This window comes from Microtus oregoni, unplaced genomic scaffold, assembly GCF_018167655.1.
Source record: "Microtus oregoni isolate MIOR12 unplaced genomic scaffold, Mior012 000016F_ref0000370, whole genome shotgun sequence".
NCBI classification, from domain to species: Eukaryota; Metazoa; Chordata; class Mammalia; order Rodentia; family Cricetidae; genus Microtus; species Microtus oregoni.
Window position 1 is genome coordinate 40,114,768 of NW_024543075.1, and position 72,089 is coordinate 40,186,856.

A 72,089-nucleotide genomic window follows, 5' to 3' on the forward strand; every position below is an offset into this window, starting at 1 on the left:
AGCAGAGATTTCATTGTTTTGATGTACGCTTGCCTCATTCATGCTTTGGCAAATGTGTTTGAAAATGTAAGAAGTTAGAAAAGTAGACCCAGCCACTCAAGAGGCACTTGGAAGATTGCAGGATGGTGATGACATTTAGGAAGATGCTTGTGAGATAAAGCTAGAAAGCAGATCAAATGAAACGTAAGTCTACCACACATCAAGAAATGAGGGAGGTTCTAGAAAGAGGGCTGTGTAGTGGGCCTGCGTTACAATGGGTTTGCAGGGTACAAGGCTAGGGGGATTCTCAAGAATACATCATAAGTAAAGGAAAGCAGTTGGGGGGAAAAATGGTCAAAACACTTTGAGTTAACTCACTATTTTAGCTAAGTGATTTTTGAGGAGAGTGTTGTTGTGTTCTTCCTTTCCTGAGGACTGTGGTCTGAATGGAGATATGAAGAGAATACTCAGTACCTGAGATAGAAATGAGATGTTAAGTTTTCTTAGAAACAAAATCGAGCATTTGGTCTGACTATTTGCATAGCTGTTGCACAAAGTAGTTTTTGGAACTCAACCCATCCTTTGATCCTGTCTCCACTGTACATAATATGCCAGACTGGGAAAGCTTTCACAATGTCCTAATTATAACAGGAAAAAAAAAGGCTGCCACCAAGTCTTCTGACTTCAAAGTTTCAGTGGAGTATACATTTGGGAAGTAAGAGCAATAAATAAATAAATAAATAAATACAACAGGAAAGCATAGGAAAAAAATAACTTGCAAAAAATTGAACTATTAATCAACAGACATCTAGCTGACTGACAGGACTACTTTCACTTGTGGTTATAAATAATAATTTCTGGGAAATGAACTTTGACCGAGAAATGAAACTGAAAGTCTTTGTTTGGTAGTGGAGCAGAACTGACCTAATCAATTACTGGAAATGATTAACTGAAGTTTCCAGGGGGGAAAGGCTGAACTTATTGTAAGTTTTCTGTGAATACTCAGTACCTGAGATAGAAATAAGATGTTGAGTTTTCTTAGAAACAAAATCAGGTCTTCTCTCATATTATTAATACCTGGAGTCAGGCCAAAATGAGGAGTGATGTAAGATAGACTGAGAGTAACCTCTTTCTTGTGATCTCTCAGATAGGTAGAGAAGCTAATAATCAACCTGAGAATGTTTACCAATGTGAGAAGGTAGCAGAGTCACTAAGAAGGTGGAAGTCAATTTTTCAGAAGAGATCTCAAGCCTGGTGGATTGGAAATGGAGGTGGTGACAGCTTGAGAGAGCAGATAGCACAGTACAGAGTGATGATGTAGAGAGCTTTTTATAAGGGGAGGGAGTAGAGAAAAGTTTTGAGTAAGGTGAGAAAACATTGATATCCTGTGTGGAACATATTATGTAAAATGGAAGGGGAACTGGTCTAGAGCAGAAAAGGAATAAGATAATAAGATAGTTACTGAAAATAGACCAGGCATCTTTGAAGATGGTTTTGCTTTTTTTCTAGTTGGAAAACTCATGATGAAGTTAAATAAGCTAAAGTGAGACAAGGAATAGAAGAATGAGTTCATTAACAGGGTAGGAGACAGGCTGAGGTTGTGTTTGTTCAGTTAGAAGAATATGGAGTAGAGGTCAGTGCTTCCAGTTTAGTGATACCATTAGCTCCTGTGTTGCCTTTGGCTCTCTGCTCAGAAATGTCATGGTAGCCTCTGCAGTAGATGACAAGGTAAGGTGTAAGTGCTTGTGGGTTAACTTGCTTTTGATTAGAGGAGTTTGCTGTGAGGTGAGAAATCTTCATTTTTAACAAATTAAAACTTGACGGTGGAGAATGTTCATAGCCAGTGCTGGCATTAACCTTTAGGTTGTAGGCTTGTGGAAGGTCAAAATATTCTGCCTATTGTGAAGAGGCATGTGGACTTCTATGATGGTGTTATCTGTGACAACAACATAGTCTTTATCTGGATGCAATTCTTTCTTTAGGGCCTAGGATCTCTAAAGCAGAAGGGGATAGAAGGCCTCTTTGAGCTTAGGTCATAAAAGTTGGGTAAGTTGGAAGAGGCCTTTAGGGAACCATGAATATCTTAAGAAAGAATTTTAGGTAAGCCCCACATTTTGGGATCCAAATACAAATGAAATTCATTAGGCACAGAAAGGAGAGATCATGTTTGTTCTGGGGGCATGGAAAATATGTCCTTTAAAGCTTTGCAGCTTTGATGCACGTTGGGTGAAGAGAGTTAGAGTCCATCTAATGTGAGGCTTTCTCTTCCTTACAGATAATGCCTAATATGACAGTCAATCTTGTTTTACTACTTGACTGGAGATGGAATCAACTAAAAGAGAAACTACTGAGCAGACTTGTAAAGGACTTTATTGATCAGATTATTTGAATTTTGAGGGTCCACCTGAAATATGGTCACCACAAACACATATAAAATGGAGGTAGAAAAGGAAATTTTGCTTTTGCCTCTTTATGTTTATGCTTGTTGACAAGTTCGTCTATTCTGTTGCTTCCACTACTACATTTTCTCACTAGTATAAGAACCAGCTTCCTCAAAATTTCAGCATAAACTGAAGACTCTAGAAATCATTTAAGCCTTCAGTGACTGATTGGGATGGCTGGGATATCCAGCTTTGTGGAGTGAGGAACTACCAGATTCTTGGTGTCTCTGGTATGAAACAGACATTTTTGAACTATCCAGATAATGTCATGCAAGCTATTACAAAAAAATTACCATTCAATAAATATTCATGCTATTAGTTAAGTTCTATTATTGGCTAATATGCATGATATCCCTGATCAGCAAGAGATTAAAGAGGATGGAGTATGTGCTGAGATGGCTCATGGTATACACATGACATAAACTACCCAAAAGATTGTAAGATCACGAAGACATGATTGTCCCCTCTCTTAACACTGAATGCAAGGACTGGAGAGATGGCTGTTGAAGACCAGCTTTGACAAAAATACCACTTACCAGAGTAAAGGCATGGGAATTAGAAAATAAGTAAAGAATACAAAGATGGGAGTGAAAATAATAAAACAGAAACATAGGATAGTATCTGGAGGGAGTTCCAGTGAATACTGAAATCCACCTGCATTTAATTTTCCATACATTTTTATACCCCAATACAACAGGGGGAAGAAGACAAAAGATGCTTTAACATGATCCACAGGGCAACTAGAACAGTTACATGCTTCAGCAGTTTGAGATATCAAGCCATTAGCATTCTGTTGTTTAGGCAGTAAACCCACCCTAGACAAAGAATCCTGAAGGCAGCTGCTCCTAAGGGCAAACTTTATATTTCCAAAGAAGGTGCAGATGTATGCTTGAATTTCCTGTCCATTGATCAGGGTGGAGTGGATCTATCTGTATGAGCCATGTTAATATCATAAGAACCAAATAACCACACCCTAGGTCAGGATGTATATCCCTAGTTGTTGTCAACAATTTTGAGCAACCTCAAACTCACTGACCTTCAGACAAAGTGGAAAAAGGTTCACATTTTGAGCCTCCACAGATGGCTCAGGAGTTAAGAACTATTTGTAATAACTAATCTTGATTGTCACCTTCCTTTAGGGAACCCTGACTAATACACTGTTCTTGCAGAAGACCAGAGTGCAGTTCACATCATCTATGTCACACAGGTTACACATGCCTGTATCTCTAGTTCCTAGGGATCTGATGCCCCTACTGCCCTTTACATGCATCTGTAAGCATGTAGTGCATATAAACTTTGATATACACACATAAATGCACATAAATTAAGAAATGAGTTTTGTTTTTAATGAGTTTAGTTTCCATCTAAATGGACCTGCCAATAATCTAAACAAAAAAATATTCTACCAAAAGCTGTATATCCCAGAAACCTTACAAACTACAAAACACATGGAGACACCCTAAAGTGAAAGGAACAACAAAGAAACCTCAATGGTGTGTGTGTGTCTGTTTGTGTGTTTGTGTGTGTATCTGTCTGTGCAAACCAGAATTTCCTTCCATGATGCCATTTTAAAAACACTCATTGAGAAGCCTGCCCACTTTTTAAGTTCTAACTTGGGAAGCATATTTTTTTTTCTCTATCAGTTGTTTTAATATCACCCAAAAACAAAAACTTCTTGCCCTGACACTGGGCATTCTCACTCTTCTCATAGACCCCCACATATACAGCTGTTCACAAACATATATTACTGAGCCTGTCTGATGTGCGTGCGTGTGTGTGTGTGTGTGCCCGCACGCATACACTTAAGTGGAAGGAGGCACATGAATGTGTGTGCATATGTGTATGAAGGTCTAATACTGTAATTTGTAGTCTTTAAACACTTTCCACTCCCTATACTAAGCAGGGATTCTCACAGAAGCTGGAGCTAAACAACATTGGCAAAGCTAGCTAGGTAGCTCATTCCTAGCTGTCTCTCTATCCTGTGGACTGGTATCAGAGACACCCAATGTGCCTACTTGACATTATGTGGAATCTGAGGCTGTGAACACTCATACTCATGTTTGCAGAGCCAGTGCTTTAACCACTGAACCATCTCCCCTGCACCTGCCTGAGTTTCTGCCTCTGATTCAGAAAGTATGACTTTCTTATCTAGCTCACTCTTCCTTAAAGCTGCTAACATCCCTAGCCTGCCTGTCCTTGGCTTTCACTCAAACTCCAAAACAACAGATTCTTAATTTTTTTTAATGTGTGATTTATAAACTGGACTCTGCAATCCCTAGAGACACAACTAATGATGTAAACTCCTCCCAGAAAGAAGGAGGAGTTGGAGGATTGCCCTGCTAAAATAGATTCAGCTCCTGCCCTCAGAAAAATCACCCTGTCTGCACTGTTGCTGACAGTCTGCAGCCTTGCCTCCTGCAGGAAGGATCACACCTCTCCCTGCACTTCTGTCTGGAGCAGCCACCTGGTGTCCAGCAGACAAGTAAGTAGAGGAATAGGTGGGAAGCAGGGTGGACAGATAAGTTCAAATCAGAATAGATAACACAAGATAGAAATTGATGGAAACATTAAGGGGGCTGTTGGAGACATGGTGATTATGACAACCGTAATTTGGCACTGAATCTAAAGTTTATTGTGAATTGCTCTACTAAAAAGAGGGACAACGTCAACCCTGTGAAAAACAAACTTTGTTGTCTCCAACTTCCATCTACAAGAGTTAGTGATGTGAAAGACTTTATGTCACCCAAGAGAGTAGGAAAACTTCTCACTGAGCAGTTTTCCTCTTCAAGCATAAAAGTTATTGTTTCCTTGCAAGGTTTAGTTAGAGCAGAGACCTTTACTTCCTGGAGCCAGTAGCTGCATTTTCTCTTCAGACAAACACATTGCTTTTTTACAAGTGACAAGGCAATATGAAGTGAAAGGAGGTGACACGTGTGCTGCTCTTTAGACCTTAGCATGCTGTGCAAACAAGATGGGTCACTGAAAGGTGAAAAAAATAACTTGTGATGGAAGGAAAAACACTACGTTCTGATCTTTCTTGCTGAGGGATAGACCTGGCAGCTGACAGGTTCCAGAGAGGAGGCAAGGAGTAGGTGAGGGAAGAAGTGAGCCAGGCATGGTTGTCAGGAAAATCTTGTAACCTGAGTGACTGGCAGTCTTAGTGCTTCTTTATTTACACAGAACTCAGTAAAAAGGGATAGATTTATGTTGTTCCAAAACATAGATCATATCATTTCTGTCCCCTGACACATGTTTAGCTTCCTTTTGCATTTCTTTTAGTCATCTTTGATAAACCATGACAGGACAGAGTTATCTTTTACAGTAATTCTTTTCTCACCAAGCCTATAACCCAATTTCTAGGCAGCTCTTGTAGCTTCAAGGACTCTAGGCAGAAAGAAATACTCCAAGCCAGCCTGGGCATTGCCATATCCCAAGTAATATATTATTAACTTTTTAAACTATCTTTTCTCATTTTAGATGCCAATCCCAGTTTCCACTCCCTCCATTCCTCCCGCACCTTCCACCTTTCCCCCTATCCCACTCCCAATCCACTCATCAGAGAGGGCAAGGCTTCCCATGCAGAGTCAATAAAGTCTGGCACATTGCTTTGAGGCAGGACCAAGACCCTCCCCACTACATTTAGGCTGAGCAAGGTATCCCTCGAAAGAATAGGTTCCAGAAAGCCAGTACAAGCAGTAGGACTAAGTCCTGGTTTCACTGCCAGTGGCCCACATTATTATTACTCTTAGTGTTCAGATTGCCAGTTGGTAAAAGGCCCAAAAAACATCTTCAGGCCAAAGCTTCTGCAGTTGTAATTCAATTTCTGGCATAATACTATATTTATACTTTATATCTTTATAGAAACTATTCATATGTCTAATCCTAGCATTCTTTTGTTCCTTAGCCATATGACATCATAGTGGCTCTGCACAAGCTAACTTTTCTAAAAAGGGACATCCTGATATCTCATTCTTTTGTCATTTTCCCACACCATTTTTTGCCCACCAATATAAACCTCTGTGTAGGGCAGAGGTAACTCCAGCCAATCTAACTTTGTTGCTGTATATGTACCATAATCACCTGAGTGTATAGCAGAAAGAGACTTGCGATCTGATCTGCTGTATATGTAACATAATCACCTGAGTGTAGAGCAGAAAGAGACTTGCGATCTGATCTGCTGCCAACTCCTGGTCCACTATGTCTTGTTGCCCTTTTTAAGTTTACTTTGTTCTGATTTTCTTGTTCCTGAGCAAATACAAAGGCAAATGTTTCAAGAATATCTCAGAGCTTCATAAATGAGAGATCTTTGGCATCTTTGTGTGCCTCATGACCTCCAGGGCACAAGGAAGACTGTCAAGAAGATAAGGATAACTCCCTTAAACATGGGAGGAATAGTGTGCTCAGGACTATCCTGAGGAACTTTAGAAGAAGTACTCCTGGGGGAAGGCATAAATATGATTCATAAGAAATTTTCCATCAATCCAGTATCTCCAAGTTGTGCAAATATTGATAGCCCCCCAAGCATGCAACATGAGAAGATCAAAACTAAAAGTTAAAGGTGGTCACAACAGTGATCATGTGACTCTGCTTTGCTGGATATTTGTCAAGCAGCTGTGCTGGCTTTATGACTTCTGTCCTTCACATCAGATATGGCTGCACCACCTTCTGGGCACTATCTTTCCTCTTTTGACATGTTGTGGGTCCCAGGGATTCAGTTCACATTGTGAGGTCATGTGCAAGAACTCACTGAACCATATTGCTGACCAGAGTAGGATCTTGCTCATGTGGGAGGACAGACATGATGAGGAAGAGGCCAATACGGGGCAGGTGGGTGCTTAGAGACTGTTCTCCCTGTGGCCAGGAAACTGACCTAGGAGAAGGAAAGGAAGAGTTAGTTATGGAGGGAAAGAAAATTAGCAAAAGTTGTCAGAATTAATATTTGGCTTTTAACAGATCAACAAGAGTAAATCATTCCACTAATGTTTTATGAGGCAATGAACTGAACTGGAATCTTTTTTAATTTTATTCTTTAGAAAAACTATCTTTTTTCATTTTACATACCAATTCCGGTTTCCACTCCCTCCTTTCCTCCCGTTCCATGGAAATCCTACCAAAAGCAATCTATAGATTCAATTTAATTCCCCTCAAAATCCCAACACAATTCTTCACAGACCTTGAAAGAACAACACTCAACTTCATATGGAAAAACAAAAAGCCCAGGATAACCAAAACAATCCTGTACAATAAAGGAACTTCTGGAGACATCACCACCCCTGACATCAAGCTCTACTATAGAGCTAGGGTAATGAAAACAGCTTGGTATTGGCATAAAAACAGACAGGTTGACCAATGGAATCGAATTGAAGACACAGACACCTATGAACACTTGATTTTTGACAAAGAAACTAAAATAACTAAAATTATGCAATGGAAAAAAATTAGTTTATCCCTCTAGATTTTCCTCTTCTGGGATTCAACATCCCTCAAGAGGAAATGTTAAAGACAATAACTTACCTCTGTACCTTCAGGCCAATTACAGACATAAATGAAGGCTTGAGATGTCAGGCTTTCTTCCTGCTTCAGTTACCTAGTGGGCAAAAAGTGAAGTCAGTGTTTTCTTAATAAGAGCTAAGAGCTGTTTCCACATCCACCAGCGCCACCAACTGGGGCACATGCATTCAGACACATGATTCCATTACGGACATTTCAAATACAAGCATATAATAGTTAGTTAGCAAATACGAATAAATCTTCAATGAATCTGTAGGCAGATGTTTCTGTGAACATAAGTTTTCAACTTCTTTCTGAAAATACCAAGGGATATGATTGCTTCATTCTATAATGAAAGTTAAGTTTTGCAAAAATCCATTCTTCATAAAGGCTGTTAGCCTATTTGAATTCACATGACTTGCTCTAGTTTCTCACATGCATTGAGTGCTGTCAGGAACACACATGTTGTTCAATTTAATAACAGTAATATTTCATAATTGATTTCGCTTGCTTTTCCAGAATGACACAGCATATTTTAAAAAATTTCTAACCCTATAGGCAATCTGTAAATTTTCTTGGTAAAGACCCTGACAGAGTCTTTGACCCAGTCTTTAACTGTGTCGATTTTCATGCTATTGGTTTTAAAGATATTTGATTAGGTATTGCATATTCTTTCTGAGTCTATGGATCAGCTTCCTGTTCTGTTCATTTTCTCTTTCACAGAGCAGAGATTTTCGCGTTTCATGAAGTTGAAAGGTGCTAGTCAGCTTTCTCTCACTATGACTAAATATCCGAGTAAACCAACTTAAAGGAAAGAAAGTTGATGCTGTTTATAGTATCTGGGAATTCAGTCCATGGTCAGCTGGTTCTGTTGCTAAGACTGTGATAAGGTACATCACCACAGTGCAAATGGATGACAGAGCAAAGATAATCACTGCATTATTAAGCAAAATACACAGACAGATAAAGAGACAGAAAAACAGAATTCACCATCAGAGGGTTGCTTATGAATGACCTGTGTCTTCCAACTAGGCCCCACTTCCTAAGGCTTACCTTATCTCCCAGTAAGAACACCAAATGCCATTAATCCCCTTAGCATATTACTTTGGGGTAGGGGTTTAGACCAAATTATAATACTAGCCAATCAATTCTTTAATAAATTTGGTTTGTTTTCTAAATTGTTATAATTATTCCAGAAAAGTCTAGAAATTATACTATTTTGCTTTTTAAGAGACTGGAGTTTTATGCTTTTCATCTAAGTCAATATTCCATTTAATATTCTGTCTTATTTTGTATTTACAAATAATTATCAGATATATTTAGAATTTCATACAATGTGTTTTGATCATATTTATCTACTTCCACCAACTCTTCCCAGACCCACCTCCCTTCCCTATTGACTCAACTTTGTGTTTTTTTTTTTCTTTTCTCAAACTCAGCAAGTCTAATCTGTATTAGCCATATACTCTTGGGTGTGTGTCCATTCACTGCAACATGGTCAACTTATCAAGGGCCACACCTTTAAAGAAAATTAACTCTTACTCTTCTGAATCTATAAAATACCAATACCTCCATAGTGAATACTCAAACTTTATGCCGACCAGTGCTCTCCACAATGGGATTTTGTTATGGTTGGGTTGTGCAAATCATATGCACGCTGTCACAACTGTTCTAATTTCACATATGCACCTTCCCTGTTATATTCAGAAAACATTATTTTCTTGTAGTCATCCACAACCTCTGGCTCTTACAATCTTTCTGCCTCATCCCCTGCAAGAATCCCTAAGCCCTAGAAGGTGTGGGTATGATACAGATGTCCCAGTTAAGACTGAGAATATCACAGTCTCTTGTTCTCTGAGCCTGACAACTTCTGAGTCTCTTTGTTAATGCTTTCAGGTATAAAAAGAATACTCTCTGATGAAGCCTGAGAGAAGACCTAATCTGTAGGTCTAATAGTAAGTCATCAAGAGTCAGTCTGATACTATGTCCACTTAGCAGAACAATAGGAGTGAGTTCTCTGGGTCCTATGACCTGTCTAACCATAGATTCTAATAATCATACCAGGTTTGAGTATTATTTTGACAAGACATTAAACCTGAACAGAAAGTGATTAATTACAGTTAAATTAATATCACTATTGCATTATAAATTATGCCTTGTCAAGCAGGCCATTAACACAGATTATAAGGTTCTCAGGTGAGTAAGACTAATGATTATTTTCTGAGAAAAAAGGAATCACTGACTGAGTTGTAAAGAGCAGATGAAATCCTAAGGGCATGTGCATTGTGGACAAGGCATTACTATGTCAAGGACTCCAATACCTCAGACCCACAAAAATGTCAGTTTTCTGCTTCTGAGACTCAGAGGGCATAGGCAAAGCCTTCCTCTGGTCTGAGTGCAAATGCTGATAGTCTATACAGAAACTATCAACCTGGGTGTCCTTCTCCTGGTCACTGCAGCCTGAGACTTCTCCCCTGAAACTATCAACCTGGGTGTCCTTCTCCTGGTCACTGCAGCCTGAGACTTCTCCCCTGAAACTCAATTATGCGATTGGTGATCCCATGTCTAGAAACTCTATGCTTTATAGGATATAGTTTATTTTCCCCAACATTCCTTCATGCTTTTTCATTATGTTCTTCCCTTTGAGCATTTCTACTCTATAGATATTCTTGTTTCATTTCTTTCACTGTGATGAAATACACTTACAAAAATAGAGAATAGGAGTTTATTTTAGCTAACAACTCTATCAGTGCAGGGAATTCAAAGAGGCAAAAATTTATGAGAACTAGTCATACCACATTGAGAGCAGAGGGAAACAAATGTATCTACACTGCCAAAATGCTTGTTTGACAGCTTTCTTCAATCTTATATGGTTCAGGGCAAGCCCAACTTGTGGTACCACCCACAGGGGGCGATGTGTTTCTATTCAAGTTAACAAACAGACATGCCTACAGGCCAGCATGATTTAGAAAGTTTCTCATGAATATCTTTCTCTTACAATTCTAGGCTGTGTGAAGTTAACAATTAACTAGCCAGCACGCTCATCAATCCATATATCAACAGGTAGCACTAACATCAGTATAGAAAAATCATTTCAACTCCCTCTTGCCTATTTGCCTTTTTGCCTTCTGTATATGATGATGCAGAAAGAATCTTCTCTCTAAGTACTTGTGTGCTGATCTTGGACTTACCAATATTCAGATATTTGAGTATTAATAATTTTAGTAGTTAGTGGTAGGTTTTCAGTCCCAGGTAGTTTGTTATAACAACATGAAATAAACCAATACAGAAAATGATACAGAGAATTGAACTGTTATGACAGTTGAATGTTTCATAATATTGAATAATGTTAAACATCGTTGCAAGTAGATATTAGAAAAAAGTTGGAAGAACATTGAAGAACACACTTGAAGTAACCTATATTACCCCAAAGAGAGCATAAGAAAAATTCTGGTGAGGGCTCTGATTAAGAGAAGAACTATATAGAATATGTGGAAAACTTTATTTGTCATGATTATATATAGGGATAAGTATAGTGTAGATAGCTGTGTGATATACCAGATGGAAATGAGGAAAGGGGATTGGAAGAAATGGGAAAGGTCAATCTTATTAATAAGAGCAAAGAACTTTGCTCAATTGTGTTAGTCAAGACAAAAAAGACCAATGTTATACATGAAGGATTAGACAAGATTGGATAAGAGTTCCATCTGGAGATATGCGGGGTGGGCGGCTTTGATCAAATCTACTACACAGAGGAAAAATAAACATGAAATTATATAATTTAAAATAGACCTATATATATCATTTTGTAGACATAAACAATAAATAATCTTACAAAATTGAAAATACCTGAGCCAGTTTTCACAGGTGAATTATGTCAAATATATAGAAAGCTATACCAGTTTTTAAAACAGTCTCTTCGAGAAAATAGTGAAAGAGAATTTCTTAATTAATTCTCTGATGCCAGAATTAGCCTACTTACCAGAAACTGATGACGACATTACATGAATGGAATTTTATATAAGAAACAAATCTCTCATAAACAAAATATTGAAAATTAAATCCAACAACTTATGAAAGGAATTATGTAACACAGTCAGCTGGAATCTATCGCATGTATGACAAAATAGCTTACCATTGAAAATGGATTAGCACACTATGTTACAACAGGAAACTAAATCTGCTATCATCAACAAATACAGGAAAGCGTTGGACCAATTCCAATATGCAGTCATGAGTAAAATGTCTCAGTAAGCTTGGAAACGAGGGAAAATTCCTCAATCTGGTTAAAAAATAGATATAAATGTTTAAATACGACATATAATATTGAGAAAATTAATGCTCTTGTGCCATGATCAGGAGCAAAGCCAAGATTTCCCTTCTCATCTCTCCTATTCAACAGCTTCCTTGAAAGAAAAACAAATTTAAAAAGGAAACAGAAGTTACATATATAGAGAAGTTATAAATAAAGACTGCCTTTATTCTCAGATGTCAAGATTATTTCTGTAGAATATCCTGAAGAATGAAGAAAGAAAATGTTCTTGAACTAATAGGAAAACTGTTTCAGGTTATAAAAGGAAAATTTTCTTTTCTCTTGTATCAGCCAAGAATATGTGGGATATGAAATTAAAGTCACATTACTATTTGTATACGCTTATAATGTAAATATAACAAAATACATACAAAAATTTTATGACTAAAACTTCAATTTTGATGAAGCTAATCTTTTTCAAAAGAGCAGAGACAATATTACTGAGAAAATATAGATTCTTTTCAACATATGGTAATGGAAACACATCTAAATCTACACGCAGTACAAATAATTTTGACATTGATCTCCATCTTTAAAAAATTAATTTAAAATGGAACGTAGGTTGGCCTGATAGCACATAACATCCAGGAAGTTAGAACCGGTAGGAAGAAATGAGGGATAGTTAGAGGGCACCTATCCGACAACGTGGATGAGGACAGAAAATACTGGTTTCTGTAGCAAGGACAGAATGGAAACTTTCAAATGCAAAAGTGAAGGAGAGTATCCAGATTCTGTTCCAGAAGGTTGAGCCTCAGGCAGAGAATGGTGCGTGTTTACAGGGTTGGAACCATGACTGAAGATGAAGAGCCGTGGCAGGGAATCAGAACACAATGTACTGGCTGCTCATTTTTTTTCTATCCCTATACTTTATAACTAATATCTCAATATCTTAGTACAATGTGCAGTGCCGTCTTATTGCTTTTTTCATTCAAGGTGATTTTAACTTTAGTAAAGTTATGGGTAAAAAAATGTTTTTTTATCCTGTTATCTAGTAAAGCAAACTGAAAATTTTAACTTATGAACTACTACGCACATATGTTGAGATAGTCTGATTTCAATTCCACAAAAGTGTTAATATCACAAAAACACACACACACACACACATTCTCATAACTTCACCCACAAATAGAACTTAATTTAGATTAGGAGGGTGTACATGACCATTATTCAGCCTAAAAAGTAAAACTCAGACTGACAACAATTGAGATAGTGTTTCTCTGTGTGACTTTTCTTTCTGTTGTGTCTTTGCTCCCATGTCTCACTGCCTCCTTCCTCTGGATATTTCCCTTCTCTCATCTCTCCTACTAGAATAACTGTCTTGGACTAGGATGGTAACATTTTCGTGTTTTTTTAAAGAACCATACTTATGCACATTTATTCATTAAATACGCAAAGTATAATGCTCTTATTTCTTTATTCTCCATTCTAGCCTAGTCATGCTTGAACACTGTAAATGTTTCAACTAAAAACAGAGAGATAATTTTAAAAGGCAAGGAACTAATTCTGGAGATGCAAGTCCAATTGCAGAATCACAAGAAACAGGGAAATTAAAAATAACCAAAAAAAATTACCAAGTCTATAGACATGAAAAAAGTGACCAATTCCACAGTAACATATAGCAATGAGAGTTGATTGTATAAAAACCTAAACAAAGAGTTCAAGAGAACAATTATAAGAATATGTAATGAAATCAAAGAGGACATGAGTACTGGCTGAATTATAAGAAAACAGACACAGATAATTCAAAGAATTACAGGATATCAATACATGATATGAAAGGGTTTTAGTGGGGAGCTAGGAAGAGCAAAAAATTAAAATATTAGAAATTAAAAGGTCAATAATTCATTTTAAAAAATAGTTAAAAGCCAAAAGAATGGATGAATGGCAAGAGAGACTACCAAGGCTCGTGGACAGTAGAAGGTGAAAAGGTTCGAACATGCTTGAGCATGTTAAAGGCCGTATCTGGCAAACATAGAGCCCACAGCATACTTAATGAGGACAAACTAATAGCACTTACTTTAAAATTAGGATTTTAGTATAAAAAAACTACAAAATAAAAACTGTGTGGTGAGAGAACTGTGAGGACAAGAAAATAAGAGGTGGAAAGGGATATGGTATAGAAAGTGAATATTTTAGATATGGCTACACAGTTTTACAAAGCTCTTCCATTAATGTGTTTTCCTAAAATATTGTTCTTCTTGTCCTCACATTAGATTTTGCATACGGGTCTCAGGCTGACAGACTTGCTTCCTTCCCTGCAACCAGGAATCAGAGTTACCTTGACAGCAAGCTTGTACTATGGACTGCCAATCAACCACACGACACAGAACCTAACTCCTCCTCTAAAATGTGTGAAAAGGGCTCTCACTTTGTCTTGTAGGCCTCGTATTTCTTTCGAGTTCTTGCCATGCTGCTGTCTGCTTTTCTGCCTATGGCATTACTACCTCTTCTAAATACATATTATGTGAAAAGCACAGTCCCCTTTGAATCTCTAACATGAAACCTTTCAAAATATGGGTAAACTTCATGGTATAATTGAATGGAAATAACTTTTATGAAAGTTATTCCCATCTTTGACTGTGAGGCCATGGGGGCATTTTAAGGGGAGGGAGATACAACACGTGGTTTTGATGGGTAAAGGAGAGCAATGGAGTGTATGTGTGTGCGAGTTAAGTATGGTGGAAGATGAGAGGGCAGGCTAAAGGAGAAAATGTATGGAGGGACAACTAACACTGAAAACTCTTCAAAATTCAGTACAAAATTTACTACTGTAGATCTTTTCTAAATTATGTATGTACTCATTCTTTATAAAGTTAAGATGGAGTTACTCTATAAATGGGCAATTTGTTCTACTAGACATCACAAGCTCACAAAAATAAAAAACACAGTGAAAGAGTTGCATTGTCTTTTTGGGGGATGTTGGCTAGTGGGGTCCTATAGGCCTCAAACATTACATGCTATGGTCAATGATCTTGGTCAGGGCTCTAGAACCTGATGGCAAACTCCTACTGCTAAGGACACTGAATACTTGGGTCCTAGAACACAGACAGATCAAGCTGGTACTTGCTTGGGAGTGTCAACCTTACTGACTAGCTTTCACAGTGCCAGGAGGTGCTAAACATGCTACTGAAGGAGAAAAATCCTGTGCTCGGCAGGGCTTCAGGGGCTGACCTGACTAGGCTGACCAGGGGATGAAGAAAGAACAGACACACACACAGAAAAGCGGACATTAGGTAGGTTATGCTTACTCAGATGGAGCACACCAACTGCAGTCCAGAAGTCATCCTACTTATTTTACACATCTGAAGAGGGAATGCAGAAATGGAGCTGAAGGCTGGGAGGTTGATGCTACATTTAGGTCTTGCCTTGCTTCTGTATTTTCTCATTTTATGCCCATTCCTTCATTTTGGAATGGTAATGTATATCCTGTGCCATTATATGTTGGAAGCATATAATTTGCTTCTTGGTTTTACAGGGAATTACAGTTCAAAATTTCTCTTTAGTCTCAGAGTTTTTTAGTTTAAAAACAGTGTTAAGAATGAAAGACAGTGAGTACATTTAAAGTTAAACTGAATGCATTTTACATTATAATACAGCTATGGGTTCAGGGGGCCTGGGAATGGGATGCAGTGGTTTTAATGACAGCAGCCACCATTGGCTAATGTATTTGATTGTGTGGTCCCTACTTGGGGGGATGGCTTGGGAAGGATTAGGAACTGTGGTTTTGTTAGAGGAGGTGTGTCACTAAGGGTGGGTTTTGAGGGTTCAAAATACTCCAGCCATTGCATCTACCCCACCCTTCTCCATACTATGCTTGTGTCTTAAGATGTGAGCTCTCAGTTGCTGCTCCAGAGCCAAGCCTGCCTTACCTCTGCCATGCTGCCTGCCATCATGGTCTTAGACTCTGACCCTCGGGTATCAAAAACCCCAAACTAGATACATTTTTATAAGTTCCCTTGGTCATGGCCTATTATCACATCAGTAGAAAAGATTCTAAGATAACATCCTATGTTGTTTTCCACCAGAGCTGCAGCTGCTCCTGAATCTAGTGCACTTTCAGCCAGTAACTGAGGCTCGCGGTTATGGGCCTGCTTCTCTAGCAGCGGCCTGGCAGGACTTTGATGTCTCACTGGATCTGCCTCCTGATGCTGCCACCAAATGTAGTTTATAACTAAATCTTTATTGTTCTCTTTACCAAGAAAGACTAAAGAGTCAGAGGTTGAGGTGGAAACCTGCCAGCTCAGACAGGTTTAGGAGCAAGTAGCTTACTTTCCCTCATGCGGGCATCTTCGTTGGGAGGTTTTTGATGACTGCTTCTATTTCCTTAGGGATTAGAGGTCTATTTAAATTGTTCACCTGGTCTTGACTTAATTTTGGTATATGGTACCTATTCAGAAAATTTTCCATTTCTTTTACATTTTCCAATTTTGTGGAACACAGGTTTTCAGAGTATGACCTAATGACTATCTGGATTTCCTCAGTTTCTGTTTTTATGTCCTCCTTTTCATTTCTGATCTTGTTAATTTGGATGTTCTCCCTGTTGATCTTTTCAAAGAATCATCTCTTTGTTTCATTGAACTTTGTATTGTTTCCTTTGTTTCTATTTTATTGATTTCAGCCTTCAATTTGATTATTTCCTGTCAACTACTCCTCCGGGGTGAGTCTACTTTTCTTGTTCTAGAGCTTTAAGATGTGCTATTAAGTCACTAATGTGAGTTTTCTCCATTTTCCTTATTCATAGCACTTAGTGCTATGAAATTTCCTCTTAGCACTGCTTTCGTACTGTCCCATAGGTGTGGGTATGTTGTGTGGTCATTTTTATTGAATTCTAGGAAGTCTTTGATTTCTTTATTTCTTCCTTGACCCAGGGGTGATTTAGTTGAACAGTGTTCAATTTCCATGAGTTTGTAGGCTTTTGGCAATTAGTGTTGCTGTTGAAGTCTAACTTTAAGCCATACAGAGAGTTTAAGATACAGAGAGTTATTCCAATTTTTTTTTTATCTATTGGGCTTTGCCTTGTTTCTGAGTATGTGGTCAGTTTTAGAGAAGGTTCCATGAGGTACTAAGAAAAAGGTATGTTCTTTTGTGTTCTGGTGATATGTTCTATAGATGTATGTTAAGTTCATTTGAGCCCTGACATCCATTAGTTCTTTTATTTCTGTGTTAAGTTTTTCTCTGGTTGACCTGTCCCTTAAGGAAAGCAGGGTGTTGAAGTCTCCTACTATTAGTGTGTAAGGTTTGATGTGAGATTTAAGCTTTAGTAATGTGTCTTTTCCCAGCAACCACATGGTGGTTCACAACCATCTGTAATGAGATCTGGCACCCTCTTGAGGAAGAGACCTGGTCAGTCATCCTCATTGGCTTAGACCATGAAACTCAATATGGACAAATTCAACAGAACCTCCATATACAGGTTGCCCACGCAAGCTTCAGCATTGCCAGGGCATAAATTTCATTGCATTTTTCCAATATTTCTTTTACATATCTAAGTGAACTTGTACTTGGGACATAGATGTTTAGGATTGAGATTTTATCTTGATGGATAAAATCCATCTCTTCTGATTGATTTTAGTTCGAAGTCTATTTTGTTAGATATTGGATAGTTACACCTGCTTGTTTCTTAGGTAAATTTGATTTGAAAATCTTTTCTCAACCCTTTACTCTTAGGTTATGTCTGTCTTCGAGGTTGAGGTATATTTTTTGTATGAAGCAGAAGGATGGATCCTGCTTTGTTATCCATTCTGTTAGCCTGTGTCTTTTTATAGGTGAACTGAGTCTACTGATATTAAGAAATATCAATGGCCAGTGATTATTAATTCATGTTATTTTTAGTGGTAATATTTGTGGGTTTCCCTTCTTTGGCATTTTCTGTTGTGAGGTTATCTGTTGCCTGTGTTTTTATGGATGCAGATAGCTTCCTTGTGTTGAAGCTTTCCTTCTAGTACTTCCTGTATGGCTGGGTTTGTGGATAGGTGTTGTTTAAAATCTGGTTTTATCATGAAATATCTTTTTTTCTCCATCGATAGTGATTGAAAACTTTGCTGGGTATAGTAGTCTGGAATTGCATCCATGGTCTCTTAGTGTCTGCAGCACATCTGCCCAGGACCTTCTGGCTTTCAGGGTTTCTATTGAGAAGTCAGGTGTAATTCTGACAGTTTTGCCTTTATATGTTACTTGGCCTTTTCCTTTACAACTCTTAATATTCTTTCTTTATTCTGTATGTTTAGTGTTTTCATTATTGTATGGTGAGGGGACTTTTTGGGGGGTCCAGTCTATTTGGTGTTCTGTAGCTTCTTATACCTTCATAGGCATATCCTTCTTTAGGTTGGGAAAGTTTTCTTCTCTGATTTTATTGAATATATTTTCTGGGCCTTTGAGCTGAAGTTCTTCTCCTTTTTCTATCCCTATTATTCTTAGGTTTGATCTTTTCATTGTCTCCCAGATTTCTTGGATGTTTTGTGTTAAGGATTTAATGGATTTAAGATTTTCTTGACCAATGAATTTATTTAATCTATCATATATTCAACTCATGAGATTCTTTCTTCCATCTCTTATAATATGTTGGTTATGCTTGCATCTGCAGTTCCTGTTCAATTATCCAAATTTACCATTTCTAGAATTCCCTCTATTTGTATTTTCTTTATTGATTCTATTTCAATTTTTCAAGTCTTGAAAAATTTAACTGCTTGCTTCACCTGTTTGCTTTTTCTTGGTTTTCTTGGCTTTCTTTAAGATAGTTACTGACTTCTTTCAAATTTTTGTTTGTCTTTTTCTCCAGTTTTTTAAGAGAATATCTCATTTCCTCTTTACATGTTTCTATCATCTTCAGAAATCTATATTTAAGATGCTTTCTTTTCTTTCTTCTGGGTTAGGATGTTCAGGTCTTCCTTTTGTAGAACCATTAGGTTCAAGTGTTGTTATATTGCTTTTTAGATTGTTGAATGTACTCTTGCATTGGCGCCTACCCATCTCTTCCTGCAAGGAGTGCAGGCGGGGCCTGTGGCTTAGATGGGCACTCTTCCTCCAGGAGCTGGCAGGCTGTGTCTCTGATAGTTGCTGATGCTTTTCGGGGACCTCCTCTCCAGATCATTTGGTCATTTATAGCAATTTATAGCATTTAAGCCTTTAAAGATTTAATCACCCTTTTGCATTCTGAATTAGCATTTTCAAAAGCCAAAGACTCAGTTACTATTTGTCTGATCCCTAAATCTGATATTTTTCTACTAACAACTGAAGTCAATCACTGCAAAAAAAATCAATAAAGGCTTTTTTGGGTTTGTAAAATTTTCGTAAATTACTTAGAACTGTTTCCTGATTCTTCAACTTTGTCCCAAGCATTTAAAACTGCTATATGACAAAGTACCAAGGTGTGATCATTAAAATCAATCTGCCTTTACAATTCATCATATTAGTCCTCACCTTGTAACCAGTGTTGGGAAATGTTAATAGTTCTAGCCCTATTTTGTTGTTCTGTGGCCCTAGCTTCCTCTTTCTACTGTATTCACCACTTTAGCTGAGAGTCAGCTTCCAGCTTTCAGCTTTCTGTGTCTTAGTCTTTCCAGTCTTGAGGGATAATTCTACTCTGAGTTGCCCATAAATTTAATGTGTCCTTCACATAGGGTAAATACATATAAAATTACCACCTTCTTAAATATTATCAAATCTAATATTTCTAGACGATTCTGTTTAACCCTTAGGGGTACCTATCATCTGCTGGTCATATCTTGTACAGTAACTTGTATAGAAATTAAGGTTGGAGGGGGCTGGAGAGATGGCTCAGTGGTTAAGAGCATTGCCTGCTCTTCCAAAGGTCCTGAGTTCAATTCCCAGCAACCACATGGTGGCTCACAACCATCTGTAAAGACGTCTGGTGCCCTCAACTGGCCTTCAGGCATACAGACAGAATATTGTATACATAATAAATAAACAAATAAATATTTAAAAAAAAGAAATTAAGGTTGGTTTTCTAATAAGCTTGGGTTATTAGAACTATTTCAGTTTCATCATGCAGTGGCTTGGTAGGTTCTTGTCTAAATTCCTCTGTCTGTGTCTGAGTAATTTCCTTATATTCATTACTAGGTCTTCTTAAGGCTTATGTCTTATCAGTCAAACTTTTCTTATTTTCATTGACAAGTCTTTCTAAAGCTTGTATCTTAGCAGTCAGTGTTTCATATTTGGCACAATTATCAGACCACTCTTTATTTGGCACAAGAAACTACTATGGATATTAAGAATGAAATATGAGTTACCAGACTGAAAATAATTATAATTGGCATTATGTCAATCCCAGCTAAGTCATTTGTCCCCTCACTTGCTGTTTCCATTTTCAAGCCATCCATAGTTGCACTATACAGGGTCCTAACTCCTGCATTCTGATATTTCCCATCCTTAACATAGGAAAGATTTTTACTTTTAATATTATTTAACTCGTTTCTAAAGGACTTCCCAGGTATCTCACCAAATCTGCTGATTTCTTAGTTTGTCCTCAGCTGACCATCAGCAAACTCAGGTCGCTTCTATGATTTCTGATGCATGATTAATGAAAGCTCAGTGACTAATATTGGGATTCAACCTGAAGACCAGTAAGGCAAAGCAGCCAGCCATGGGCTCTTACCTCGACCTCATTCCGTAATGGCAACTAGGCCTCCAGGAATCTCAGAATGAGACTGAGTCTGAGAGCTGTCTCCTCCCATTTTATATTCCTCTGTAGCACTGGGATTAAAGGCATTCACCACTGGGATTAAGGCATGCACTGCCTAGTTTCTACAGCAACTAGTATGACTACTGAGATTAAAGGTTTGTGTTACCACTGCCTGATCTGTAAGACTGACCTTTGGGGCTGTTTTACTCTCTGATCATCAGGCAACCCTTTTTCATTAAAATACAAATGAAATGCCACTACAGATTTCTGAGCAAGCATGCTTTTCTGAGTCTCCAAGAGTGGCAGTGGAGGCACCAGCTGACATAAACTTCCTTTTGCGTAGACATGCCACACATTGGAGTGCTAAAATGTTGATTTACTGACAGCTCTGTGGCTGCACCTGAACCTACTGCAATTTCAGCCAGTAACTAAGGCTCTGCAGTTACTGGCCTGCTTTTCTGGCAGTGGCCTAGAGGGACTTTGATGTCTCACTGGATCCAGCTCCTGTCGCTGCCACCAAATGTAGTTTTTAACTAAATCTCTATCTTTATTTACCAATACAGACTCAGGACTCAGAGGCTGGAGTGAAAACATGCTAGCTCAGAAAGGTTGAGGAGTGACTAGCTGACCTGACCTCTGTTGGCATCTCAGAAAGAGGGGTCTCTTCTGTCACTACAAACCAAAAAGTACTGCACACTCCAAGTTTCTCTCTAGAACTTCCTGTGCATCTCTCTTTCATTTTCCAGACTCTCCCTGGCTCTCTATGATTATTTTCCGTCAATTAGTTAATGAATTTATAAAGATAAAAAACTAAATGGATATTTTGTAACTTGAGATGTATTTTAGGGACATATGAATGGAAGCAGTCAGCACAGATTTCATAGATACAAATACAGAAAAGATAATTGGCAGATGTAGCCACTCTTATTTATAAAATAAAAAGTGAATTATCATCTATGTTTTAAAACTGGTTTTGATGTTGAATATTTAGGAGAAAATGCCAAAACGTCAGCCTATTACACTGAAATTCATAACAACAACTATAAATACAAATTATGTTCAACAAACAAAAAATATGACAAAGATGCTAAAGAAATATATATTATGCAATTATATGAAGGCATGAAAACCTTGGAGATATGCCTCCTTAGAAAATTCACACATTGGATCATGTGGAGAAGATTTCTTACATTTGGACAGAGACTAATTAAGTATCTTTTCTTCATAGAGCCATGGCAACAGAAAAGTGCATCCCTGCTGAGCCTCAGCCCAGAAGGCAAGATCTCCAGGAGATGCTGACAGAAGTGGGGTTGTCTGTTGACTACTGGCTTCCTAAACTTAAGGAAGACATGGGTGTGACCTGTGCCCAGAACTTACAACAATTAGAAGAAAAAGATCTCCAGAAGCTGAAGTTCCAAACACAGCAGACATGGGAAGAAAAGGCTCTGGAGAAGCTGTTTGACCTCTCACAGCCAAATAGTGTTGCAGAGTTCCAGGAGACTTCAGGGGAGATGATAGAGAGCAGACAGCAGCAGGCAGAACAGGCACTGCAGGAACTGATGGCCTTGCAGTCAGAAGGGAGACATAGAGAAGAAGAAGAAGAAGAAGAAGAAGAAGAAGAAGAAGGAGGAGGAGGAGGAGGAGGAGGAGGAGGAGGAGGAGGAGGAGGAGGAGGAGGAGGAAAAGAGAGGAAAGAAGCAGAGCTGAGACAAGCAATGGAGATCCCTGAAGAGTGCTGGCCAGGACCTGAAGTACCCCTCAAAGATATCACTGAAACAATGGAGAGACAACCAGGAGACATGGAGCAGAAACTGACCTACAGGGGAAATCTGCCAGATAGAGAACTAGTTAGATGGGCTTCTGGAGGGCTGGCCCTGCAAGGAATATACAAGACGTGCCATAAAAAGAACCTGGTAGCAAGGAGAGAAGAACTACTCAGGGTCCCCAAGGAATTTGTCCTCTTTGGATCTGAGAAAGCAAAAAGAATGGAAGCAAAAGTATTCACATCTTATCAAGAAGAAACCCTGTTTACCAAAAATGTGGAGAAGCTGGGATTTGGAGCAATGACATCAGCCACAGGTGGATCCTGGGGATTTAGTCAAGAATGTGGTAGAGATCAAAGCAAACATTCAGAATCTAAGGACACACACCAGTCATATTCAGAGCAGTCTTATTTCTGCTCAGCCAAGTTCAGCTTTGTCCCGCTGGTCTCCTTCCACTTTCGAATTGATGAGCTCCAGCTCTCCACTGCTGCTCTCAAGGAACTGAAGATTATTGAGGAACAACTGGAACACACTGATGGACCAGACAGATTCCTCTTACTGAGGAACAGGACTGAAAACTTCTTCAACAGATTTGGTTCTCATGCTAATCAAGGCCCTCTGCATCTTGGGGGAATCTACTGGTGGAAGGCCTTTTCAGAGGGTTTCAGAAGTGACCAGCTGGATTGTGTGAAGCAGCACACAGAAGAGGCCTTGGATAGTTACATAAGGGCAGGCTACAATGGCTTTAGAGTCAAATTTATGGCAGGAATAACAAAATCAGACTCACATTCAGTAAGATCCTGCCAAAATTCAACGAATCAACAGCTCCAAATCAAAGTCCAATTATCTGTGGCCCAGATAGGTGGACCACCAGAAGCAAATGGAATTGTTCAGTGGACAACTGGCCTTCTCGCCAGCAACAAAACCTGGTGTGTCATTGACCGAGAACATCAGCTGGTACCCATTTGGGACATCATCCTATCAAATCACAGAAGCAATTTTAAGGACCCCTTTCTGGTAGCTAACTGCCTGGCAGAAAACTACTCTGCTCTGAGTGGCCTTGATGCCCGCATCCAGGCTGGAGAACATATGTTGATCCCTGAGGAGGGAGCAGGGCATATCCTGGATGATGTGAAATCCTGGAAGGTCTCTAACCCTGAAGAGAAACTTAAGAAACTGATGAGTTTTATGCAAACACTGACCCACAAAACAAAAGGTTATGACATATGGATTAATAGGTGTCTCAAAGATTTAGATCTGCAGATTTTTCTCATAAACACTGTCAACTTTTGCAAAAACCCATCCATTCAAAAAATTCTGTTTATTCAACCTCAGTTACACAGTCTTCTAGAACCTCATGTCAACAAAGTAAAGTACTTTCCTCAGGTGAAGTCAATGATTCAGTGGATCGACCAGACAGAGTCAGAGGAAAAGCAAGTCAAAATCACTGAACTGTCTGAATTCCTTAAAACTCTGAAAGAAATCCAAAAAGCTCTCGTGGAAGCAAATGACAAATCTGAGTCCCTAGAAACAGTGGAAGAGGCTCAAAGAAAGGCTACCTGTGAGGTCACCACAGCTCTTAGCTCCTTCTTGAATTATCTCAGAGAAGCAGAGCAGCCAGACATGCAGCTGCTACTACTCTCCATTGCAGCTGCTGCAGGCTATCAGCTGGAAAGCAATGTTTTCCAGCCTCTCCTGGGGTGCACTGAGATAAACTTCCTACTGGATGAAATACAAACTGTCCAACACAGATATCAGGAGCTTAAAACTATCTGCACAGACAGGGCACAGGCATTCCTAGTGCTCAAAGCTCTGACCACCACAGTGAATGTCTCAGAGATTTCTCCAGAAAAAAAAACACAATGCTTGGCATTAATAAGACAGCACATGGAGCATTTAAAATTGTCTACAAAATTCGGACAAGTCCTCACAAAATTTGAAACAGATCATGATTGGGAAAATCTAGAGAACAATTTGAGATTATTCATTGATGGGAATTATGAAGTCACCATCTCTGCTTTGAAAGTGGAAGAAATGAAAAAACAGCTGCAAAGTCTTGACCTTGAAAAGAAAGAGACTTATAATCAACAAGATAATGAAAACAACCAAAAGGAAAACATAGAAAAGGGACCGTTGCTAGATTTACTCCAGCGTCTAGGTCTAGAACATCACTACCCAAAAAGGATGAGCAGAGCTGACTTCCATCTGATCTATAAGACTTCTGTGTACAATACACAGCCAAGATCTGAACAGGAACTTCCCTTCTATTTCCTACAAAAGCTACTGATGCTAGATTGTGGGTTCAGACATCTAGTCTTCAAAAATAATGGAAATGCAGACACCCAAAACTCTGTAGGTCCTGGCAACTCAGAAAATGAGTCTTTTGATCCATATGAAGAGTTCTTTGATGACAGATATAAACTTACTAATTCTTCAACCACTGAGTTCCGGCCCCACATTCACCCAATGGACATCCAGATGGCCATTTTTCACTGTGCAGATGATCTGGCCAGACAATACATTTTGTCCAAACTTTCCATTTGTCAATTTGCACTCCCCCTTGTAGTGCCAAATCCCAACACTTCTCAGATGGAATTCTCTCTCTGGTCTCTCAGACAAATCAGGAGAAGTTGGCAAGAGTCAAGTAAATCACCACAGGGCAAGAGCTACAGTCACAAGAATCAGCAGATGTGCTGCGTCTCTGCCCCCATAGTGTCCTTCATTAGAGTTGGAAAAGGCTTCTCTGCTTCCAAATCTCAGATCATGAACTCTCTCCTCAGTAAACGTAAACATGATGTGTTTTTTCACAGGCACTGCAGAGGAAGCAGCAAAGACTCTCTCCTGATGCAGGGAGTGGTGGAGGTCTGCTGGTTCTGTCCTGGGGACAAAAGTGAGGACATATTTGGCAAGTGTGTGACCTTCACCAATCTTCATGGAGATGCCAAGGACCATAGGCAACAACTCAGTTTCCTGCAGGATGTCTCTTCTCTCATTGTGATCCTCATGTCAGCTTCTGATGACAATAAAGAAAACCAAAAACTTGTCAGACACCTCTGTCAGTCATCAAGCCCTCTAATCTGCTTGATTGATGACAAAGAAAAGACTATAGCCAATAATTCTGGTAAAAGAATGAGAATTGGCATCAGGAATAGAAATGAGGCAGAGTTAACAGAGGAACTCACAAACGCCATCAAACTTTTACTAGAACTCTCTGGCCATCCACTGAGCTTAGAGGACTGTTCAAAGATAGCTAGAAAACAAGGATTTCTGATTGATGAAGATCAAAGAGAAATTAAGGAAGCCAAAGAAAAGGCACAGACTATAATGGACCTCCTGAAACTATCAAAGTTACCCGAGATAAAAGAAAACTTGCTACCGCTGCAGGGACAACTTTGGCACCTTTGGTGTAAGAAGGACAAGGAACTCTATCATCTGAGAGAGAAAGGGAATCAGAGCATTGAACAACACAAGAGTAAAATAGAGGTAGAAAAACAGAAAATACGATGTCAGCAATTTAATAAGGCCTTTCCTCTCAATCCCTTAATGTGCTCTGTCCTACAAATTCTCCAAGAAGATTTAGAAATTTACCCCAAACTATATTTCTTACACTGGATAAATATGGTTTTGGAAAAGCTAACTTCAGGACACTTGGAGAATTTGCATGAAAAGCAACAATCTTTGTGGTCATTGCTACAGGCAGAAAAGCAAACGGCAGACAGAAGCAGCTCCCTGACACTCTGGCAGAAGCAGATAGAAGCCATCTCTACCGAGATTCTTAACTGCACTTTAGGAATTGAGCACCTTCTCCGAGAAGTTGGACAGATCTATGAAGCTCTGGAAGAAACTTCCTCCTCTAGAGACAGCCTTTTTCTCTGCCTCCCCCAGCTTGCTGCAGATTTGATGGTAGCTGGTGTTCCTATTGAGTTGATGGATGGGGATGCTTCATATGTGCCTCTAAAGTGGGTGATGGCTGTTTTTGACAAGATCTCGGAGAAAGTTGGAGACAAAAGACTGTTTGTTCTCTCTATCCTCGGTCTGCAGAGCTCAGGGAAATCCACCCTACTGAATGCACTGTTTGGGCTGCAGTTCACAGCCAGTGCAGGCAGGTGCACCAAGGGGGCCTACATGCAGCTCCTGAAGGTGGAAGACACATTCACAGAGGAGCTTGGCTTTGATTTTGTGCTTATTGTAGACACAGAAGGACTTCGGGCTCCAGAACTCAACAGCAAATCCCACCATCGGGACAATGAGTTGGCAACATTTGTCATTGGCCTTGGAAACTTGACTCTGATCAATATTTTTGGGGAGAATCCATCAGAGATGCAGGATATCCTACAAATAGTGGCCCAGGCCTTTCTGAGAATGAAACAAGTGAAAATCTCCCCCAGTTGCTTCTTTGTCCATCAGAATGTGGGAGACATTACAGCTAAAGACCAAACTATGGAAGGACGAAGGAGACTGGAGCAGAGACTGGATGAGATGACCGCATTAGCTGCTGAACAGGAAGAGTGCTCAAACATAACCCGCTTCAGCGATGTAATTAGATTTGATGTCAATAGTCATGTCTACTACTTTGCTCACCTCTGGGATGGCAATCCCCCAATGGCCCCTCCCAATCCTCACTATAGCCACAATGTCCAGGAGTTGAAAACTGGGATTCTTAGGACTGCGCAGCAGGAATCCAGGGGAAAGATCATGAAGATCTCAGATGTAAAATTCCGAGTTCAGGATTTGTGGAAAGCCCTGGTCAGTGAGAACTTCATTTTCAGTTTCAGGAACACCCAAGAGGTCATGGCCATGAGCAAACTGGAAACCATGTATAACCACTGGACCTGGGAGCTGAGGAGTCATGTGCTGGATTTACAGAATCAGTTGACCAATCAAATAGAAAATGGGAAAATACTGATACTCACACCCAGCACACTTGAGGGTCCAATCAGTACAAAATATGAAACCATCAAGGAAGATTTTGACAAATATTTTGAAGAAGACACAGATAGAGAAACATTGGTACAATGGAAATCAAGCTTTGAACATAAGTTACTAATGCTTAAAGATGCACTTACTTCAGACACCAGAAGGAAATGCAATGAGCTCATCAGTCTTAAACAAAGTCAAGAAAGACTAGATAACCAAAAGTCACAATATGAAAATGAACTGTTAGAGAGGAGCCGAGAGTTGGCTTTGAGTGTGAAGGGTAAAGAATTCAGTGATGAAGAGTTGCGTGAGAGGTTCGATCAACTTTGGACAAGTTGGATCTACAAAGTTTCTTTGACTGCACCTCTTGTCACAGAGCCTGACATTGATTGGGATGCTGAAAATATCCTTCTGGAGCATTTCAAAAAGGAGAAAAACATTGTAGAAAGACTTAAAAAGAACTCTGGAAAGATATTTGAGATTAATTATGCCAAACATGTCCAAGTGAAAAAAAGATTTGGGGTACTTCCAAAGTGTTTAGAAATCTGTCATAAAGAATCCATTAAGAAGACTACTAGTAACATTTCTTTAAGATTTGAGGAAATAATTGAAAACATTTGGAAGCAAAGGCGCGATTACAGTCAGAATGATTTTCATGTAATCTTGAGGATAATAGAAAAAGAACTGAAATCTGTTCCCCCTGAGGAAGACTACACATTTACCAAAGAGTACAACATCGATTTATCTGTATGCTTATTTGAAAAAGCATCTAAGAATTTCAAGGAAATAAACAAGGAATTCAATAGAGTATATGATCCTGTGAACTATCTGGAGAGAAAAAAAGATGACTTCTTCATCAGTTTTAAAATCTCCTGCCAAGGTGCCACATCCATCACATCGTTTGTAGACTTCCTGTGGCTCAAGCTCACTCCTGCTATCTCTGCCACTATATGGGAGAAAATGAGCCTTAAAGTAGCTGGAGACATGAGAGCTGCCTGCGCTGAATTCAATGGAAACAGAGCTAACCTGGAGAAACATATTCTCATTTCTCTGGCAGAAGAAGAAAACTTTGATAACTATTGGCAGTACATTCATCATCCAGAATCCTTTTTCAGGGCTTACATTAGAGACCGTATTAGAAGATACTTGTCAGCAAAAGAAGGTGAAAAAATAAAGACTTTTATAAAAATAATTTTAGGTGACATCAAGAATGTCATCCTCTCTGCCATTCATGAGTCCACAGCAGTAACTAAAGATAACAGCACTGCTTCTCGCTGGTTGGATTTGTTCTGTGATCACCTAGGGAGCAACCTGATCTTTCCAAGAAGAGACCTCATAAGCATCGAGCACCAGCAGATAAAGGACACTGAGTTTCTCAAAGAATCCATGAGTGCAGCTTTAGATCCTGCACTGAAGAAAGTAAAAGAGGACTGCTCAAGTAAGCCCATAGATGAAATGGTTCCTGACATTGAGAAAATTCTCTCTGAGCATCTCTGTGGCTGCTGGAAGCAGTGTCCTTTTTGTAAAGCAATTTGTACCAACACCATTCCCGAACATGATGGAGATCACAGTGTGCCATTCCACCGTCCTCAGGCTGTCAATGGATGGCATTATCATAAAACAGACTACTTTGCCACTGACTGCTGTACTACTTGTGTAGCAAGTGACAGTTCATTTATTTTACGTGACCTCCGGAGGTTCCCATACAAGAAATATCGAGCAGCAGGAGGTAATTTTGCCACATGGAGCATCACCCCAGACTCATCTACCCAGCCATATTGGAAATGGTTTGTCTGTCGCTTCAGATCAAAGCTTGAAAAGAAGTATGGAAGAAAATTTACAAAGTTAGGTACTATTCCAGATTCATGGACCAAAATCACAAAGGAAGAAGTGCTTGATGACTTGGAATATAATAATTGCCAACATAAACAATAACACTGCCACACAAATTTCATTTCTTCCAAAGGATCTGAAATTCAGGCATCACCATCAAGATTACAGTTTATAAATAAGATACATAAAAATAAAATCAGTTACTATTTCTAGACCTGAAGATCTTCTACTAAAGAGAATGTTTATGTCTTAATTTCTGCTGCTTTGAATATAATGTATTGAATATGAGAATATCAGTCCTAAACAGGAAGTCTTCATCAAATCCTTCTCGAGACTCAGGGAACCATACAGAAGAGGAGGCTGTGTGATGGCCTTAAAAATCTCCAATTTTATGCTGGACGTCCATCTTGGAACTCACTAGCCATTTTTGTCTAACTCCAGCTCCTGGATTATAAATTCTCAGTAATCCCAGACTCAGAGTCTCTCTCTCTCTCTCTCTCTCTCTCTCTCTCTCTCTCACACACACACACACACACACACACAGACACAGAGAGAGAGAGAGAGAGAGAGAGAGAGAGAGAGAAATGCATTCGCACACATGCACACACACATACAAATGTAGAGCCATGACAATCTGTTTGTTATATAACTAACTGTTTTGGGGTCTTCGGTAACATGCTTATGCAGATAGCCAAGGATTATTTGGGGTCAACTTGACCACTTACTAAATAGATCAGTTTTGGCAGATAATGAAAGTCTTCTAATGGTTTTCACCACAAGAATCTTTTTCTTGCCACACTTCTCACGACAATCTCAAGTCTGGCTAAGAGAGTGCTGTCCTGCTATCAGCTAATTAATAAAACATTTTATTATAATTGGATTGAGTCTATGATCTTTGCCAAGGCATCACAATCACCACAGCATTTGGATGCCCCTGCAAGATGCCTGAGAGACTCTGACTCAGCACCAGAATAGGACCCCAACTACTTTGAAGCCCAAGGAGCCCAAGACCACATAGTAAATAATAGACCTCACAGGAAGCAAGTCCATCTTGTTAAGCTCCAAAGAGTCCATATTGCACCTGCCCCAATTTTGCAAATTGAAAGCAGAAAAAAAATTAAAAGTTGTCAACAAGCATTCTGAAGTTCAAACCAATCCGTGACTTGTTCCCTTCTGTTTTGGAGTCCAGACATATGTAGAGACAAAGAGGAGATCAGACAAGATCATAAACCCAGTCTTCAAGGCAGAGTAAATGTCAGGAGGGATTTCAGGCTTCTCCTTTATCACAGGGCCTTGAAGTAAAAACCTTGAGACAGAAAACTTAAAGTTAACTAAGACAGTGTGTGCTAATCTTAGAGACTCAAGGTCCAGAAAGCACCACAGAGTGTCTTCATAGGTTGTTGTTTATCACTAACAGCAGGTGTTCTAGCCACTGACCTTGCAACTGCCCTGCTTAGCTGCCAAGCTGCCAAATCCCTTCCCCATTCTCCCTTCCCCCTTCCCCAGTTCCCCCTGCCGGAGTTTCTCACTGAGGAGTATTTAAGACAAAAAGTTTGCTTCAATAAATGGAGATCTTGACAAATTGAGAACAGAATCCTGTTTGGCTTGCTTGGTCTTCTTTCTCTCTCACGCCCATGTTTTCTTTCAGATAGCGCCCCTTCAGACCCTGGAATAACTGGACCTGCTGGGCGGGTACAAGTAAATGTCCTACATTCCCTGTGGTTTTGGTATATGAGTAAAGGTGGCCACTACATGTCTGAGTTCATCTGGTCTTCCTTGATTGTGTTCCTGTGTTGATGTTCTATACTGATGTCATAGGAAAAAAGAACCAGCCAAAGAAGCACACCCTGACTCTGAAACCAGAGCCAACCAAAGAAACACACTTTGACCCTGAAACTAGAGTCAAAGAAACACATCCTAACTCTGAAATGAGAGCTAAAGAAACACACTCTGGCTCTGAAACCAGAGCCAGTGAAAGAAACACTCTTTGACCCTGAAACTAGAGTCAAAAGTTTAAAGGGGGCCAGTGAAAGAAACCTTGAAATCAGAGTCAAAGAAACACATACTGCCCTTGATCAACTGAGCACCAACCCCACCAATCCCTGAACAGGAAAACCCACCAATCCTTGAGCATGAAACTAACCATCCAATCACTGAGTTTGTTCAATTTCCACACTGAAAATCTTCACCCTGGAAAATCTCTACCCCCAAGAAACCCTACGTAAACCCTGTGTCTGTTCAGTTGGGGGCATCCTTTTCCACCTTGGCAGAAGCAGCACTCTCTTTGATTACTTACTCCCTTCCAATAAATCTCTTGAATGAGTTTAGGGTGAAGACCTTCTTTTGCCAGAGCAAAGCAGAGAAGCAATGGTCATCTCTGCTGGGAAACTCCCTTAGTGGAACAGAGCAGAGAAGTAACAACTTTAATGAGAACAGAGAAGCAACGGACATCTCTGCTGGGAAACTCTCTTAGTGGAACAGAGCAGAGAAGTAACAACTTTAATGAGAACAGAGAAGCAACGGACATCTCTGCTGGGAAACTCTCTTAGCAGAGTGGAGCAGAGCAGAGCTACAGCAGCTCTCTCAGAGAGGAACAGGATTGCAACATCCTACAGAAAGACAATCCCCGGGTGGAACCCAGCTATCGGTACAGTCTGATTTCCCAACGCCAGAATACTTTTCCCTTTGCAGCTGTATGTTAGCCCAATTTCCCAACAATCAGAATAGTTTGCCCTCCAGAGCTGTAGCACATGCATTATCTTTTGTCTGTTGGACATTTCATATTTGTTGCAGAGACAGAAGTCAGACTAAACACAGCTATATTGCTCATAAACTGCATGTCATATTTTCAGGATTTCCAAGAGGCAGATTTAGCCTGCTTGACTTCACATCAGGCACTTCTTTGTGTACACCCTTCTGTTTCTAATCCTTTTCCCTCCCCTGCTTCTCTTGACCTATCTTCCAGCTAGCTCCTGTCTCTGACCACAAATCCCTGGCTGCCAGCTTCACCCTGCCCTTGTCTCCAGGCTGGTATGATGCAAGAGCCACTGTGCACATTGCTTGTGGGCACCATAAGCCCCGTTTCTCTTCCTGTTGCTTACTGTACTGCTGCAGTTGATCAACACCCAGAATTTCTTTTTTTTTTTTAATTGAAAGAAAAATTTCCGCCTCCTCCCAGCCTCCCATTTCCCTCCCCTTCCTCCCACTCCTCCCCCCCTCCCTTTCCAGTCTGAAGAGCAGTCAGGGTTCCCTGCCCTGTGGAAAGTCCAAAGTCCTCCCCCCTCCATCCTGGTCTAGGAAGGTGAACATCCAAACTGGCTAGGCTCCCACAAAGCCAGAACAGGAAGTAGGATCAAAACCCAGTGCCATTGTCCTTGGCTTCTCAGCAGCCCTCATTATCTGCCATATTCAGAGAGTCCAGTTTTATCCCATGTTTTTTCAGTCACAGTCCAGCTGGCCTTGGTGAGCTCCCAATAGATCAGCCCCACTGCCTCCATGGGTGGGTGCACCCCTTATGGTCCTGACTTCTTTGCTCATGTTCTCCCTCCTTCTGTTCCTCATTGGGACATTGGGAGCTCAGTCCGGTGCTCCAGTGTGGGTCTCTGTCTCTATCTCCATCCATCGCCAGATGAAGGTTCTATGGTGATATGCAAGATATTCATCAGTATGGCTATAGGATAGGGTCATTTCAGGTTCCCTATCCTCAGCTGCCCCAGGAACTAACTGGGGACATGGCCCTGGGCACCTGGGAGCCCCTCTAGGTCCAAGTCTCTTGCCAACCCTAAGATGGCTCCCTTAATTAAGATATGTGCTTCCCTGCTCCCCTATCCAACCTTCCTTTATCCCAATCATCCCGTTTCCCCAAGTTCCCCCCATCCTCCCCTTCTCACTTTTCTCTCCCCATCTCCCCTTACCCCCCCTCCCACCTCACCCCCAAGATCCCAATTTTTTGCCCGGCAATCTTGTCTACTTCCCATAACCAGGAGGATAGCTATATGGATTTCTTTGGGTTCACCTTCTTATTTAGCTTCTTTAGGATATCAAATTATAGACTCAATGACCTTTATTTATGGCTAGAAACCAATTATGAGTGAGTACATCTTATCTCTAAGCTTTCTTTGTTCTCTCTTTGCTCTGGTCTCTCCCTTTGATCACTGGAGTTAGTCTTGCAGGGATTCAGGTGTCTTTTGGGTGTGGATTATATTGTTTTGTGTTGTTCTACTTAATAAAAAGCTGAATATGGACTTGAGTTATCGCCTTTCTCTCCCAAATCAAGCTTGTTTGTGTACAAATTTTCTCCTTTTTCCTTGGAAAGAAGCTCATCTGAATCTAGGACAAAGGGAGGAAACAAAACAGCCCAGGAAAAGCAACTATACACTTTTTATTCTTCCCTTATACATTACATCTTGACAACTGTTGTCCCTCCCTCCACTGCCCCTCTCCCCCAGATCCACTCCTCAAATTCTCTTCCCCAACCACCTAAAAAATCAGGCCTCCCAGAGATATCAACCAAACATGGCACAACAAGTTACAATATGATTAGCCACAAACCCTCATACCAAGGCTGGAAAAGGGTAGGAGGGAAAGGGTCTCAAATGTAGGTAAAAGTGTTGTGGCACAATGCTTTTGTGCACTGTAAGATTTGTCACTTGTATTTATTTAATGAAATGCTAATTGGGCAGTAACCAGGTAGGAAGTATTGGCAGGGCAACCAGAGTAGCATAATTCTGGGAAGAGGAAAGGCTCAGTCTATAGTCATCACCCAGACACAGAGGAAGCAACATAAGAATGCCTCACTGATGAAAGGTACTAAGCCATGTGGCAAACACAGACAAGATTTGTTGGTTAATTTAAGTTGTAAGAGCTATTTAATAATAAGCCTGAGCTAATAGACCAAACAGTTTGTAATTAATATAGTTTTGGTGTGTTTCTTTGGCACTGAAGGGCTGCGGAACCGGGTGGAACAGAAACTCCATCAACATAAAAGAATCAGAGATATCCCCCACTCCTACTGTTAGAATTCCTACTAGAACACAAAGCTACACAATCATAATATATATATATATATATATATATATATATATATATATATATACTGATGACCTAGTTCAGACCCAAGTAATTTTCAAGTTTGTCACTTCATTCTTTGTGAGCCCCTATGAGCCCAGCTCAGTTGAATCTATGGGTCATGCTAACTTGGTGTCCTTGACCACTCTGGCTCCCACAATCATTCTTCCCCTCTTCTGCAGGTATCTCCTGGTTCCATCTAGTACTGGTTGTGGGTCTCTGCATCTGTTCCCATTAGTTGCTGGATGACACCTCTCTGAGGACAGTGGGGCTAGGCATCTATGAGGATAGCAGAATATCATTAGGATTCATTTCATTGACTTTTTTCGTCTTGTTTGTTTCTGTCCTGGGTCTTTGGGATGTCCCATCTCTGATTCCTGGATATTTAGGGTGTGTCAGGCATGGGCTCCCTATTATGACATGGGCCTCAAGCTGGACTAGCCATTAGTTGGCCATCCCACGAGTTCTGTACTTCCTTTGCCCAAGAACATCTTACAGGCAGGATAGACTGCAGTTCAGAGGTTTTGTGATTGGATTGGTGTCACAGTCCTACCACTGGAAGCCTTGCCTGGTTAGAAAGAAGGGCCAGTTCTCTCTAATGACAATATGGCATTACGCTGAGAGGAGTGAAATCTTCATAATCCATATTGCTGATATTACAGAGTCCCTAGTTGGACTCTAGCCTCAGCCTCCAGGTTTCATTCAAACATGCTGGTATGCTTTTTCATCTGTCTCTTTGGCTTTGACATTGGAAAGGATAAAAGAAATAAAACACTAAAAGCAGAAGTAGGAGATAAAATGTGTTAAAGAATGCAACAAGAATGTGAGAAAAAGGGAGCAAAGAATTTTTTCTGTTAATAAAATAATCCCTGAAGAGGAAAAATATGTTAAAGATTTTCTTTTATTTGACTATGCTAGATATAAAAAAGAAAATCTATTCCAAGTTAAGATGAGGACACAAATGATCCAATTTATATATATTTATGGCTTGCTAGAACTGCTAAAATTTCAAACAGTGCTGATATCGCCTGTCATGAAGCTGGAGAATTTTACAGTGAATAATTATGCCATAAAATGGCTAATTACTGGACCCACTCCTGAAGAATTGTGTCAAGTGATGGTGCAGCAAAGTCCTTGGTGTTTATTTCTCTTTGGGTTGCAGGTGAAAGATACAAAGTAAAAATCTAGAATGGCTGCTTATGAATAGAGAACACCAAACCCTCTATGAATGTATAAGGTGCCAGGAGATTCTAAAGTATGACGATCAAACAAACATATCACTCTGCAAGTTTTGGCAAGCATAAAGAAGCTTTCCTTGGAAATCCCCAATGCCAAGAAACAGTTGCAGCTTGCAGGAACATAGGAAAGCTGAAATAGGTCAAATATACAGTTAGAAGATAGACAGAGATGGAAATGAGAGAGGGGAGATGAAGGGGGGAGGGAGGGAAGAGAGAGATCAGGGAAAGGGGGTAATAGAGGAAGAACCGAAAATGCAGGCACCCAACACTGTCATCTAGAGCCATGCCCTCTAATCATGTTTATCAATGCTCCCTAGGTCATTAATCTATTCAAAGTTGTCTGGCCTAAGCCAGCAGGACTGGTGCTGTATGCCAGATACAAAATCTCAAAAGCATGACTATTCAAACCTATCAAATGTGGGCCTGGAGAGGTGGTTCAGGGTTAAGAGCACTTCCCACTTTTAAAGAAGACCTGTTTAGTTCTCAGTACCCATATTAAGAGAGTCACAACTGCCTATAACTTCAGGTCCAAGGCATCTTTTCTGGTTTCTGTGAATACACACACACACACACACACACACACACACACACAAATTATCAAATATTTGGGTCAAAGAAACAATGTTCTTAGAGACTCACTGAAGGTTAATGAAGTTCATTGATCATCTTGGTACTTTAAAACATATCAACTTGTATTCACAATTAACAAAAGAAAGTACTTCAAAACCCACTCATTAATATCCCTTAATATAAATGGACTCAATTCACCTATTAAAAAAAACACAGGCTAACAGAATGGATACAAAAACAGAATCTGTACTTTTGCTGCATACAAAAAAAACACACACACACACACACACACACACACCTCAACATCAAAGACAGACATCACGTCAGAGTCAAAGGTTGGGGAAAGATCTTTCAATCAAATGGATCTAAAAAAACAAGCTGGTGTAGCTATTCTACTATCCAACAAAATAGACTTCAAACTGAAATCAATCAAAAGAGACAAGGAAGGACATTTCATAACTGTCTCAGGAAAAATCCATTAAGGGGAAATCTAAATTCTGAACATCTATGCCCCAAATACAACAGCACCTTCATATGTAAAGGAAACACTACGAAAGTCGAAATCACACATTAAACCCCACATACTAATAGTGGGAGACCTCAAAACCCCATTCTCACCACTGGACAGGACAACCAGGCAGAAACTTAACAAAGAAATAAGGGAACTAAGAGATGTTGTGACTCAAATGGACTTAGCAGATATCTATAGAACATTTCATCCAAACATAAAAGAATATATCTTCTTTAACACCCCATGAAAACTTCTCAAAAACTGACCACATACTCGGTACAAAACAAATCTCAGCAAATTAAAAAAAAAATGGAATAACCCCATGTGTCTTATCAGATCACCATGGCTTAAAGTTAGAATTCAACACCAATGAGAATTGCAAAAAGCCCACAAACACATGGAAATTTAACAATGGTCACCTCAATCACCAATGGGTCAGAAAGAATAAAGTAAGAAACTAAAGACTTCCTAAAGTTCAACAAAAATGACCACACAAGATACCCAAATATATGGTACACAATGAAAGCAGTGTTAAGAAGAAAGTTCATAGTATTAAATGCTTACATAAAGAAGTTAGAAACATATCACATTAGCGAGTTAACAGAACACCTGAATGCTCTAAAACTAGAAGAAGCAAACTCATCCAGGAGGACTAGACAACGAGAAATAATGAAATTGAGAGCTGAAATCAAGAAAATAGAAACAAAGAAAACAATACAAAGAATCAATGAGACAAAGAGTTGGTTCTTCAAGAAAATCAACAAAATAGGCAGACCTTCATCCAAATGAACCAAAAGGCAGAGAGAGAATATCCAAATTAACAAAATCAGAAATGAAAGGGAGGACATAACAACAGACATGGAGAAAATCCAGAGAATCATCAGGTCATATTTCAAAAACTTGTACTCCACAAAATTGGAAAACTTAAGGAAATGGACAATTTCCTGAATAAATACGACTTACCAAAATTAATTCAAGACCAGATAAGCAAATTAAATAGACCTATAACCTCCAAGGAAATAAAAAAGTCATCAAAAGTTTCCCAACCAAAAAAAAGAGGCCGAGATGGCTTCAGCGCAGAATTTTACAATATTTTCAAAGAAGAACTAATACCAATACACCACAAACTGTTTCACATGATAGCGACAGAAGGAACATTACCAAACACTTTTTATGAGGCTATGATCACCCTTAAAGCCAAATTATACAAAGACACTACTAAGAAAGAGAATTAAAGACCAATCACACACATGAACACTGATGCAAAAATACTCAATAAAATACTGGCAAACCAAATCCAAGAACACCTCAGGAAAATCATCCACCATGAACAAGTATGCTTCATCCCAGAGATGCAGAGATGGTTCAACATATGAAAATATATCAATGTAATCCACCTTATAAACACACTAAAATGAATAAAATCACACGATCATTTCATTAGATGCTGAGAAAGCTTTTGACAAAATTCAACACCCCTTCATAATAAAAGTCTTGGAGAAAACAGGGATATAAGGAACATACCTCAACATAATAAAGGAATATACAGCAAGCCAACAGCCAACATCAAACTAAATGGAGAGAAACTCAAAGTGATTCCACTGAAATCAGGAACAAGACAAGGTTATACACTCTCTCCATATCTATTCAGTAAAGTACTTGAAATTCTAGTTAGAGCAATAAATCCAACAACGAGAGATTAAGGGGATACAAACCAAAAAATAAGAACTCAAACTCTCACTATTTGCTGATGATATGATAGCATACATAAGTGACCCCAAAAATTCAACCAGGGAACTCCTACAACTCATAAGCATCTTCAGTAACATAGTAGGAGGGGCTGGAGAGATGGCTCAGTGGTTAAGAGCATTGCCTGTTCTTCCAAAGATCCTGAGTTCAATTCCCAGCAACCACATGATGGCTCACAACCATCTGTAATGAGGTCTGGTGCCCTCTTCTGGCCTGTAGGCATACAAGCAAAAACAGAATAATGTATACCTAATAAATAAATAATTTAAAAAAATCAATAGCCCTCCTTTATACAGATGATAAGTGGACTGAGAAAGAAATCAGAGAAATATCACCCTTCACAATAGCCACGAATAACATAAAATACCTTGGGGTAACTCTAACCAAACAAGTAAAATATCTGTATGACAAGAACTTTAAAACTTTGAAGAAACAAATTGAAGAAGACATCGGAAAATGGAAAGATCTCCTATGCTCATGTGTAGGTAGAATTAACATAGTAAAATGGCAATTTTACGAAAAGCAGTCTATAGAATCAATGCAATGGCCATCAAAATCTAAGCAAAATTCTTCACAGAGCTCAAAAGAACTATATTCCATCCTACAGGGGCTATACTGCCCAAACCGCCTCTCTATTCCTATCCCATTCAGCTTACATCCAGATCCCCACACCCCCTGTCTCCCTCCCTCTCTCCCTCCTTTGGGGCATAGCGCCTCCCTGCCCAGCCTGCTAGGACGCTGGGACCGAATCCGAACCGGGAGGACAAAGGGGTGGCCGGTAGCTCCTTTGTTCCCATAGCCTGCCCGCAGCGAGCGGGGTGGGCCCTTTGTTCGCGAGCTAACCAAGCAGCGCGGAGTTTCGATCTGGGCACCGAGTGAAACATCATTGTGGAGAAACATCTCTGGGGAGTGACATCACTGGGAAGGTACATCAGTGGGCAAGAAGACTTGATCCTGTAAAAGAAGATCCAAAGGGGAGTATTGGGAGGAAGAGATGGGCAGACGCCAATGCAGGAATTCTCCCAACAATCTGAAAAACAACACGAAACCACCAGAAGCCAGTGACCCCACAACAGGAGGACATGAACACCTTAATCAAGAAGAAGTAGAAAAAACTGACTTCATGAAAGTGATTGACACCCTTAAACAGCATATAAAAAACGCCCTTATGGAAATGGATGAGAAGTATAATAGAAAGTTCGAGGAATTGAGTAAATCAGTGAATGATACCCTAGGAAACCAAGGAAAAACAATCAAGCAGATAAAGGAAACAGTTCATGACTTGAAAACTGAAATGGAGGCAAAGAAGAAAACACAAACAGAGGGCCGGCTGGACATGGAAAATCTAGGTAAATGAATAGAGACTACAGAATCAAGTATAACCAGCAGAATAAAAGAGATAGAAGAAATAATCTCAGATTCTGAGGATAACATAGAGAAAATAAACACTCTGATCAAAGAAAACAGCAAGTCCAACAAACTCTCATCACAAAACATTCAGGAAATATGGGACACAACAAAAAGACAAAACCTAAGAATAATTGGAGTAGAAGAAGGAGAAGAAGTGCAGCTCAACGGTACAGAAAATATACTTAATAAAATTATAGAGGAAAACTTTCCCAAACTGAAGACAGATGTACCTATGAAGGTTCAAGAAGCATACAAAACACCAAATAGGCTGGATCAAAAGAAAACATCCCCTCGCCATATAATAATCAAAACACAAAATATACAGAATAAAGAAAGAATATTAAGAGCCGCAAAGGAAAAAGGCCAAGTTACTTATAAAGGTAAACCTATCAGACTTACACCTGACTTCTCTATGGAAACCATGAAAGCCAGAAGGTCCTGGATAGATGTTCTCCAAAAACTAAGAGACCACGGATGCAAGCCCAGACTACTATATCCAGCCAAACTTTCATTCACTATAAATGGAGAAAACAAAATTTTCCAGGATAAAAACAAATTTAAACAATACGTAGCCACAAATCCAGCCTTACAGAAAATAATACAAGGAAAATCACTAACCAAGGAGTCCAACAATGACCACAATAACTCAGACATCTAGAGACTCTTCACCAGTGCAAATCAAAGAAGGAAAACACACAAACCCTACTACTAAAAAAGTGACCGGAGTTAACAACCACTGGTCATTAATATCACTTAATATCAATGGGCTCAACTCACCTATAAAAAGGCACAGGCTAAGAGATTGGATAAGAAAACAGGATCCAACATTCTGCTGTCTACAAGAAACACACCTCAACCACAAAGACAGGCACCTACTCAGAGTAAAGGGCTGGGAAAAGGTTTATCAAGCAAATGGACCTAAGAAACAAGCAGGTGTGGCCATACTAATTTCTAACAAAGTTGACTTCAAACTTAAATCAATCAGAAGAGATGGAGAGGGACATTTTATACTCATAACAGGAACAATTCATCAGGAAGAAGTCTCAATCCTGAATATCTATGCCCCTAATATAAAAGCACCGACGTACGTAAAAGAAACATTACTAAAACTCAAGGCAGACATCAAACCGCACACACTAATAGTAGGAGACTTCAACACTCCTCTCTCACCAATGGACAGGTCAATCAGACAGAAACCTAACAGAGAAATTAGAGAATTAATGGAGGTAATGAAGCAAATGGACTTAACAGACATCTATAGATTATTCCACCCAAAGAGGAAAGAATATACCTTCTTCTCTGCAGCTCATGGAACCTTCTCGAAAATTGACCATATACTTGGTAACAAAGCTAACTTACACAGTTACAAAAAAATATTAGTAACCACCTGTGTCTTATCAGATCACCATGGATTAAAGTTAGAATTCAACAACAATGCTACCCCCAGAAAGCCTACAAACTCATGGAAACTGAACAGTCAACTACTGAACCATACCTGGATTAAGGAAGAAATAAAGAAAGAAATTAAAGTCTTCCTTGAATTCAATGAAAATAAAGAAACAACATACTCGAACTTATGGGACACTATGAAAGCAGTCCTGAGAGGAAAGTTCATAGCACTAAGTGCCCACCTAAAGAAAACAGAGAAAGCACATACTGGAGACTTAACAGCCCACTTGAAAGCTCTAGAAAAAAAAGAAGCAGACTCACCTAGGAGGAGTAGAAGACTGGAAATAATCAAATTGAGGGCTGAAATCAACAAAATAGAAACACAGAAAACAATCCAAAGAATCAATGAAACAAAAAGCTGGTTCCTGGAAAAAATCAACAAGATTGATAAACCCCTATCCAAACTAATCAAACGACAAAGAGAGAACACGCAAATTAATAAGATCAGAAATGAAAAGGGGGACATAACCACAGACACAGAGGAAATTCAGAGAGTCATTAGATCTTACTACAAAAGCCTGTATGCCACAAAACTGGAAAATGTAAAAGAAATGGACGCTTTTTTAGATAAATACCGTTTACCAAAACTAAACCAGGACCAGGTGAACAATCTAAACAGACCTGTAAGTCGCGAAGAATTAGAAGCTGTTATCAAAAACCTCCCTACCAAAAAAAGCCCAGGACCAGATGGTTTCAATGCAGAATTCTACCAGAACTTCCAAGAAGACCTAATACCTATACTCCTTAATGTATTCCACAATATAGAAACAGAAGGGTCATTACCAAATTCCTTTTATGAAGCCACAATTACTCTGATACCAAAACCACTCAAAGACTCAACCAGGAAAGAGAACTACAGGCCAATCTCACTCATGAATATCGACGCAAAAATCCTCAACAAAATACTGGCAAAGCGAATCCAAGAACACATCCGAAAAATTATCCATTATGATCAAGTAGGCTTCATTCCTCAGATGCAGGGCTGGTTCAACATACGAAAATCTATCAATGTAATCCAGCATATAAATAAACTGAAAGAAAAAAACCATATGATCATTTCATTAGATGCTGAAAAAGCATTTGACAAAATTCAACATCCATTTATATTAAAAGTCTTGGAGAGATTAGGGATACATGGGTCATACCTAAATATAATAAAAGCTATATACAGCAAGCCGACAGCTAACATCAAATTAAACGGAGAGAAACTCAAAGCCATCCCACTTAACTCAGGAACACTGCAAGGCTGTCCACTCTCGCCATACCTCTTCAATATAGTGCTTGAAGTTCTAGCAATAGCAATAAGACAACATAATGGGATCAAGGGGATTCGAATTGGAAAGGAAGAAGTTAAACTTTCGTTATTTGCAGATGATATGATAGTGTACATAAGCGACCCCCAAAACTCCACCAAAGAACTTATACAGCTGATAAACAGCTTTAGTAATGTGGCAGGATACAAGATCAACTCCAAAATATCAGTCGCCCTCTTATACACAAAGGATATGGAAGCAGAGAGGGAAATCAGAGAAGCTTCACCATTCATGATAGCCACAAACAGCATAAAATATCTTGGGGTAAATCTAACCAAGGAAGTGAAAGATCTATTTGACAAGAACTTTAAGGCATTGAAGAAAGAAATTGAAGAGGATACCAAAAAATGGATGGACCTCCCTTGCTCTTGGATTGGGAGGATCAACATAGTAAAAATGGCAATTCTACCTAAGGCAATTTATAGATTCAATGCAATCCCCATCAAGATCCCATCAAAATTCTTCACAGATCTGGAGAAGACAATAATCAACTTTATATGGAAAAACAAAAAACCCAGGATAGCCAAAACAATCCTATACAATAAAGGATCTTCTGGAGGCATTACCATCCCTGACTTCAAACTCTATTACAGAGCTACAGTAATGAAAACAGTGTGGTACTGGCATAAAAACAGAGAAGTCGACCAATGGAATCGTATAGAAGACCCGGATTTTATCCCACAAACCTATGAACACCTCATTTTCGATAAAGGAGCTAAAAGTATACAATGGAAGAAAGAAAGCATCTTCAACAAATGGTGCTGGCACAACTGGATGTCAACCTGAAGAAGAATGAAAATAGACCCATATCTCTCACCGTGCACAAAACTCAAGTCCAAATGGATTAAAGACCTCAATATCAGCCCGAACACACTGAACCTGATAGAAGAGAAAGTGGGAAATACCCTACAACAGATGGGCACAGGAGATCGCTTCCTATGTATAACCCCAGAAGCACAGACATTAAGGGCAACATTGAATAAATGGGACCTACTTAAACTGAGAAGCTTCTGTAAAGCAAAGGACATGGTCACTAAGACACAAAGGCAACCTACTGACTGGGAGAAGATTTTCACCAACCCCACAACAGACAAAGGTCTGATCTCCAAAATATATAGAGAACTCAAGAAACTAGACTTTAAAATGCTAATTAACCCAATTAAAAAATGGGGCACTGAACTGAACAGAGAATTCTCAACAGAAGAAGTTCAAATGGCCAAAAGACACTTAAGGTCGTGTTCAACTTCCTTAGCAATCAGGGAAATGCAAATCAAAACAACTTTGAGATATCATCTTACACCTGTCAGAATGGCTAAAGTCAAAAACACCAAGGATAACCTTTGCTGGAGAGGCTGTGGAGGAACGGGTACCCTCATCCATTGCTGGTGGGAATGCAATCTTGTGCAACCACTGTGGAAGTCAGTGTTTCGGTTTCTCAGGAAATTCGGGATCAACTTACCCCTGGACCCAGCAATACCACTCTTGGAAATATACCCAAGAGATGCTTTATCAAATGACAAAAGCATTTGTTCAACTATGTTCATAGCAGTATTATTTGTAATAGCCAGAACCTGGAAACAACCTAGATGCCCTTCAATGGAAGAATGGATGAAGAAAGTATGGAATATATACACGCTAGAGTACTACGCTGCGGTAAAAAACAATGACTTCTCGAATTTTGCATGCAAATGGATGGAAATAGAAAACACTATCCTGAGTGAGGTGTCCCAGACCCAAAAAGATGAACATGGGATGTACTCACTCATAATTGGTTTCTAGCCATAAATAAGGACCACGGAGTCTACAAGAGGTGAACCTAAAGAAGCTAAGTAAGAAGGTGAACCCAAGGAAAAACATATAGTTGTCCTCTTGGCTAAGGGAAGTAGACCAAATTTCCGGGGAGAAAATGGGATCTTGGGGATGGGGTGGGATGGGGGTAAAGGGAGATGGGGAGAGAAAAGGTAGAAGGGAAGGAGGGGGGACCTGGGAAACAGGAGAATTGGGATAAAGGAAAGGTGGATAGGGGAGCACGGAACCACAATTCTTAGTTAAGGGAGCCACTTTAGGGTGGGCAAGAGACTTGACCCTAGAGGGGCTCCCTAGTGCCCAAGAGGAGGTTCCCAGTTAGTTCCTTGGGCAGCTGAGGATTGGGAACCTGAAATGACCCTATCCTAGAGCAATACTGACAAATATCTTGCATATCATCATAGAATCTTCATCTGGTGATGGATAGAGATAGAGACAGAGACCCACACAGGAGCACGGGACTGAGCTCCCAAGGTCCCAAGGAGGAGCAGAAGGAGGGAGAACACGAGCAAAGAATTCGGGACCACGAGGCGTGCATCCACCCACTGAGACAGTGGAGCTGATCTACGGGGAGCTCACCAAGGCCAGCCGGACTGTGACCGAAAAAGCATGGGATAAAACCGGACTCTCTGAACATGGCGAACAATGAGGGCTGATGAGACACCAAGGACAATGGCAGGGGGTTTTGATCCTACTTAATGTGCTGGCTTTGTGGGAGCCTAGCCAGTTTGGATGTTCACCTTCCTAGATATGGACGGAGGGGGGAGGACCTAGGACTTAACACAGGGCAGGGAACCCGGACTGCTCTGTGGACTGGAGGGGGGGGGGAGAGGAGTGAGGGGAGGGGGAGAAGGGTGGGAGGAGGGGGAGAAGGGTGGGAGGAGGGGGAGAAGGGTGGGAGGAGGGGAAGGGAAATGGGAGGTTGGGAGGAGGTGGAAACTTGTTTTTTGTTTATGTTTTTTTTCTTCTTTTCGCAATAAAAAAAATTAAAAAAAAGAACTATATTCAACTTCATATAAAAAATCAAAAGCCCTAAGATAGCCAAAACAATCCTATACAACAAAGGGACTTCTGGAGGCACCACAATCCCTGACTTCTAACTCTACTATAGAATTACAGTAATGAAAACAACCTGGTATTGGCATAAAAACAGAGAGGAGGACGAATGGAATTGAATCAATGATCAGGATATTAATCCACACATCTGAGTTTTGATAAAGAAGCTAAAAATATAAGATGGAAAAAATCATATTCAACAAATGGTGCTGGCATAACTGGATATCAACATGTAGATAGTGCAAATAGATCCATATCTAACACAATGCACAAAGCTCAAATGGATTAAAGACCTCAACATAAAACCAACCACACTGATCCTCATAGAAAAGAAAATTAAAAATATACTTGAACAGATTGGCACAGGAGACTACTTCCTAAATTTAACTCAGTAGCACAGACACTGAGAGCAATAAATGGGACCTCCTGAAACTGAGAAGCTACTGTAAAGCAAAGGGCATGGTCAAAAAGACAAAATGGCCTACAGAATGGGAAAAGATCTTCACCAATTCCGTATCAGACAGAGGATGATCTCCAAAATATACTAAGAAGTCAAGAAATTTGTCATCAAAAGAATAAATAATCCAATAAAAATGAGGTACAGACCTAAACAGAGAACTCTCAAGAGATGAATCTAAAATGGCTTAAAGATACTTAAGGAGGGGGCTGGAGAGATGGCTCAGAGGTTAAGAGCATTGCTTGCTCTTCCAAAGGTCCTGAGTTCAATTCCCAGCAATGACATGGTGGCTCACAACCATCTATAATGGGATCTGGTGCCCTCTTCTGGCCTACAGGCATATACACAGACAGAATATTGCATACATAATGAATAAATATTTTTTTAAAATAATACTTAAGAAAATGCTCAACATCAGGGGCATCTGAGAGTCCAGAGTGGACCTGACCAGATTGAGCTGTGCCATGTGAGGAAGAGGGGTAGGAGAGGGAGAGAGGGGAAACAGGTACAGCAGCTGGGAGGCCCAAAAGAGTAGATGAAAGAGGCAAGTAACTAAAATGGTTGGATTAGATAGGGCAGCCTAGTTCCCTGGGCTGCAGAGCTCGGGGTAAGGGTAGGGTATGCCAGCCAAGAGGGCTGAGGAATATAGGGAGAACATGGAAGCCAGTGTCCACTTTGATATGTTAAGTAGGCAGTTTAGCGGGTTGTCCTGGGTTTGAAACCTAACAATAGGACAATTTTGTGAAGTTGACTCTTGCCTTCAGTGTTCACCTGGGTGTTGAGCACGTTCAACCCTGAGTCATCTCCCCATGTCTAACCCACAGTCTTGTAAAACTCTCTTTTAAGTTTTCCTTGGAGAAAAATTAACTTCCAGACAAGCAAGCAATAGATTTAATATTTAAATGGATATTATGGTTAGAATAATATATAGTAAGCAACTTACCCTATATCATCCCTACTGTGTAATGTTTCACTCAACAATTAAGTATATAATCCCCAAATTGTTTGTTTTTATATGCTTGGTAGCCTTCCTTTCTCATGAAATTTAAGGTGTAGCTAGCATGTTTAGAGATAAAGTTCAGGTCCAGACCTTTCAGAATTTAGTTGCCTGTTGTCAGCTCCTTCATGTGTCCAGATGCTAATTCAATTATTATGATTCTATCTGCAGTGACCGTTCCATTTCTCTTCTTATCCTGTTTCATATCTTGGAACTATCAGAAAGATTTTCTAAAATGCCCAGACTCTTTTGCCTTCTAGAGAGGATTCACACTGCCTTTGGTAAAATAAGAAGTCTTGGCAGAGTTTTCAAATGGGCAGCTCCGCAGGTGTTTCAGGGGCACCAGCAAGTCCTGTGCACAGTAGTAGTAAAGCACAAGCTCAGACAGACTCACAAACGTTCAGAAAGAAGCAATAGATGATAACTGATAATGGGGATGGGAGAGAGCAGAGGTACACTTAGAGAACCAGGAATGTTAGTCATGCAGGCGTGTCTCCTCCATGGAGGAGATAAAATCAAAAGACTGCATTCCTTCCAAAAAGCTGACAGTGCAGGTTGTTAATGACCTGGTGATGTTTAGTTCTGTAGGAACAGACCTCACTCTAATTACCCAGAATGATTATTCCAGACTCCTCCCTCCCTAGGCCATTACCCATCCTTGGCAAAGATGTCGCATGTACTTTATGGGCTGCTGACCTCTATGCTATTGGTCAGAGACCACATTAGATCCTAGGCCTTTTTGCTATAGATCCCATTCTCATGGTCACATGAACTTTGTAAAGTTACATGTAGTCACACATTAAGCTTTATTGTGCAACTGAAACTGAAATGATTAGTGCTACCTAGAGACCCTTTTCCAAATTCTATTGTGCTTAAAATATGCATACAATATGTAATAGCGTATCTGGCAATAGACTCCCTGAAGCCTGGTCTAGGTTGAGGAAGTCAATCTACATCAGGTTTCATCCTCACTTCTTTTTGATGTTTGCTTCCCTGTCTGATACCTGCAGGGACTCCTTCAAAGAATGGTGATAACTGGATTAGATAATGAAACTTCTGGTGCTATTCCTTGAACATTATATCATACAGTAAACTAAATTTGTTATGAAGAATAATCATAAAAGTGTTCTTTCTGGGCAGAGGTTGTGCGTGACTTTAACTCCAGTACCTAGAAGGCAGAGGCAGACAGAGTCTGAGACCAGCCTAGTCTACAGAGGGAGTTCCAGAACAGCCAAGACGACAGAGATAGACCCTATCTCAGGGAGGAGGGTGCATTCTTTCTGGTGCATCAAAATCATCTGATCACAAAACATAAAGTATTAGAACAAGACTCTGTAGATCTCTAGTACACATTAAAGCATATATAAAACAAGCATCTTTAAGAAAAAATGTTGTCATTCTATATTTAATATTTTTAACCCAATGCAATTATGAAAGTGATCCTAGTATGTTGGTCTACTCAGGTCTTTGATAGGCTTGTTGACTAGCATAGAAAAGCATCAGGAAGACTAATTTTTCAGTTTTTTGTCTGTACCCAGCTTGAGTGTTCATATTATCAAGCTCTCTGAATGGTTCCTTTGAGTTAAGTCTCTTTCCACAACCACAAGGTGAGGTCTAATTCAACCCCTTGTGCCTCCTGATGGCAAAAATAAGGTAGAAAAAATATGGAGCTCAGCAAAAGCCTTTTTTACCCTAGGCTGTCCTCATCTCCAGCTTCTCATTTTTTCACGCTTTGGAGTAAATAAGTATTTATGGATTCATTAACTGTCACTAAACCAGTTGGTTTTGCCCATTCACCTTCTTTGCAGGTCTTACATGTTACTCTTCTTCTCACTTTGAAATACGTTATGTACTGCTTAAGGAGTTAGTGAAAATATACAAATCATTTAATACAAAAACCTTAAAATATTTCAACTACAATGTAATATTGAGAGTCTATTAAATGCAAAATATTTGATAATATAGATCTACCACGATGAATGAAAGACAAGTTTGCCTAAAGAAAACACAGTCTAATGAGAGAAGCAGGCACACCCAAGAACAAGTACACGATAGTCTGATAAGCTCTTTGTTAAGCAAGATCAGCATGCTTTGGCAGATCAGAAAAAGTACCCAACCACTGGGAATTGAGTGGGAGAAGACATCCCAGGAAGGGTGATACTTGGCTTAGTTCCATATGAGTAGTAACTGCCATGTGAAAAAGGGAGAAGAACAATTCAGAAAAGGAAAAAAGAACATCTTAAATATGAATCCATAAAGCAAACTAAAGAACTGAAAGAAGTATCATTGAATAAAAAAGAATATGTAGTTGATCAGTAGGATGGGAATGGTGAAGGTAGGATGAGCCTTTCCTCAAACTTCTCCTTCTCTTATACTCAGTCACAATGAGAAAAGTAACTAAGACACACTGTAAGAAAAAACAGCAGCTACCTCTTGTTGAATACTCAATAAAGGACAATAATTATCACAGCCACTTTCATGATCCCTTTATTTAACTCTCAAAACAGTTCTAAGAGATAAATATGTTGTGAAACTCATTTCAAAAACAAGAACAGAGATTCTCATCAATCAAGTCATCCGTCCAATACAATTAGAAATTACACTAGATTTAAACATGGATCAGTACAAATTCAATTCATGTTCTTACCCCATTAGCTTTACTCAAAATGAAGCTCTTAAATCTTAATGTTAAATACAACTCAATAGTCAATGAGATGCAATTGACAAAGTTTCAAGCCAGAAAGAATCAAATGTCTCTGGTTTTCATTTGATCCCACCTTACTGCCAGCAATAGATAAGTAGGTGTGGACTGACAGAGCTTGTGGGGTTGCTATTACTACAGCTCTCATTGTTTAGTCTCGGCTTTTAAGCAAACTGTCTTATCTGTTTACAGCTGAATCCAGAAAAGCAGAAAAATTTCCACCTGCAAGATGAACCATCTCTCCTTCGTCTGACTGAACTGGAAGAAGACCCTAAATTCAAGCTGGTGAGAATCCCCTTCCCTCAGAACTAACCCCACAATGAGGTTAATTTCTCCTTGTCCTGGAGAAGACTAGAATGTACATGCTAAGAGAGATCTGTGGCCCAAGGCTTCTTTTTTTTTCTACAGTATGCAGAAAGTCTTCTTGTTCCTGGTCTCTGCTTCCCTTCTCCATCTCCCTTCTTTTCTCCCTTCTTCTTCATCCTCCCCAGATTCTCTTCCAACCTCTCCTTCTGTGTGTACCTCATCTTCATTCTCCTCTGCATTTCTTTGTCTTACAATTCAACAAGGTCCTACCTTAAAGATTTGGGCTTTGAGTCTTTGTTCTTTGCTCAAACTTCAGAACCATAAAGGAAGTTGTTATCGAGTACTCCAAAGCTGAACTGGGAATATGCGAGACATGGAGAGAGCACAGGAGGACCAAAGTGAGTCAGTTCTTTGTCAGTCTGAAATCAGTGAAGAAAGGACAGCGTGAGTCAGGGGAAAGATCTCTGGGTGGTCTCAAGTCCCGGGTCAGACACCTGATTTAGACACTAGTAAGTGTGAAACTAATTAATCACAATTTGCCTCTAGATTCTAGATTTTTTTTTTATCCTCAAAGTGAAAAGTGGACTAGGTAATTAGTATGGTAATTTCCCATTGAAGATTTCATTTGTCTGTAAAATTGCCAGAACCTGAGCCCATTGGGGGTTGTCATTTTTACTGAAATTAGACAAAAAATAAAAAAAAACATTGCTGTCCCCATCATGTTCAACACTGCCATTTACCTACATCCATCTTTATCCTAAAATGCTCATGTGAATCAAATCCTGTACCTATGTCCTCCACCAAACACCAAATGCTTTATAAGTCCTTGAATTCCCGACATAAAGTACCTGGCCTATACAAGCATGAGCATAGTTTAAAACTTTTTAAATAGTTTTAAAGATAGATTTACAAATCAATGGGTAAGTTCAGATTAAAAACACCACCCAGACATGAACAGGAACAGATTCCATAGGTGGTGGAACATGGTTTTTCTTAGATGGTGGAAAATCTATCTGGCCAATTCTGATAACAAGACTGGCATACTAACTGAGATGGGCAAATGGTGTTCCCCAACTGCTTAGAGGAACAATATGCACATAGTTGAGAAATAACATGTCTATTGAGCCTCTTAGAGTTCTAGTTTCTTGTTTCCGTAGCGAAGGACATGATTGTGAGGGTCTAGAGGGGATGTTCTTATTGGGCTAGTAAAGGTGAAATTCTTGGACTAAAACCAGATCTAGCAAAGCACTTCCGAGGAACTTTGTAAAAGAGAGAAATAATTTGTTCTAGCTCCAAGAACTCTTAATTAATGACTAACGTTGAAAATTTCAACATGGTCAACTCTTTGATGGTTCCAGCCACACTATTATAACTGGGAGTTTTATTTTTTATCCTTCCAGTTTTTGCCATTTGCAATGCTGCTTGCTGTCATTCTACCTCCTGTGAGTGAAGAAAAAAAATCTGTAAACACTGCCCCAGTATTCAATTGACTAATTAAAATTTTCAGAACAAACTAAGCTTAATTGATGGTTTTGAACTTTTACCATTTTGTATTTCTTTTACAATAACCAGAACTACTTAAATTAAAAGACTGTAGTACAAACTTGCCTGTCTTTCAACATTTGTTTACGTCAAATCTCTTTGTTGCAGTACTCCCTGTATCTCTCAAAGACCTTTTTCTCCATTTTATTGGAACTGTCAAATCTTCAAGGTTGAGAATATAGCTTGATGTTGGATTTCTTTACCTAGCATGCACAAGACCTTGAATTTGATCCCAGAACCACAAGCTAACATCAATTAATAATTTAAAAAGTCATCCAATCGTCCTTATTCATGGCCCATGACTTCCTGGGAGTGAGCTTCAAATGTCTAGATTGTTTTTGTCCTTTAGCAATGTAGAGCAATGACTTTGTGCACATGACATTTACAAAAAGACATTTAATTAGAGGGTAGATGATTAAATATAAAAAATGACTACAGGATGGTTAAAGGTGATGCAAAAATGTTTGGAAGTCTGGGAGACTTACTGGCAGTGAAAAATTGCTGCATAGACATGGTCAAAATGAAGGTGAAAAACAGGAAAAACAAGTACCCTTCTGCTCTGAAAAGTTGCAAGAATAGCGATTCTATCATTTTAATGGACTTTTTTTTTTTTGGACTTTTGAAATTTGTCATTTCAAATTTCTCACCATTGACTGACTCAAGTCTTGCTTATCTCTGGAGAATGCTGTTACATGTTCCCACTTCTTTTTTGCTACTTATCAAGTATGAAAACACTACATTTCTATATTTGGTAGTTGATAAGATCATCTCACAACGTAGTGAGCATTGACTTCACATATATACAACCTCTGGTTTACTAATCTCAACAGATTTCCCATGAATTATGGTGCTTTTTATTTATTCATTATAACTGTTATCTATATGCCAATGATTCTGTATTCTAAATCTTCAGCCCATAAAGTCCTCTCGAACTCAGGACAATGTGGCCAGTTTAATGCTAGGATTTGTGAGTTTGGTTGTAGCTGTTTTCAATGTTAATGTGAAAGTTAATTGCTTTGGTTACAGAAACAAATTTTCACAAATCTATACACAGCTTATACTTCTTTTTTCATTTTTTTAGTTTTTTTTAGTTGTTATTATTGAGCTATACATTTTTCTCCACTCTCCTCCCTTCCTCCCCTCTCCCCTTCTATTCTTTCCCATGACCCTCACCCTTCCAACTCACTCAGGAGATCTTGTCTTTTTCACCTTCCTATGTAGATACATGTACGTCTCTCTTAGGTTCCTCCTGTTATCTAATTTCTCTGGGGGGCAACTTGTACTTCTGATTCATGTATTTTATATACACATTCTTCCTAAGACTTTTTAAACTATTTGCCTTATGTAAAGTACTTGAAAAAACTGCAAAGCATTTGTGTTAATCATTATATTAATCTGGAATGCAGTTTATCAAACTGAATCAATCATCTTCCTCTACAACTGCCTCCAAACCTGCTCAAACCTGTATCAATTCTATAGACACTCCTCCACCCCAGTAAATAACAATGCATAAAATTAGGAGGCACTTTCAGAGTATCCTATACTTAAATTTCTGCTATATTAGACATTTAAATAGACTTTATTTCAGTATATTTTTCTCTAATCTCTCCTAATGCAATCTTTGAGTTTTATCATTTTCTACTTGGACAAAACCATTAGAGATACCAAATGTATCTCATTCCTCTACTTCTCCTCACTGGATCTGTCTGGGTGCTAGATAGGTTTAGGTCAATTTAACAAAGAATAAAGTAGTCTGAGGAGGGGTTCTCAATTAAGGAAATGTCTCCATTTCTTCCTGTTGTATACATTCTATATAGTCTATAGTCTTTACTCTATGTGAGAAGAATCTACACACATGATTAGATGGCATTTTTATAATATGCTATGTTGTCTTTTATGACAAGAAAAATAGATTTTACTGGGTACTTTATTCAATCAGATAAGCCCTTAAAACATTCAAGAAGCATTCATCAGGTAGTTGTGGAGGACGATGATTGATTAAGACTGATTAATAAAGATGGGCTGTAGGCAAGCCTGTAGGGCTATTTCTTAATCAGTGAATGATAAGGGGAGGGCCCAGCACATGGTGAGTGAGGCCATTTCTGGACTGGTAGTCCTGGGGTCTATAAGAAAGCAGATTGAAGCAGGGCGGTGGTGGCACATGCCTTTAATCTCAGCGCTCGAGGCAGAGGCAGAGGCAGGCAGATCTTTGTGAGTTCAAGGCCAACCTGGTCTACAAGAGCTAGTTCCAGGACAGGCACCAAAGCTACAGAAAAACCCTGTCTCAAAATACCAAAAAAAAAAAAAAAGAAAAAGAAAGCAAACTGAACAAGGCATAGGAAGCAAAGCTGGTAAGAGGCACCCTTCCAAGGTCTCTGCATCAGATCCTGCCTTCAGGTTTCTACTGTTTGAGTTCCTGCCATAATCTCATTCAGCAATGGACTATAATCTGGAAGTGTAAACCAAATAAACCCTGTCCTCTCCAATTTGATTTTGGTCATAGTGTTTATCACAGCAATAGAAACACTGACTAAGTCAGTCTGTTAATTCTGATTTACTTACAAGATAGGCATTTTAGTCAATGCCAAAATTTTTTTCTGAATCATTTTCCTCCTAAGGTGTTGCTTTGTTACTGAAAGCCCATGTTTTGATTATTTCCCTAACAAAAGATGAATGTAGTCCATAAACTACAATTGCTTGTTTAATTTCCTTTAGATAAATCATATGTATGGGCTCTCATAAATATTCTTTGACAACCTTAGGGTACTTGGGGCCAGATACTTTTTCTGATGTTTTACTGAAAAGGCAGGCGGAACTCTGTGGAAGCTATCCCGGAGATTTTTACGTACTGACGAGGTTAAATTTTGCCTTTGTACCTTTTGTTCCTGGTCATCAAATTTGATATTTCCTCAATCTTTCCAAATCTATTTACTACTGTATTTTGTAATGTCTGGGTCTCCTGTTCAGTGTTCTGCTCTAATGCCCTCATTGAGGATTTCAAGGTATGAAGCCTGTCCAGTAGAGGTAATGTCTCATCCTTGGACATAATCTTTATAGCATGCTTATTACCTTCCTGATAGACATTCTATCATTCAATCTGTCATACCCCTTTGACAGAGTCCAATTAATACTTTCAACAGTACGAATTCTCTCAAGTAATGTTTCAGCACCCACTGTCATTGATTGGGTTTTATGTGCCAAATTGGCTGTATCCTTCTCCAGAGTGCTGAATCTTCCTTTAAATAAATTACTATCAGTCTGTACCATTTCTAAAAGTACCTCACTTGACTGAGTTTTGTTAGTTAAATTGGTGGTATCCTTCTTCAGATTTCCAACCTCGTTTTTGAGAAGCCTAGTATCAGTCTGTAAAGACTTACCATTTCTAAAAGCACCTCATTCTTAGTCCTATTGTCAAACCATATTTTTAATAAAAAAAATATTGAGGACAAGACTAATAGTGATGTAGAAGGGACATCATATAAATCTTGTAAAACCTCGTACATGGTGTAAGTAAAGAGGCTATTGAAACCTTGGACGGTTAGTTTGTCTGACATATGACCCTTTTATTTTTTTTAACTTTTTTTATTGAGAAAAGGAAAAAAAAAACAAATTTCCTCCTCCTCCCAGCCTCCCATTTCCCTCCCCCTCCTCCCACCCTTCTCCCCCTCCCCCCACTCCTCTCCCCCTCCCTCTCCAGTCCAAAGAGCAGTCAGGGTTCCCTGCCCTGTGGTAAGTCCTAGGTCCTCCCCCCTCCGTCCATTTCTAGGAAGGTGAACATCCAAACTGGCTAGGCTCCCACAAAGCCAGCACATTGCGTAGGTTCAAAACCCCGTGCCATTGTCCTTGGGTTCTCATCAGCCCTCATTGTTCGCCATGCTCAGAGAGTCCAGTTTTATCCCATGCTTTTTCAGTCACAGTCCAGCTGGCCTTGGTGAGCTCCCAATAGATCAGCTCCACTGTCTCAGTGGATGGGTGCATCCCTCGTGGTCCTGACTTCTTTGCTCATGTTCTCCCTCCTTCTGCTCCTCATTGGGACAATGGGAGCTCAGTCCAGTGCTCCAGTGTGGGTCTCTGTCTCTGTCTCCATCCATCACCAGATGAAGGTTCTATGATGATATGCAAGATATTCGTCAGTATTGCTCTAGGATAGGGTCATTTCAGGTTCCCTATCCTCAGCTGCCCAAGGAACTAACTGGGGACCTCGTCTTGGGCATCTGGGAGCCACTCTAGGTTCAAGTCTCTTGCCAACCCTAAGGTGGCTCCCTTAACTAAGAATTGTGCTTCCGTGCTCCCCTATCCAACCTTCCTTTATCCCAATCCTCCTTTAAGTAGACAAAATTGCCGGGGAGAAAATTGAGATCTTGGGGGTGGGGTGGGATGGGGGTAAGGGGAGAAGGGGAGAGAAAAGGGAGAAGGGGAGAATGGGGGGAACTTGGGGAAAAAGGAGCATATGGAACTTTTAAATTATAAACTTCTGATTTATATTTTGAATATTAAATCTTACCTGTGGTTCAGTTAGCTGGATTAGGTGCAATAACTGTTACCAGCCAGTAGGTGTCGCGGGCCACCTACAAAACGAACCCTGCTGTGCATGTTGCCTGCAGCTCCTGGACACATAACCAATGTAGGCAGTTTACTGCATACTTTCCTCTATGTGATTAGAAATGCGCCTGCTGCTGCTGCTGTTGCTGCTACTGCTGCTACTGGTGCTGCTTGAATTATTAATGGCGTCCCCAATTAAATAAATCACTCAGTGAAATCAATTTTATGATAAAAGATAACATAGTGTATCATAAAAGTGCCATCTGATCATATATATAGATTCTTTTCACAATGAAGTAAAAGTTATTGAATATATAGAAAATATATAGCAAGGAGAATCTTGGATGGCATCCTGCATAGATTTTTGTTCAGCTTGACACAAGCTAGGATTATCTGCAAAGAGAGAAGTTCAATTAAGAAAATGCCTCCATTATATTGGCCCACAGGCTAGACTATGAGGCATTTTCTTGATTAATGATTGGTATGAGAGGGCTATCTCTTCGTTTGGTCATTGCCTTCATTGTGCAGAAGCTTCCAGTTTGATGTAATAACATTTTTCATTTCTTGCAATTTTTTATGAACCTTTGGAGTTATATTCAGAAAGTCCTTGCCATTGCCTTTATCCTGAACTGTTTTCCTTATGTAGCTTTTGTTATCGTATAGTGATATTTTACTTGTATTAATAAATAATGCCTGCCTAAGAATCAGAGTATAAAATTAAGCCACTAGAGGCCAGGGAGTGGTATCACCACCTACCTTTAATCCCAGGACTCAGGAGGCTGAGGCAAATGGATCTCTGTGAGTTCAAGGCCATCCTGAGCTACACAAAATCAATCCAGAAGCAGATTCAGGCGGTGGAGGCTCATACCTTTAATCCTGGTGTTTGGGAGTGAGACACCTTTAATCCCAGAACTAGGAAGGTGGAGACAGGAGTAATATGGCTGGGTAGAGAGAGGAATATAAAGGGGAAGAGACAGGAACTACTTAAAGTGTAGAGCCTGAGAATGCATGGAGACAGGATCTCACCCTTTCAGTCTGAAGATTTGATAAGAGGTCTCTCCAGTGGCATGCTGTTTTGTTTTTCTTCAGCTTGAACCCCAATATCTGTCTCTGAGTTTTTATTATTCATTCTACAGTATTGTAGCCATTTTACTATATAGTTTCTGTTAAACCAATAGCACACATGAAATCTTTTCATTTTCTAGTATCCTTAATTTCTTTTTGTTGTTTAAAATTTTCATTTTTTCTCTTTATATAGGTTTATTTCTATCTATTTTATTTTTCTTGCTATGTTAGCAGCAGATGAAAATTTTATTGTGCTGGTTATGTTTCTCAACAAGTTTATTACTAATGTGTTTGTGTGTAGTGTGTGTGTGTGTGTGTGTGTGCTTTTCATCTCCAATTAATTTGGGTCTTCTGTCTTTTTTATTTAGTTTGAGTAGAGGATTGGTAATTTTGTTTATTTTTGCAAACACAAACTATTTGTTGTTTCATTGATTTTTAGTTTTCATTTAACTAATAGCAGCATCAATTTTTCTTTGTTTGTCTACTGCTTTGGGATTTGGTAAGTTGGTATCTTAGAGCTTGAGATATACATTAAGTTATTTTTTTAAAGATTCTGAAATATTATACTTTCATTGTCATTCATTCCAGAAACTTTTTAATTCCTTCTCTGATCCTACCATGACCCTGAATTCAATCAAGAGTGGATTGAATCAATTCAATTCAATATTCTGTTTCTGTCTACTACAGAAGGAAGCTTCTCTGATCATGACTGAATAAGGTCACTGATCTATGAGTATAGCAGAACATCATTAAGAGTCGTCAGGGGGACAATTCTGTAAATTATGTTCTAAATAAACGCTGATTGGTCAGTAGCCAGGCAGTAAGTACAGGCAGGACAACCAGACAGGAAGTAGAGGTGGGTAAAAGAGAACAGGAGAATTCTGGGAAGGAGGAAGCCCATTCCTCCCCAGTCCTGTCCAGACACCAAAGAAGCAGGATGTGACCTGCCCCACTGAAAAAGGTACTGAGCCATGTGGCTAACATATACTTAAATAATGGGCTGATACAAGTTATAAGAGCTAATACGAAGACTGGGATAATGGGCCAATCAGTTTATAACTTATGGAGACATCTGTGTGATTTTCTTTGGAGCTAAACAGCTATAGGACCTTGTGGGAGGACAGAAACCCCCAACAAGCAGGCCCTCATGTTGTGTGTGTGTGTGTGTGTGTGTGTGTGTGTGTGTGTGTGTGTGTGTGTCTGTGTGTGTGTGTGTGTGTGTGTGTGTTTGATTTTTTGGCCATAGGTCTTTTGGCTATCTAGTCTCTGATTAGTAATCCATGCAGTATCAGATATGAGTTCCATCTCATAAAGTGGGCCTTAAGTCAAAAGAGAAATTGATTGGCTACTCCCACAAGCTCTGTGCCACAATTGCCCTAGCATATCTTGCAGGCAGGACAGATTGTAGATCAAAGGTTTTGTGGAGGGTTTGTTGTATACATCTCTCTTTTGGTATCCTGAAGAGTACCTTTCCTCACCAAAAGCAATAGAACATAGGGGTGAAGATTCTATGTATGCACCAACCCACCTCTCCAAGTTCAAAAAGTTGTGTGAGTGTTGTCTTTAGCAATGAGGCTACACTGTCAGTTTGCAGAGGGCAACCTATTGATTTGACAACAGACTAAGTTGTTTGGGGGTTTTCATGGGACCCCTTTGATCAACAACATTAAATGCAAGCCATTCTCAGTATTGCAAGTCTCATTTGGTGACAAAAGATGGCCAGCTTGGATTCCATCTCCCCCATTATTAGAAGACCTCATTAGAAACATTTTCATAAAAGCATGGGATAAAACCGGACTTGCTGAACATAGCGGACAATGAGGACTACTGAGAACTCAAGAACAATGGCAATGGGTTTTTGATCCTACTGCACGTACTGGCTTTGGGGGAGCCTAGGCAGTTTGGATGCTTACCTTACTAGACCTGGATGGAGGTGGATGGTCCTTGGACTTCCCACACATCAGGGAACCCTGATTGCTCTTCGAGCTGATGAGGGAGGGGGATTTGATCGGGGGAGGGGGAGGAAAATGGGAGGCGGTGGCAGGGAGGAGGCAGAAATCTTTAATAAATAAATTAATTAATTAATTAAAAAAAGAAACATTTTCATGTAATTTAGTAAGTTTCCACTTCATTAGGTTTCCATACTCAATGCCCCTCAATTCCACATTTCTCCCCATATTCTTTTGCCAACCCTATCTCCCTCCCCGAGTCCACCCATAAAATTCTATTCTACTTTTCACACGCAGGGAAATCCAATGGTATAACCCAATATTTCCTCTCTAAGTCTATTGAATATAGCTTGGTTAGTATTTATTAAATGGCTAATATCCACATATAAGTGAATATATACCAGATTTACCTTTCTGGATCTAGGTTATGTCACTCAGAATGATTCTTTTCTAGTTCTATCACTTGCTCTGCAAATTTCATGATTGCATTTTTTTAACAGTTGAGTATAATGCCACTGTGTAAATGGACCATTTCTTTATCCAGTCTTCTGTTGAGAGACAATTAGGTTGTTTACAGTTTGTGACTATTATGAATAGAGCAGCAACGAAAATAGTTCAGCAAGGTTTTTTTTGTGGTAAGATGAAGTGTCCTTTGGGTATATCCCAAAATTTGTACAGATAAGTCTTGACGTAGAACAATTCCAGCTTTCTGAAGAACCACCATATTGATTTCCATAGTTGCTATACAAGTTTGTACTCCCATCAGCAATGCAATAGTGTTCCCCTTATTCCACATACTCCCCAACACGAGCTACCACTTGTGTTATTGATCTTAGCCATTCTGACTGGTGTAAGATGGACTCTCAGAGCAGTTTTCATTTACATTTTCCTGATTACTAAGGACTATGAATACTTTTTTAAGTGTTTCTTGGCCACTTGAGCTTTTCTTTTGAGAATTCTCTGTTTAGATGGATCTGTACCCAATTTTTTAACTGGGTTATTTGTTTTCTTAATATCTAGGGGTTTTTAGTTCTTTATATATTTTGGATATTATCCCTCTACCAGATGTGAAATTGGTTTTAAAAAATATTTTCCTGTTCTTTAGGCTGCCATTTTGTTCTATGGAGGTGTCCTTTGCCTTGCCAAAGCTTCTCAGTTTCATGAGGTACCATTTATTAATTGTTGATTTTAGTGTCTGTGCTAATAATTTTCTGTTCAGAAAGTTTTTTCCTCTGCCAATGAGTTCAAGGCTATTGCTCATTTTTTCTTCTATTAGGTTCACTGTATCTGGTTTTATGTTGAAATCTTTGATTCATTTGGACTTGTACATGGTGAAAAATATGGGTCTATTTGCATTCATATACATGCAGGCATCCAGTTTGATCAGCACAATTTATTGACTATGCTGTCTTTCTCCAGTGTGTCTTTATGGCATCTTTATAAAATATCAGATGTCCATAGGTATGTGGATTTATGTCTGGGTCTTCAACTTGATTCCACTGATCAAAACGTGTATGTTTTTATGCCAATACTATGCAGTTTTTATTACTATGTCTTTGTAAAACAACTTGAAATGAAAAATGATAGTTTTACTTATATTCTGGGTTTTTGCTTTCCAATATGACACTAAGAACTGTTCTTTCAAGGTCTGTGAAGAATTGTGTTGAAATTTTGATATGGATTTTATTAAATCTGTAGATTGCTTTTGGAAGGATGACCATTTTTATTATGTTAATCCCAGCAATCCATGAGCATGAAAGATATTTCCATCTTCTGATATCTTCTTTAATTTCTTTCTTCAAAGACTTTGATATTTATCATACAAGACTTTCACTTGCTTGGTTAGAGTTAATCCAAGATATTTTATATTATTTGAGGCTATTGTGAAAGGTGCTGTTATCCTGATTTCTTTCTTAGCCATTTGTCATTTGTATACAGTAATGCTACTTTCATGAGCTGACTTTGTATACAGACACATTGCTGAAGGTATTTATCAGTTGTAGGAATTCTCCAGTGTAATAATAAGGTCACTTATGTATACTATAATATCATTTGAAAATAAAGAAACTTTTACTTTCTCCATTCAATTTGTATCCCTTTGATCTCCTTCACTTCTCTTATTTCTCTAACCAAGACTTCAAGTACTATATTGAATAAATATGGAAGAAGCAATGTCTTGTTTCTGGTTTTAGTAGAATTGCTTTGAGTTTCTCTCCATTTTAGTTTATGTTGACTGGGCTTGCTATAAATTGTCTTTGAGGTATGTTTTCTGTATCCCTACTATGGTGATTTAAGTAGGTATGTCCCACATAGACTCATGTATTTGAATGTTTGATCATTAGGGAATGCTACTCTTTGGAGATGTGGCCTTGTTGGAGTAGATGTGGCCTTGGTGGAAGAATTGTGCCACTGTGAGGGCAGGCTTTGAGGTTTTATATGCTCAAGCTAATCTGTATTTACAGCCTACTTCTGCTGCTTTCAGATTGTTAGACCCCCAACTCTGGGATGCTAACTCCTCAGGAGGGTCGCCCCATGGAACCACTCACCAGTCCAATTGATACAAAAGCAAGAGGAATTTTATTCTTGTTTGTGCAAATGGGCTCCTCAGCCAGGCGAGGGAGAGAAGCCCCAACTAGCTATTGCAGGCTGCTTTTAAAGGCAAAAAGCACATTTTCAAGAAGGGGATGTCTGTCAAATGCAGGGATTGACTCATTTAAAGGGCATTTACTATGATTGGTTATATCAGGCAAAAGGCAGAGTGGGGGTCATGACTAATTTACAAAAATATGTTTTTCTCTAGTTCACAAAAACATCCCCCCAGTTCACAAAAGAATCCTCTCTAGTTCACAAAAACATGTTTTCTTCAAGATCAAGAACTCTCAGTTCCTTCTCCAGCCCTATGTCTACCACAATGATAATGGATTAAACCTCTGAAACTGAAAGGCAGCCCCAATTAAATGTTTTCCTTTATAAGAATTGTTGTGGCCATGGTGGGTTTTTTTTTTTTCACAGCAATAACTGATACACCTGCTCTTTTGAGTACTTTCATCATGAAAGAATGCTGGATTTTGTCAAAGACTTTTTCTACATCTAATGAGTTGACCATGTAGTTTTTACATATCAATTTGTTTATATGGTTGATTACATTCACTTATTTTTATATATTGAACCATTACTACATCTCTGGGATAAAGTCTACATGAACCTGGTGGGTGGTTCTTAAATTTGGTTTGCAAATATTTTATTGTGTATTTTGGCATCTATGTTCATAAGGGAAATTTGTCTGTAGTTCTTTTTCTTTGTTTGGCCTTTATGTGGTTTAAATATCAGGATAACTGTGGCCTTACAAAAATAAATTGGATAGTGTTCCTTCTATTTGTGTTTTGTGAAATAATTTGAGGTATATTGGTATTAATTCTTCTTTGAAAATTAGAATTCTGCACTAAGACCATCTAGACCTGGGCTTTTTTTTTTTTTTTTTTTTTTTTGGTTTGGAGATTTTTAATGACTGCTTCTATTTTACTAGGGGTTATAGATCTTTTTACATTGTTTATCTGATCTTGATTTAGCTTTGCTAAATGGTACCTATTGAGAAAATTAATCATTTCATTTAGATGTTAGATTTGGTTGAGTCTAAGTTTTTAAAGCATGTCCTTTTAATTCTCTGAAATTTATGGGTGTCTGTTGTTTTCACTTCTCATTTTGTTAATTTGGATATTCTCTCAGCTTTTTAGTTAGTTTGGATAAGGGTCTGTCTACTTTGTTGATTTTCTCAAAGAACAAGCCCTTTGTTTCGTTGATTTTTGTGTTTTTCTCTTTCTTTATGGCTTTCAGTTTCAGTCCTGGATTTGGTTATTTCTTATTGTCTACTCCTCTGGGTGTGATTATTTTTTTGTTTTAACTTTGCTGTTAGTTGCTGGTATGAGATCTCTCTAAGTTTTTTTATGTAGCCACTTAGTGTTGTAAACTAGCACTACTTTCACTGTCCCAAAAGTTTGAGTGTGCTGTGTATTCATTTTTATTGAATTCTAGAAAGTCTTCAATTTATTTCTGGCTTAAATCATTTTTTATTCAGTAGAGAGTTTTTCAGTTTCCCTTAGTTTATAAACTTTCTGTTGTTTCTGTTGTTGTTGATATTCATCTCTAATCCATGATAGTCTGATAGGATGCATGGAGTTATTTCAATGTTCTTGTATTGATTGAGACTTGCTTTGTCACTGAGTATGTGGTCAATTTTGGAGAAAGTTCCATGAGGTGAAGAGAAGGTATATTCTTTTGTGTTTGGATATAATGTCCTGTAAATGCCTTTTAGGTACATTTGGTTTATAATGTCTCTTAGTTTCAGCCTTTCTATGCTTAGTTTTTTGTCTAGGTGACTGTTTATTGATGAGAGTGGAATACTAAAGTCTCCCACTATCAATATGTGAGGGTCAATATGTGATTTAAGATAGTGTTTCTTTTATAAACTTGAGTGCCATGGTAGTTTGAAAGTAATTGCCCCCCCCCATAATCTTATAAGGAGTAACACTATTAAGAGATTATAGCTTTGTTGAAGTGGGTATGACCTTGGAGGAAGTGTGTCACTTTAGGGGGTGGGTTTTGAGGTTTCCTATGCTCAGGATACTGCCCAGTGTCTCAGTTCATTTACTGTTTCCTTGTCGAATGTAGAAATCTTAGCTACTACTCCAACACTATGTTTGCCTGCATGCTGCCATGCTCCCAATCATGATGAGAATGGACTAAACATCTGAAACTATAAGCAAGCCACCCCAGTCAAATGTTTTCTTCATAAGAGTTGCCATCGTGATGTCTTTTCACAGAAAAAAAAAAACTCTCTAAGACAGAAGTCCTTGAGTTTAGGTCATAGATATAAGAATTGAAATGTCAGCTTAGTAGATATCTCTTTGATGAGTATGTAGTATCCTTCCCTATCTCTTCTGATTAATTTTATTTGAAATCTACTTTGTTAGATATTTAAATGGCTATACCAGCTTGCTTCATAGGTCTATTTGCTTGGAATATCTTTGTCCATTACACTGAGGTAATGTCTATTCTTGATGTGTGTTTCTTAGAAGCAGCAGAAAGATTGATACTATTTTTGTGTCCATTCTGTTAGTCTGCATCTTTTTATTGGGAAGTTGAAATCATTGATACTGAGAGATATCAATTGCCAATAATTGTTGATTACTGTTATTTTGGAGCTGGTACAGGTGCTAGTGCTGGTGGTAGTCATAGTGGTGTGTGTGTGTATGTATGTGCACTTCCCTTCTTTTGAATTTACTATGTTATTATTTAATCCCTTTCATGATTTTCTTTCTTGGTTGTAGTTAACCTTGGTTGGAGCTTTCTTTCTAGTACCTTCTGTTGGCCTGGATTTGTAGATAAATATCATTTAAATTTGGCTTTAACATATAATATCTTTTTTTCTCCATCCATAGATATTGAAAGTTTTGCTGAGTATATTAGTCTGAGCTGGCATCTGTGGTTTCTTTAGAGTCTTCAGGCCATACAACCAGGCCCTTCTGGCTTTTAGAGTCTCCACTGAGAAGTTAGGTATGATTCTAATAGGTCTGTTTTTGTGTTATTTTTTCCTCTTAAAGCTTTAAATATTCTTTCTTTGTCCCATAGTGTTTCAATTATTATGTGGCAAAGAGACTTCCTCTTCTGGTCCAATCATTTAGTGTTCTGTATGCTTCTTGTAACTTTATAGGCATGTCCTTTGTTAGGTTAGGAAATTTTTTTTCTATAATATTGTTTAAAACATTTTCTGGGAATTTGATTTGGGTTTCTTCTCCTTTCTCTATTCCTATTATTCCTAGATTTGGTTTTTTCACAATGCCTCAAATTTTCTGAATGTTTGGTCTTGGGAGACTTTCAGATTTAACATTGTCTTTGACCCATTGTCTTTGATCTATTTCTTCTATCATATCTTCAATACCCAAGATTCTGTCTTCTACCTCTTTTACTCTGTTAGTGAATATTGCCTCTGTAGTTCCTCTTCTAATTACTAATTTTTTAACATCCAGAATTCCCTTAGATTGGGTTGTCTTTATTGATTTTATTTCCCACTTTGTGTCTCGAAGAGTTTTATTCATTTCCTTCTACTATTTATGTTTCCTTGGATTTTTTTCAGGTTTTGCTTTTTGTTTTTGTTTTTGTAGAGGTACTACTTTTACTTTTTTATTTTTTTACTAAAACATCCTTTTTTTATTTACATACCATCCCAGTTTTCCCTCCCCTCTCATCACTCTCCCCACTTTCTCCCAGCCCACTCACCATCCATTTCTCAGAGGGAGTGAGGCCTCCCATGGGTAATCAATAAAGTCAGTCACATCACTTGAGGCAGGACTAAGGCCCACCTCGCTGTATCTAGGCTGAGTAATGTAGCCCTCCATAGGGAATGGGTTCCAAAAAGCCAGATCATACACTAAGGATAAATATTGGTTTCACAGCTAACGGTTGCACAAACTTCCCAAGCCACACACTGTCACCCACATTCAGAGGGTCTAGCTTGGTCCTATGAAGGTTGCCCAGCTGTCAGTCCAAAGTCAGTGAGGTGCCACTAGCTCGGATCAGCTATTTCTGTGGATTCTCCCATCATGGTCTTGATGACTTTGCTCATATTGTCAATCCTCCCTCTCGAGGATTGGACTCCAGGAGTTCAGCACAGTGCTTAGCTATTGACCTCTGAATCTTGCTTCCATCAGTTACAGGATGAAGGTTCTATGGTGACAATTAAGGTAGTCATCAATCAGTGTACAGGAGAAAATCAGTTAAGGTACTCTCTCCACTATTGCTTAGATTCTTAACTAGGGTCATCCTTGTGGATTCCTGGGAATTTTCCTAATGCCAGGTTTCTCACTAACCCCCTAATGGCTCCCTTTATCAAGAATCTCTTTCCTTGCTCCCCTCTGTCATTCCCCCATGTTGTAATAGGAGTGGCAGGCTGCTTCCCCGGCACCTGGCTGCCCACATGGCTAGCTCTATACCTAAAATAATTACACAGAAATTGTATTCTTTTGAACACTGACTGGCCCATTAGTTCCAGCCTCTTATTGGCTAGCTCTTACATATTGATCTAACCAATTTCTAATATTCTGTGTAGCACCACGAGCTGGCTTACCAGGAAAGATCTTAACCTGCGTTTTTCTGGAGTGGAAGAATCATGGCGACTACCTCGGCTTCTTTCTCCCAGCATTCTGTTCTGTTTACTCCGCCTACCTAATTTTCTGTCCTATTAAAGGGCTGAGGCAGTCTCTTTATTTAACCAATGAAATTACACAAAACAGAAGACTCTCCTCCATCACCCCCAATTTGACTTTCCCAACCCCTCATGTTCTCCTCCCCTTCTCCTTCCATCCTTCTCCATCACCCCACACTCCCAATTTCATCAGGAGAGTTTGTCTATTTCCCCTTTCCAAGGAGATTCATCAATGTCTTTAGGGTGCTCCTTGTTTCCTGGCTTCTCTGGGGTTGTAGACTAAGATAAGATAAGGCTGGTTATCCTTTACTTTATGTCTAATATCCACTTATGAGTGAGTACGTACCATGTTTGTCTTTCTAGGTCTGGGTTACATCACTCAGGATGGTTTGTTTTCTAGTTCCATACATTTGCCTGCAAATTTCAAGATGTCTTTGTTTTTTACCACTGAGTAATACTCCATTTTCTTCAACCACATTTTCTTCATCCATTCTTTGGTTTAGGGACATGTAGGTTGTTTCCATTCTGACTGTTATGAATAATGCTGGTATAAATATAGTTGATCAATGTCCTTGTGGTATGAGGATACATCATTTGGATATATACCCAAGAGTGAAATTGCTAGATCTTAAGGTAGACTTATTCCGAATTTTCTAAGAAACTGCCATACTGATTTCCAAAGTGACTGCACAAGTTTGCACTCCTACCAGCAATGGAGGATTGTTCCCCTTATTCCATACCCTCTCCAGCATAAGCTGTCATTAGTGGTTTTGATCTTAGCCATTCTGACAGGTATAATTTAGTATCTCAGGGTTGTTTTAATTTGCATTTCCCTGATGGCTAAAGATGTTGAGCAACTCCTTAACTGCCTTTTGGCCATTTGAGATTCCTCTGCTGAGAATTCTCTATTTAGATATGTACCTTATTTTTAATTGGATTATATGGTATTTTGATGTCTATGGTTTTTTGTTGTTGTTGTTGTTTTAGTTCTTTGTATATTTTGGATATCAGCCCTCTGTCAGATGTGGGGTTGATGAAGATCTTTTCCCATTCTGTAGGCTGCTGTTTTTTATTGTTGACTGTGTCCTTTGCTTTACAGAAGCTTCTCAGTTTCAGGAGGTTCTATTTATTAATTGTCGATCTCAGGGTCTGTCCTACTGGTGTTATATTCAAGAAGTAGTATCCTGTGCCAATGCGTTTAAGGTACTTCCCACTTTCTCCTCTACAATGTTCATGATAACTGAATTTATGTTGAGGTCTTTGATACATTTGGACTTGAGCTTTGTGTATGGGAGCAGATATGAATCTATTTGCAATATTCTACCTGTCAATATCCAGTTACGCCATCATGATTTGTTCAATATGCTTTCTTTTTTCCATTGTATAATTTTAGCTTCTTTGTCAAAAATCAGGTGTTCATAGGTGTGTGAATTAATATCGGGGCCTGTGATTCAATTCCATTAGTCCACCTGTCTGTCTGCTTTTGTGCCAATACCAAGCTGTTTTAATTAATAATGGATGATCATATTTCTTTCAGTTTGTTTATATGGTGGATTTCATTGACAAATTTTCATATGTTGAACAATCCCTGCATCTCTGAGATGAGGCCTACTTGTTCAGGGTGAATAGTTTTTCTGATGTGTTCTTGGATTTGGTTTGTCAGTATTTTATTGAGTATTTTTAGATCAATGCTCATGAGGGAAATTGATCTGGAATTCTCTTCTTGGTTGTGTCTTTGTGTAGTTTCAGTATCAATGTAACTGTAGCCTCATAAAGAGAGTTTGGCAATCTCCCTTTTGTTTCTATTGTGTAGAACAACTTGAGGAATATTGAAATTAGCTCTTCTTTGAGATTCTGGTACAATTCTGTGCTGAAACCATCTGGACCTGGGATTTTTTGGGGTTGGGAGACTTTTGAAGACTGTTTATATTTCCTTAGGGGCTATAGGTCTATTTAAATTGTTTATGCAGTCTTAATTTAACTTTTGTATGTGATATCAATTTAGAGAATTGTCCATTTCCTTTAAGTTTTCCAATTTTGTGGAACACAGGTTTTTGAAGTATGACCTGATACTTCTTAGAATTTCCTCAGTGCCTTTGTTATGTCCCCCTTTTCATTTCTGCTTTTCTTAATTTAGATATTCTCTCTCTGCCTTTTGGTTAATTCAGATAAAGTTTTGTCTATCTTGGTCATTTTCTCAAAGAATCAACTCTTTGTTTCATTGACTCTTTGTATTGTTTTCTTTGTTTCTATTTTAATAATTTCAGCCTTCAATTTGATTATTTCCTGGCAGCTACTCCAAAATGAGTTTACTTCTTTTTGTTCTAGAGCTTTCAGGTCTGCTGTTATGTGCTAGTGTGAGATTTCTCCAACTTCTTTATGTAGGCACTTAGTGCTCTAAACCTTCCTCTTAGCACTGCCCTCAAAGTGTCTCATAAGTTTGGGTATGTTGTGCATTCATGTCCATTGAATTCTAGGAAGCCCTTAAATTCTTTATTTCTTTCTTGGCTAGGGGTGATTCAGTTGAGCATTGTTCAATTTCCATGAGTTTGTTGGCTTTCTATAATTAGTAATGTTGTTGAAAGCCATGGTGATATAATAAGATTCAGGGTGCTAGGTTTCCTCTGTTACTGAGTATGTGGTCAATTTCCAAGAAGGTTCCATGAAGTATTGAGAAAAAAGTATATTCTTTTGTGTTCAGGGAGAATATTCTATAGATTCTGTTAAACCCATTTAAGTCATAAAAACTGTTAGTCTTTTACTTCTCTGTTAAATTTCTGTTTTACACTCCTGTCTAGTAGTGAGAGTGGAATATTGATGTCTCCCACTACTAGGGAGATTTGTGTGGGGTTTGATGTGTGATTTAAGCTTTAATAATGTTTCTTTTACTAATGTGGGTGTCTTGTATTGGGGGATAGATGTTCAGAATTAAGAATTCATCTTGATAGATTTTTCATGTGATGAATATGAAATGTTCTTCTTTAGCTCTTTTGATTAATTTTAGTTTCAAGTCTATTTTGTTAGGTATTAGGATGGCTACACCAGCTTCTTAGGTCAATTTCAAAGGAAAATCTTTACTTAGTCTCAGTCTTTTGCTATGAAGTCTTTGAAGCTGAGGTGTTTCTTGTATGCAGAAAAAGAAAGGATCCTGTTTTTGTATCCATTCTGTTAGTCTATGTCATTTTATAGGTGAATTGAGACCAATGATATTAAGAGATATTAATGACCTTTGATTATTAGTTCCTGTTATTTTTCGTTTTGTTGATGGTGGTGGTATTGTGTGTGCTTTTTCCCTTTTTTGGGTATGGCTGCTATGGGATTATCTATTGTTTGTGCTTCGGTAGGTGTAGTTAACTTCCCTGGGTTGAAATTGTCATTCTAGTACTTTCTGTAGACTGTATTTGTGGATAGGTTTGTTTAAATCTGGTTTTGTCATGGAATATCTTGCTTTCTCTGTCTATGGTAATTGAAAGCCTTGCAAGGTATAGTAGTCTGGGCTGACATCCACGGTATTTTAGTGTCTGCAGAATATCTATCCAGGACCTTCTAGCTTTCTGAATTTCCATTGAGAAGTTGGGTGTCATTCTGATAGGTCTGCCTTTATATGTTACTTTGCCTTTTTCCTTGTAGTTCTTAGTATTCTTTCTTTTTTTTCTGATTTTTCTTCTTTTTTTAAATTTATTTATTTTAAAAAAAGAAAACAAATTATCTTTTTTCATTATACATACCAATCCAAGTTCCTCTCTCTCCCCTCCTCCCATTCCTTCCACTTACCCTTCTACCTCATCCCCTATCCAATCCTCAGAGAGGGTAAAGCACATTGCTTTGGGGAAGGTCCAAGGCCCTCCCTACTATATCTAAACTAAGCAAGGTGTCCATCCAAAAAAAAAAAATAGGTTCCCAAAAAAGCCAGTACAGGCAGTAGGGATAAATCCTAGTGCCACTGCCAGTGGCACTCTTTAGCTGGACTTTAGGAGCTCAGTTCAGTGCTCCAATGCGGGTCTCTGCCTCTGTTTTCATCAGTTGCTGGATGAAAGTTCTATGGTGATATTTAAGATATTCAACAGTCTGATTACAGGGCAAGTTAAGATGGGGTCCCCTCTCCTTTAATGCTGTTTCTTAGCTGGGGTCATCCTTGTGGATTCCTGGAAATTTCTCCAGAGCCAGGTATCTGCTAAACCTATAATGCCTTCCTCAATCAAGATATCTCTTTCCTTGCTCTCATCTCTTTCTTTCCTCCTTCTCAACTATCCCATTCCTTCAAGTTTTCCTCACCCCTCCCATTCTCACCTCATCTTCCCCTTCCACCTCCCTTCTCCCCCAATGCCCATGTTCCCAAATTTTTCAGGAGATTTTGTCTGTTTCCAATTTCCAGGCGAATCTATATGTGTTGTTCTTTGGGTTCACCTTATTGCCTAGCTTCTCTAGGATCATGAATTATAGGCTCAATATCCTTTGTTTATACCTAGTATCCACTTATGAGTGAGTACATACCAATTTCATCTTTTGGGGCCTGGGTTACCTCACTCAGGATAGTGTTTTCTAATTCTGTCCATTTGCATGCAAAATTCAATGTGTCATTATTTTTACCACTGAGTAGTACTCTAATGTATAGATGTGCCACATTTTCTTTATCCATTCTTCAATTGAGGGATATCTAGGTTGTTTTGAAGTTCTGGCTATTACATATAATGCTGCTATGAACATGGTTGAACAAATGCCTTTGTAGTATGATTGAGCATCTTTTGGGTATATGCCCAAGAGAGGTATTGCTGGATCCTGTGGTAGGATAATTTTCAATTTTCTGAGAAACCACCATACTGATTTCCAAAGTGGTTGTACAAGTTTCCATTCTCACCATCAATGGATAAGTGTTCCCCTTCACATCCACTCCAGCATAAGATATCATTGTTATTTTTGATCTTAGCCATTTTTACAGGTGTAAGATGGTATCTCAGAGTTATTTTGCTTTGCATTTCCCTGATGGCTAAGGATGTTGAGCATTTCCTTAAGTATCTTTTGGCCATTTGAGATTCTTCTGTTGAGAATTCTCTCTTTAGTTCTGTACTCCATTTTTTTTAATTGGGTTATTTAGAATTTTGATGCCTAATTACACAATGGAAAAAAGAAAAATCTTCAACAAATGGTGTTACCATAACTGGATGTCAATATGTAGAAGAATGAAAATAGATCATATCTATACCCATGCACAAAACTCAGGTCCAAATGAATTAAAGATCTTAATATAAATCCGACCACACTGAACCTGATAGAAGAGAAAGTGGGTAGTAGTCTTCAATGCATGGGCACAAGAAACCACATCCTAAATATAACCCCAATAGCACAGACACTGAGAGCAACAATAAATAAATAAATAAATAGTTAATTAATTAATTAAATGGGACCTGCTAAAACTGAGAAGCTTCTGTAAAGCAAAATACACAGTCAATAAGATAAAAAAGCAGCCTACTGAATGGGAAAAGATCTTCATCAACCCCACATCAGACAAAGGACTGATCGCCAAAATATATAAAGAACTCAAGAAATTTTCTGATTTTTTTTAAGTTTTCTTTTTTCTAAATTGTTCTTCTTGAGCTATATATTTTTTCTCCACCCCCCTAACTTCCTCTCCTCACCTCTTCAACCCTCTCCCATGATCCCCATGCTCCCAATTTACTCAGGAGATCTTAGCTTTTTCTACATCCCATGTATCCATACATGTAGCTCTTATGGTCCTCTTTATTGTCTGGGTTGTCTAGGATTGTGAATAACAGGCTGGTATTT

At 39.0% G+C, this 72,089-nt stretch overlaps 1 protein-coding gene across 1 annotated transcript; it reads left to right on the forward strand.

The window, feature by feature from the left end:
* Positions 1–4,803: 4,803 nt before the first annotated feature.
* LOC121457345 (interferon-induced very large GTPase 1-like) lies at positions 4,804–30,962 on the forward strand. Its single transcript, XM_041666024.1, has 3 exons — positions 4,804–4,902; positions 22,092–22,460; positions 22,542–30,962. Exons 2-3 carry the CDS (start codon positions 22,096–22,098, stop codon positions 29,476–29,478), a joined length of 7,302 nt encoding a protein of 2,433 aa, XP_041521958.1. The 5' UTR covers positions 4,804–4,902; positions 22,092–22,095; the 3' UTR covers positions 29,479–30,962.
* Positions 30,963–72,089: the final 41,127 nt, after the last annotated feature.

Bases quoted from the DNA above. Each gene is read 5' to 3' on its own strand.
- LOC121457345 (XM_041666024.1), top strand. From the start codon at position 22,096: ATGGCAACAGAAAAGTGCATCCCTGCTGAGCCTCAGCCCAGAAGGCAA. The intron at 22,461-22,541 runs AGAAGAAGAAGA...AGGAGGAGGAGG, and splicing joins GGGAGACATAGAGAAGAAGA to AGGAAAAGAGAGGAAAGAAG.